This window comes from Crinia signifera, chromosome 1 (genome assembly GCF_055691185.1).
Source record: "Crinia signifera chromosome 1, ASM5569118v1, whole genome shotgun sequence".
In the NCBI taxonomy this organism is placed as follows: Eukaryota; Metazoa; Chordata; class Amphibia; order Anura; family Myobatrachidae; genus Crinia; species Crinia signifera.
The window spans coordinates 357,039,158-357,111,246 of record NC_139217.1 but is presented as its reverse complement, the minus strand read 5'-3'; the positions used below and the strand labels follow the sequence as shown (position 1 = coordinate 357,111,246).

Genomic DNA, 72,089 nt, shown 5'->3' with positions numbered 1-72,089 from the left:
AGTGTGAGTGCCGTCTACACACAAACGCACTCAAGAAACGGGTCCCAAATTCAGGAAACTGATAAAACCCTTTGAAATAGAGCAATTTTTTTGTGTGCTCTGTACACACTATCACGAGGCCACTCTGGCATAAAAAGGAGCATATGGAGGAGTCTGACGACATCCTGTATATACAGTAAAGGGGTATGTAGAGGCTTTGACGACATATAAAATGGCATATGGGTGGGGGCACTGATGGCATATAGGTGCATAAGGAGAAGATTGCATTTAAAATGAAATGTGGGTTTCTTTATTCTGAGAACCAGTTGTTACCCTACTGTGGTTTTGACCATGCCGGTTATGTCCCCTGGTTGGGAATCTGAAAATGAAAAGTAACCTAAACTTTTGGCAAGATAGTCATCACACTGCATATGGTTGCAATTGTGTTATGTTAGGGAACATCATTTAGGACAACTCTGTGTTAGGCCCTAAATCTTGTTAATAAAGCAATTTTACTTATTCACTGTCAGGCACACTAGGGTTTTAGGATAAAGACATCACTACCCTCAAATGGCAGGAGTGATTTGCTGGCATCCTGCAGTCGTAGTGTGCCCAACGAGGCAGGTCCTGTGTGGCACAAGCACAGTATGGGTCCAGCACACGTGCAAAGTACCAAATATCAGTACTGTTTGCGATATGGGGCCGATTCAGACCTGATCGGTCAGGTTCGAATTCAGCCCCGTTCCTGATGATGAGGGTTTGCGCATGTGCAAACCTCCAGGGTGAATGCTTTCAGCAAGTTACACACTCACCAGGGTGTTCGCCCACTGACGGGAGGACAAGGGGATGTCGCTGGGGTCTGCACAGCATTTCATGGGCGTGCCCACAAAAATGGTGGGCACACCCATAGAAACGCTGGCCATACCCCTGACAATGCAAGCGTGCCCATGCAACCTGCTGCTGCTATTACTGATGCCTCTGCACTACTAAAACTGTGAGCACCTTGGCACTTCGTCACTTTATACTGGATGCACTTTTTCGTGGACGCACCTTGCACTTTATCCTTTGGGGACATTACATCACAAGCTCACTGCGGTGGTGCCGCAGTCTTTATCCCTAAAAAGCATAGCCCACCGCGGTGGACATATATGGTGAGATACCCCATGTGTTTTTCATTCGTTGTTTCCCCCAATCAAAGTGTTTAAAGGTTTACATTCCATTCATGCAAGTTACCATTTAGTTGTTTATTTGTTTGATTGTCTTTTTTGCTTAAAAATAAAAATTAATTTAAATTAAGAATTGTATGCTTAAACATATTTTAAGAGGGATGCGCCACACCACTCCATTACTTTGCTTGGTTATTTGTTCTATTGGGGACGCTGTACCCCATTTTTGTGGTGTGGTGGGCAGCACCCTGTTAATTCATTGCGCTCATACCTCCGCAGAATCTGTTATTTTCGAAAAGTACATATTTTGGTACTTGTGAATTATCACGGCGCCCATCGCATCGCATCGCATACCATTAATTAAGGTATGCGATGACATGCGATGGGACCGATTTGAGGCTTTTCCCGGGCAGAGTGTACAATTTTAATATCGCATCGCATCGCATGCCTTTATAATGGCATGCGATGCGACGCGATTTCAATGTTAAATGCCCAGCCAGACCCGATTTTTAATTGTATCCCCACCCTGATGGGTAATAAGTGTTAACGCCACCCCACTATCAACGCCAACCTGAAGAGTGGCGAGGGGCGGCGGTACGCGTCCTCCGACCTTTGCATACCCCCACTATCCACGTCAGCATGGAGTTGAATTTATATAGTGTGGCGAGCGCAGCGAGGCGAGCGCACATAACTTCACAAGTATTACGCGTCCCCTCGCGGGGCGCGCTGCACTCGCCACGCTTGGGGCGCAGTGGCTCGCTGCGCTCGCCACACTATATAAAATCAACTCCATGCCGACGTGGATAGTGGGGGTGGCGTTAACAATGGGGGTGCATTTAACATAGTCATTACCCATCAGGGTGGGTGTACAATCTAAAATCGGTTCTGGGGGGCATTTAGCATAGGAATTAGGCATCTGGGTGTATGTGCGACTTAAAATCGGTCGCATCGCATGCGATGCGATTTTTGGTTGTACAATGACCTGCGATGGAAATTGGGGGTGCCGTGATAATACACAAGTACCCATATTTTTATTATGTTTTCAAACTACATTATACATAAATGTTCAAATAAGTGTATAATCAAATCAAGTACATATTGTCAGAATTTGTGTTGCAATATTTCACAAAAGAAGTATTAAATGTCACGGCCGAAGGTTCTGATGGGGTCGTGTGTTGCACAGAGACTTGAGACGGACCGGCAGGAGTAGGTACAAAACGGGCTGGTTTAATGAACGACCTCATAAACAACTGTCAACTGAATATTTAGTAAAGCGGGTAATTGAAGGATGTAACGAAAGTTCAAAGTTTTGTGAGGTAATTGAGACTTGACGATGATGAGCTGGAATCCTGAGGAGAAGGTGGGATGGAAAGGAGTGGATTTGGATGAAGTTGGAGAATGAGCGGCAGTTAGGGTCCTTGGGTGGCAGTTAGGGTCCTTGGGTGGCAGTTAGGGTTAGTGGCTAGGTTGAGAGGTACTGCAGAGAGCAGAGTGGATCCTGGCGAGGCTGGAAAGGCACGGCACTTGCGGCAGAGAAGTCAGGACACAGACGACTGAGGCTGATTGAGCGAGCAAGCGGCACAATGGAAGTCAGACGAGGTTCCCAGGAACTGAACAGCTCCAGAGACTCTTAGCACTGACATGGTCTTGCCAAGGCAGCTTCCCTATATCCCAAGGGGATGGCTGCCATTGGCTGACACAGCAGTGGAGGAGGGAACAGGCAGACCTGGCAAACTTGCTTATGCCCAAATCAAAGATGGCGGCGCTGGCCTCACAGCGCTGCCCATGCTAACACTCAGCGCCGCGCTCCCCAGGCTCCCCCTGCCGCCGACCAGCAGAGACCAGCCCGCCGCCAGACCCTGGGATACAGGAGACACACGCCAGCCGGCGGCGGGCGCGGACGGGTGAGTAGTGAGCCCGCCGCGCACCGCTGCGGCGGCGTGTGACAGTACCCTCCCCTTTTCGGGTGACCTCAGGGCACAGATGGCGCTTGTGAGGATTTCTGCGGAAGAATAGTTTAACCAGACTTGGAGCGTGACGATCAGAAGATTCCACCCAGGAGTTTTCTTCAGGACCAAATCCGGACCACTCCACCAAGAACTGAAGACGGGAGTTGCGGTGGCGAGAGTCTATGATGCGTTTGACCTCGAATTCAGCCTCCCTTTCGGCACCGACCACAGGTGTCTTAGGTACCTTCTTTTGATAAATGTTTAGTCTCAATGGTTTGAGTAAGGAGACGTGGAAGGAGTTGGAAACTTTCATGGTGGAAGGAAGACGTAATCTATATGCCACCGGGTTGATGACTTGGATAATGGTATACGGTCCGATGAAACGAGGAGCCAGCTTCATAGATGGTAGTCGAAGCCGAAGGTTTCGGGTGGATAGCCAAACTCGATCTCCCACTTTCAGACGAGGAGCGGCACTCCTTTTTCTATCTGCAAATTTTTTGTAACGAGCAGACGACTTCAAGAGGGCCCCATGGACCTCGGACCAAATCTTGGCGAAGCGCTGCAGAGATGTGTCTACCGCTGGTACCTCGGGAGATGGAAGACAGGTGAAGTCTGGAGAGCGAGGGTGTTTACCGAATACCGTAAAGAATGGAGTGGTTCCAGAGGATGAATGGTAAGAATTGTTATGTGCATACTCGGCCCATGGTAAAAGATCAACCCAATCATCTTGCGAAGATGAGACGAAGAGACGGATGAAAGCTTCTAAATCTTGATTTACTCGCTCCGTCTGACCGTTTGTTTGAGGATGGAACGCGGTGGAGAATTTGAGTTTAACTTGGACGGCTGAACAGAGTGCTCTCCAAAATTTGGCCACAAATTGTACCCCACGGTCAGATATGATCTCTTGTGGCAAACCGTGCAGCTTGAAGATGGTCGCGATGAAATGTTGTGCTAACACGGGAGCTGATGGTAAGGATTTTAGAGGAATGAAGTGCGTCATTTTGGAAAATCTGTCGACCACCACCCAAATCACCGTATGACCCTTGGAAGGAGGCAACTCTGAGATAAAGTCCATAGACAAGTGGGTCCAAGGTTCTGAAGGGACGGAAAGTGGTTGCAGCGCTCCAGCTGGAGGCTTCCGAGCAGTCTTGTGCTGGGCACACTTCACGCAGGAAGCAACAAAGTCTGCCACATCGGAGCGGATTGATGGCCACCAGTAGGATCGTAACAGAAACATTAAAGTCTTTTGAACTCCGGAGTGCCCTGCGAAACGAGACGAGTGGCCCCAATTCAATAACTTTTTACGGAGGGCAGGTGGTACATAGGTCTTGCCAGGTGGTGGTATTGGGTGAGTATTTATTTGAGCGAAAACAATCGGATTCAGAATGGTCTGAGTAGGAGAATCGGCCTCGATGGTAGGGTGGAATAAGCGAGAAAGAGCATCGGCTTGACCATTCTGAACGCCCGGGCGAAATTTGATCTGGAAGTCAAAGCGTTCGAAGAACATTGCCCAGCGGGCTTGTCGGGAGGTGAGACATTGTACATGCCGAAGAAAAGAGAGGTTCTTATGGTCAGAAAGAACGGTGATCTTGTGGCGTGCCCCTTCCAGCAGATAACGCCACTCTTCGAAGGCCAATTTGACGGCCAACAGCTCCTGCTCTCCAATCGGATAATTCCTCTCTGCTGGAAGAAATTTCTTTGAGAAGTAGGCACAGGGATGGAGTAACGAATCTTCGCCTTTCTGCGATAGGATTGCCCCTACCCCCTCTGAAGAGGCGTCCACCTCGAGAACAAAAGGCTTGTTCATGTCAGGTTGCTGTAGGATAGGCGCGGTTGTGAAGGCTTGCTTTAATTGAAGAAAAGCGTTGGAGGCTTCAGTGGGCCATTGAGCAGGATTTGCCCCTTTTCGTGTGAGAGCAGTTATAGGGGACGCAAGGGTGGAAAAATTGCGGATGAACCTGCGATAATAGTTGGCGAACCCCAGAAATCGCTGAATGCCTTTGAGGGTGGTTGGAATCGTCCAGTCTTGAATGGCCTTCACTTTCTCTGGATCCATCTCTAACCCTGTCTTGGAGAGAATGTGGCCTAAGAAGGAAATGGAGGAAACCTCGAACACACATTTCTCGAGTTTGCAGAACAGTTGATTGCCCTGGAGGCGGCATAACACTTCGGAGACGGTCGATCTGTGTTCTCGTAGATCAGAAGAAAAGATGAGGATGTCATCTAGATATACCACCACGGAAGTGTATAACATATCACGGAATATATCATTGACAAACTGCTGGAATACCGCAGGTGCGTTACAAAGACCAAACGGCATCACCAAATACTCATAGTGACCGTCACGTGTGTTGAAGGCCGTCTTCCACTCATCTCCCTGACGGATACGGATTAAGTTGTAAGCTCCTCTAAGGTCTAATTTAGTGAAGATGGTGGCACCTCTAACTTTATCGAAGAGCTCGGTGATAAGGGGCAGTGGATAACGGTTTTTAATGGTTATATCGTTCAATCCTCGATAATCGATGCATGGTCTAAGGGAGCCATCTTTCTTTTTCACGAAGAAGAACCCAGCTCCGGCAGGGGACGTAGATGGTCGGATGAACCCCTTTTCAAGATTTTCTTTGATATATTCTGACATTGCCTGGGTCTCCGGGAGAGAGAGGGGGTATGTTCGGCCACGAGGAGGAATCTTCCCAGGAAGTAACTCAATCGGGCAATCCCAATGTCGATGGGGAGGAAGGGTGTCTGCACCTCCTTTGCAAAAGACATCAGCATAAGCGGCATACTGCGGGGGCAGTGAGACAGAGGAAGACGATGGAGAAGACTGAGTCGAAGGAGAGGTTGCTATCGGGGACCTGGTCTGTTGGACGGGCAAAGTCTTTGGTAGGCAGTTCGAGAAGCAACCTGAACTCCAAGCTTTGATGTCCATGGTTGACCAATCAATTTGTGGATTATGTTTGACTAGCCACGGCATACCTAGGACCAATTCATGGGATGATTGTGGGAGAATTAAGAATTCTACCATTTCTTGATGTAGAGCTCCCACGAACAGCTACACCGGACGGGTCTTATGGGTGATTTGACCACTGGAAATACGACTCCCATCTACCGCGGTAAGGACCAAAGGTTGTTCCAGTTGTTGCACCGGCAAGGAATGTCGTGACACTAGTTCGGAAGATAGGAAGTTCCCGGCTGCTCCGGAATCCAGCAGGGCTTTGACTTGAATCTTCCCCGTAGGAGAAGTAATGGTAACGGCAAGAATTGAATCAAAGGTAGAGGGAAAAGGACTCAGGACTCCTAATCGAACCTCCCTCGTGGGGATTAGGAGCGTTCGTTTCCCGGCCGCACCGGGCAGGCGGCCAGCAGGTGAGAGGATGACCCGCAATACATGCACAAGTTCTCTCTACGTCTGCGGGATTTCTCTTCTAGTGATAACCGGGAGCGATTGATTTGCATTGGTTCCTCTGAAGGCTGCCCAAGGGAGGAACTCGGGCGTGGAGAGGGAATGGTATTGGATGAAGGTCGGGGTCGAAGACGATCAGATCGATTCCTCTCGAGCTGACGCTCCTGAAGGCGCAGGTCCACCTTATTGCAAACGGAGATAAGTTCTTCCAGAGTAGACGGGGTGTCGCGGGAAGCCAACTCATCTTTTAATCTACCCGAGAGACCATTCCAGAAGGCGGAGACCAGGGCCTCTTCATTCCATTTCAGTTCTGAAGCTAGGGTCTGAAATTGAACTACGTACTGGCCAACGGATCTACCACCCTGACGGATTCTCAGTATTTCAGTTGCTGCAGAGGACACTCGACCTGGTTCGTCGAATATACGTCGAAAGGTGGAGATGAAGGCCTCGTAGTCACTTAACAGCGGATCGGAGCGTTCCCAGAGGGGGGAAACCCAGTCCAATGCTGGTCCTGAGAGAAGTGATACGATGTAAGCCACTCGAGTTTTTGCTGTTGGGAAGTTAGTGGGCTGGAGAGTGAAATGCACATCACATTGGTTCAAGAACCCACGACAGCTTTTGGCGTTCCCGTCATATTTGTTTGGGGTAGGCAGGTGCAGATGAGATGGGATGGTAGAACCAGGGTCTGAGGATGATGCGGACGCCCCTTGAGATGGCGGGGAAGAGGCAGCTGAACCGGTGGTACTTCCTCCAGAGGTGGTCAACGTCTGCAGGAACTGGTTCACCTGTCGCTGAGACGCCTCTAGTTGTTCTAAACGGCCCACAATGCCCTGCAAGATGTCCGCTACTGTCCCCTGTCCTTCACTCGACTCCATTGGGTCAGTGCTAACTGTCACGGCCGAAGGTTCTGATGGGGTCGTGTGTTGCACAGAGACTTGAGACGGACCGGCAGGAGTAGGTACAAAACGGGCTGGTTTAATGAACGACCTCATAAACAACTGTCAACTGAATATTTAGTAAAGCGGGTAATTGAAGGATGTAACGAAAGTTCAAAGTTTTGTGAGGTAATTGAGACTTGACGATGATGAGCTGGAATCCTGAGGAGAAGGTGGGATGGAAAGGAGTGGATTTGGATGAAGTTGGAGAATGAGCGGCAGTTAGGGTCCTTGGGTGGCAGTTAGGGTCCTTGGGTGGCAGTTAGGGTTAGTGGCTAGGTTGAGAGGTACTGCAGAGAGCAGAGTGGATCCTGGCGAGGCTGGAAAGGCACGGCACTTGCGGCAGAGAAGTCAGGACACAGACGACTGAGGCTGATTGAGCGAGCAAGCGGCACAATGGAAGTCAGACGAGGTTCCCAGGAACTGAACAGCTCCAGAGACTCTTAGCACTGACATGGTCTTGCCAAGGTCTTGCCAAGGCAGCTTCCCTATATCCCAAGGGGATGGCTGCCATTGGCTGACACAGCAGTGGAGGAGGGAACAGGCAGACCTGGCAAACTTGCTTATGCCCAAATCAAAGATGGCGGCGCTGGCCTCACAGCGCTGCCCATGCTAACACTCAGCGCCGCGCTCCCCAGGCTCCCCCTGCCGCCGACCAGCAGAGACCAGACCCTGGGATACAGGAGACACACGCCAGCCGGCGGCGGGCGCGGACGGGTGAGTAGTGAGCCCGCCGCGCACCGCTGCGGCGGCGTGTGACATTAAAGATGACACACTTATTAAATCACATACACAGAAATATAAAAAAAAAAAAACAGTGAATAGATCCCTGTTGTAATGAGGTTAACAATTATAGAAACAATAATAAAATGGGATAAGAAAAGCGTAATAGATATACATGAATGCTCTTTTGCCTTTGGAGGTACCACAGCCCCAGCGTTTACAGATAATCTCTAAATCTATCTCCCGCAGATTTAAATGTTTGCTGGGATTGGAGCATCACCTATCAATAACCTTGTTTCAAAATATTCTGTGTGTGGTGGAGTGTTGTTCTGATTCTTATTTAAAAGTCTCTGGGGAGAGTGTTAATGTAACCTTCCCAAGTTTCAAATACACTTTTTGTTTGTTTTTCCTTAGATAATGTAGTCTCCAACCAGTCCATCTGAAACAAATTATGTAATTTACCTTTAAATAGAGCCAAAGGAGGGGGGTCAGGGTGTATCCAAGATTGCAGGATAGCCTTACTAGCAGCAGCACGTATGGCCATTAATAGCTTTTTGCAACCCCTGGCTACTCTCTGGTTTTCAGGTAGGGTACTGAATAGGGTGGCCAATCCCGGGATCGGGATCGTCGGGATCCCGGGATTTGGCCCCCAAAACGCCGGGATTTCAATCCCGGGATTGGAGTTTCCAATCCCGGGATTTTCGGGATTAGACTGCGCATGCGCAGTCTAATGCCGGGCAGCGTCTGAGCACTCGCTCAGCCACTGCCCGGATACTCCCATACCTGGCAGAGCAACCCTGCGCAGCGTGACCTCTCAGCGTGACGAGAGGTCACGCTGCGCAGGCAGGCAGGCAGAGATGAAGCCGCCCGTCCACCTAGCCAGCCCACCCAGCAAGCAAGCAACTCCGCATTATGAAGTCGCCCGCCCACCTAGCCAGCCGACCCAGCAACCCAGCTCCCGAAGTAGGAAGCTGCCCACCCGGTATCCCGGCTCCCACTCTGCCGCCGGCCGGATGAAGCTGCCCACCCAGCATCCCGGCTCCCACCCATCAACCCGGCCGCCCCTGCAAATGTAAGTAAATGCGGGGCGGCCAGGGCGTTTTTTTATTAGGAAAGCCAATCCCGAGATCCCAGGAATCCCGGGATTGAGCATTTTTCAATCCCGAATCCCGGGATTGAAAAAATGCCCCGGGATTGGCTTCCCTAGTACTGAAGATCACCCATTGCTCCGTGAAAGGTAAATAATTTAGTAAGTGTTCATTAGCGTAAGCTCTAACTAATCTGCAGAGTAATGGGCAGATCCAGAAGCAATGGAGTCATTCAACTCGTGGATGTAATTACATTTGCGCCATTCATTCGAAGTCAACATCCCTGCCAGGAATTGTCTATTGGGTGAATAATAAGTGTTATGTAAAATGTAAAAAAAAAACATTTCTTGGTATTGGGCAGAGGGTAGTAATTTTCTGGATGTTATAACATTTTTAAGCAGTATTTTATAAGAAAGCATGGGGAATTGTGGTAACCATTGTTTCATACCAGACTACTGTATATTGGAATGATCAATGGTTATGTTAAATATTCTATAATGTATTGAGATGGTTTTTTGGAGATCTGTGAGGATCGCAGTACTCCATCTAGTGTGTTTATTAGATCTTGGACCTATAAGGTTTTTAAAACTGAACAAACAAAATGTTGCATTTGGAAAAAGGCCAATGGGTAGTTTTTTTTAAACATGGAAAATAGGTTTGTGCTTAAGTAAATGTCATAGGCTTGTTATTGATAGGGTTTACCAGATCTCCTATATCTCTAATGCCTTCTTGGTGGAAAAATGTAAAGGGGAAATTTGCCTCACCATTCTGGCAGTCAAGGTTACCCAGGAAGGTCAGGAATAAACTTTTATGCAAATTTAGGTTATTAGAGCGACGTAGTGACATAAGGGATATGTTGACCAAAGTAGTGGATTATCTATTAGGTTCTTATCAATTTCTGCTTCAAGTTTATGAAGCAAGGATATTAAATTATCTTCTTCCATAAAGGCTGATTCTAGGTTTGTATTTGAGTAAATTTCCATGTTTTTTAACCAATCTCTCAAAATTCTAAAAAGGGAAGCATAGTTATAATGTTTGGTATTTGGGAGTCCAATGCCTCCATTAGATTTGATTTGTTGTAGCTTTATCAATGCTATTCTTGGTTGTTTCCCTTTCCAAATGAAGTTCCTAAAAAGGGCATTTATTTTGGTAAGGTCAGAATGACTAATTATGAGTGGTAACAATTGAATAACGTAAAGAAGTTTTGGGAATGTGGTAATTTTAATTAAGTTTGCCCTACCTAAGTAAGATTGTGTCAGGTGTTTGATTCCAACCATTTAGTTTGGAAGTTATTAATTGGGTTGTTTCCTTAATATTTCTAGGGTACAATTCACTAGAATATTTGGAGAGTTTAATCCCTAGATAAGTAATGTATGATTTAGCCCAGGTAATTGGCAAATGTCTGCCACAATTCGGTTTCGCTAGGTTGCAAATACAATCCCATTGATTTTTGGAGATTTATTTCAAATCCAGATTTTTAATAAATTGGAATAGTAGGTCAAAAATCTTCGTGATAGAATCTTTTGGGTTCCCTATATATAATAGAACATCGTCCACAAATGTGGATAGTTTAAGTTCTGTATTTCCCACTTGTATTCTCTTAAAAATAGATACATGTTGGAAAAGACTAAGGAGCGCATTTATCATTATAAAGCGATGCTGGCGTGATGACACCGCTGGTCATCGCATTGCGGTATCATCTGATACCGGCAGGAATTATCAAATTGAGGGCACAGGGACAGGGCTCCGATAGGAGCCCGTCCCTGCGAAGCCCTAACACGGAAGCCGGAAGGTCAGCGCATGCGCGGTTATGCGCTGACCCCCGCCGACCCCTGTGACCGCACTGCCCCGCTCTGCAGTGCGATCCCGTAGCCATAGGCTACAATGGGCTATCGCCATATCAGAATGGCGATAGGCCAGGGCTGCGATGCCGGGCTGCCCGATGTTGATACATCGGGCAGCTTCGCATCCCCCATAGAAACCTATGGGGGATGCGGCTGGCGGCGGTGAAGGGGGGGATCGCAGCAGGGATCGGAGATTCCTGCTGCGGTCCCCCTTTAATACATTTAACGGATACTAAATATTTGCGGTTGACCGCAAATATTGCGTGATAAATGTGGCCCTTAATAACGATTAGATAGATAAATTAAAAAGGAGTAGAGATAGTCAGGGCCGGAGCTACCACTAGGCAGCATTAGGCAGCTGCCTAGGGCGCTGGCCGCTGGAGGGCGCCACTTAACCTTCATACACTAGGTGTGCGCCAGTGGTGTCCAGGTGTGCACCACTGGCGCAGCACCTCTAGTGCCCACCCCCTGCCACAAACCTTGTCCCCGTCCCCTCCCCGTCCTCGCCATCACCTTTTTGTCTGGCGATCCCCTGCCGCCCGCCCCGCTAGCCGCCCGTCCCGCTAGCCGCCTGTCACTCATATTACAGTGACGTCGGCGGCAGGCTCGGGGATGGTCGGCGCGGCTCGGGGGGACTCGGGAGCGCTCAGGCACCCGAGTCCTTCCGAGCCACCGCAATCATCCCCCAGCCTGCAGCCGACGTCACTGCTGAAAGTGACAGGCGCCGGCAAAAGCAAGGGGGACAGCGCAGCGGCGGCATGGAAGCTCCGGCGTACTAACGCCGGAGCAGAGGTGAGGGGGGAAGCCTACAAATTCCTGTGGTGGGTTTTGCTGGGGCAGGACAAACCTGCCCTGGTAGGTTTGTCCTGCCCCAGCAAAACTCACCACTCAAGGGGTTAACTGCCTGGGGGAGTGGGTTAAAATGTGTGTGCGCGTGTGCGCGCGCCCCCCCCCCCCTCACGGAATAAATAAATAATTGTGGGGGGGGGGGCGGCTGGCAGAGGTTTTGCCTAGGGTGCCATGGACCCTTGCACCGGCCCTGGAGATAGTGCTGCAATGCATTTGAATTAGACAGCTTGTTAAAGGTGGGGTTAAAGTCTCTTTTGTCTGATACCTAAAAAATAAATAAGGCTAATCTACTGTGGCAAATGCTTTATTTGTGTCAAGACTCAGAAGCATGTTCTTTGAGTTAGGAGTTTGATTAGAGGCTATGGTTTCCGCCAAAGCCATATGAATAGCTTGATTGGCTATAATTTTAGTTAAAAGTTTAAAATCTGAATTAAGCAGGGTAAAGGGTCTATACGACTCTACCAATAGGGTCTACCTGGTTTAGGAATTAAGGTTGTATAAACCTGTGTGAGCTCTGGATAATCTGGAGTAGATCTTTAGATTGAGTTATTATACAGTTCCAAAAGTGTATGGGTAAATTCTTGTTGAAGTAGTTTATAATAAGTTCCAGTGAAACCATCAGGTCCTAGAGTTTTATGGGGTTTAAGATCAGCAATTACTTCTCTGATTTCTTCCTCCGAGACATCCCTCTCCAAGAGCTCCTGTTGCTCTTGTGTAAATTTTGGTAGGTGTATGGAGGACACTAATTCCTCTTGTAACGCGTTTTGAGCAGGGATGGCACGATAGAGAGAAGAATAAAAATCAGTGAATTGTTTTACAATATCCTATGTATTAGTGAAGGTCTTATTTAGGGCCCCATCTCTTATCGCGCTAACATGAGATTTCTTTTTCCCTAGTTTGGACATTGCAGCTAGTAAATTTCAAGTCTTATTACCCCATCTGTAATAATAATTTTCTGTGCAGTTCAGACGTAATTGTCTAGAAAAAATGTACTGTTTTACCCACAGCGCACAAAATCAGCCCAGGGTGATACCAAAAAAAAATAATTGCCTTCACCAAGACTCAATAACAAAATGGATACAAAGTGGTTATTGTACACCCACTGGCGATTTTCAGAAGCAACTCACAAAATATGTAACAGATCCAAGAGGTACTGTCTCTTTAAATCTAGGGAAACTTTAAAACAGAAAGACCATATTGCCTGAATGGTGATAATATTTTTTTTGCTATAGATTCACTCACACTTTGAATGAGAATATGCGCAAATCAAATGGTATCTTTCGCAGTCAGGCAGTTGGTGTTTCCTATGGTTCCATAGGAAAATATAAAGGAAAACCCAACTGCCTGACTGAAATATACCCTTTGATTTGTGCATATTCTCATTCAAATTGTGAGTGAATCTATAGCAATAAAAATATTATCACCATTCAGGCAATATTGCACTATGGTCTTTCTGTTTTAAAGTTTCCCTAGATTTAAAGAGACAGTACCTCTTGGATCTGTTACATATTTTGTGAGTTGCTTCTGAAAATCGCCAGTGGGTGTACAATAACCACTTTGTATCCATTTTGTTATTCAGACGTAATTGTGCCTGACTTGTCAGACGTATCTAATAATTTCTTATCACAGAGGTATAACTGAAAATCAGGGGCGGGCTGGGCCGGGGGGCAGGATGCCATGTGCCCCCCGGGCCGCTATATCAATTGGTGCGGCGGGCCGGTTTAAATATTGAAAAGGGCCCTGGTGGTCCAGTGTATTTAGAGCCGCGCCCGCCCGCAGCCCGACATTCACTACACTGGCAGTCACTCTTTGCTGCGGGCGGCGCACACTGGGAGGAGGAGGAGGGATGCGCTCTCCCCACGGCACCTCCTGCTTCAGCGTGTGACTCTCCCCACGGCACCTCCTGCTTCAGCGTGTGACGTGACAGCCGCGGCCGCGCTGCGATCCCCTTCAGTTACAGTTACCCTGGCATGATATTGACTAGTACTAGTGGTCTCACGGTAGAGACTAGATCCCCTTCAGTTAGTTACTGGCTACCGTTAGACCACTAGTACTAGTCAATATCATGCCACCCGCAGCGCGGCCGCGGCTGTCACGTCACACGCTGAAGCAGGAGGTGCCGTGGGGAGAGTCACACGCTGAAGCAGGAGGTGCCGTGGGGAGAGCTCCCAGCGTATGCCGCCCACAGAAAAAAGTGCCAGTGTAGTTATTCAATGAATGCCGGGCTGCGGGCTGGGCCTGGGTGCTGCCAGCCATGGCACATGGAGGGGGGTGAGCCGGTAAGGGACTTTGCTACAGTATATCATAAGCCAGTAACTGTAACTGATGGGGATCTAGTCTCTACCCTGGCAGCACCCAGGCCCCAGTGACTGGCCCAGGCTGTGGCTTGCCTCCCCAGGACTTCAGGATGCAGAGCAGCCAATGGCTGTCCTGCACCCCCCACTATGTGCCCTGTCCAGCGGTGCCCAGGTCCCCAGACTCCAGTCAAGTCATTATGTGCCCTCAATTGCACTCAGGCGGCCCCAGGAGCAGGCAGCTCAGCAAGTACGATGCCACCCTTGACACATAGAGCATGCAACCCCAGGTGTCCTAGCATGCAAACCCTGGCATCAAATAAGAAGCCCGTAGCAACGAGCATGTAGGTAAGTGGCACTTATGTGGCATAAAATGTAATAGGCATCACAGCGTGTGGTATTATATGTAATGGGCATTACAGTGTGGCATAATGTGTAATGGGCATTACAGTGTTTGGTATGACGTGTAATGGGCATTACGTGGTTTCGTATAATGTGTAATGGGCATTATGGCATGTGGTGTAATGTAATGGGTGTGCAACGTGTAATAGGCATTATGGTGTAAATTTTTGGCTTGCACTCTCCCAATTTTTGGTTTGCCTAGCTCTTTTATCCTGGCTCCTACATTAACATAAAATTTTTTCAGCCCTGGCATAACGTGTAATGAGTGTCACAGTGTCTGGCTTAACATGTAATGGGTATCACAGGGTGTGGCGTAGCGTGTAATGGGCATCACGGTGTGTGCCGATTCATGTAATGGGCATCATGGTGTGTGTGGCGTAGCATGTACTGGGCATCACGGTGTGTGGCATAATGTGTAATGGGCATTACGGTGTGCAATAAGCCTATGAAAATTGCACAGGCCTGCGATTATCTGCAAATCCATTTGCAATAATTTACCATCTAATGATTTACCTAGTGTGTGGAGTCTGTGCGTAGCCCAGGACTTACTCTGGTGCTGCGATAGAAACAGGAACAGGGTCGGAGCTGACGTCACGGTCTGTGACTGTTACTTATGGGCCAGTGCTCTGGACTTGCCCCCCAGGCTAAAAGTTGCCAGCCAGCCCCTGCTGAAAATTATCTTCTGAGGGGGTTAAATTATAACACAAAAAAAACCATGAAAAACTTGTGTTGACCTTTTTATTGCCGACCATGTATATGTCAACCTTTTACTTGTGTCAACCTTATGTCAATGTCGACCTTAAGTATGTCAACCATTTAATGGTGTCGATATACCCACTGTGGACCATTAGTGGTCGACCTAATGACTGTCGAAATAGAGTCCATCGATCATGAGTCCGGATACCATATCCAGCAGGATGTGCTCTGCACCGGGACTAATACAATTTTTTTTTTTTTTATAATAACAATTTACATACTAGCATTTGATTATTGCCCGTCTAAGCATTTTTCATCTACATATTGATAAGGGGTCATTACGCCTATTAATGATGGTGAATAAGTCATACTGTGTATAAACTGTATTCCAATAAAGATTGTTTGAAGAAAAAAAAAAGCATCTCTACGCGTCCGCGCCCACTGCAGCAAAGCGTGAGGAAGCTCCGCCCCCCGGACCCAGCCCATACAGCCCTCCCCTCACACACCCAGCGGGCGGGAAGGCGTCAGCTAGACAGCGCCTCACACAGCCACCGATCGACCGAACGGGAGACTGCAAGCCTCGGCCGCCGCTTCCTACGCAAACACACACACCACAGCCCAGCGGGACGCCGAGACCGAGCGAGGCAGAGAGAGAGAGAGAGAGGCAGTCCTGCAGGGGACAGCGTCAGCAAATACTCTCCGTTGACAGCAAATATGGCGGCTGCGGCTGGGGCCTCGGCTAACCCCGGAGGGGGACCAGAGATGGTGCGGGGACAGGCGTTTGACGTGGGCCCGAGATACACCAACCTCTCTTACATCGGGGAGGGGGCCTATGGCATGGTGTGGTAAGTACGTAGTCCCGGATGTGCACCCCATTTCCAAACCCACCCTCCCTCCCCTCCTGTTCCTGAGACTACGGGGCGAGCTTGGAAGTATCCACACGGGGCTGTCATTAACCTCACCCCGGGGCACCCCCCACTCCTTGTCCCCGGGGCTGTGACCGCCCCTCCCTGAGTACACAGCGGTGCACAGAGCCTGGCAGCGCCGCCTCATACACGGGCATTGCTACGTACAGCGTCTGCTCGTTATCCTGATGTTCTGTCATTCCCCAGGCAGCAGCCTGTCCCCACACGTCCCGGGCGCGCTGCCTCGCAGTTACTGTGCCCGCAGGCTGCTGGGCGGGTGACGTTACCGGTGTGCAGCCGGCCACAGGCAGGAGCTGCCCCCGTTCACCTGGTGTCAGCCCTCCCCAGCTGCCTTGTGGACGTCAGGAAATGTTATGTCTGCTAGTCCCTTTGCCGATCTCCACCATTGCAGTTCGAACATGTATTGCGATGGTTACTGAGTAAATGGCCACATGCCAGGTTAGGAACGTTATGCTTGTTCTCCAGCTAAAAACATGCCAACATCGAGGACAATAAATCACATTTTACTATGAAATGGTTGAACAGTAATCACTGTGGCCAGTATGTGACATCTGGGAGGAGCCATACACGCATTGTGGTTGTCTTTTGCCAAGTTGGAGCAATTCGAAAGAAAAGGAATGCACAAATGAAACATTGCACAATGTCAGAGGTTTTATGATTCTATGGTGAAGTACTGGCAGGACTATGTTTGCTGCTATTCCTTTGCACCACATTCCCTCCTGGTGTTTTCAAGGGAAATGCTTACATCCTAATGGATGCATGGTTAACTCTACTGCACACGTTCCTTTTTAAATATGATTTATTACTTAACGTAGTAAAATAAACATTTTCTTAAGTCTTGACAATTTGTCAAATAGTATTTATAAAATACACTATTTACAAACCTGAATGAGAGTAGCTGGCAGGTTCAGCTAGGTTGTTTTATTTTCACTAATTCTCCCAAGGCATTACATAGGTGTTTTGCCAAATCAATTTGTCGGACTGGTTTCATTGAATATAGACAGATTGCTCTGGACGGTTAGGACTAGTATTTGTATTCTGGAAATGTCTACTAGTCCTATAAATAAATATCGCTTTCTTGTTATGTCCTTTAGCAATTTGCTATTTTTTTTCTAGTGAAACTTAACTCTTGGTACAACAAAGATGAGACTAAAGAGCAAGTAAAGCTTTTTGGCATTATATTTCAAAGGCTTTTACTGAATAATATATGCACCGATTGATGTGTTTGCTTATCACTCTTCAGGAGGCTGCCATGTTAGTAAGCAGGCCTATACATTGTTCAGCTGAAATGCACAGTTTAGGTGTCTTGTCACAGGATCCCTAATGACTAGTGACTGTTTTTTTCATAGGTATCTGATGATAATTAGATCATCTTAACCCTTTGACTGCCAAATGAATAGTTTTGGAAATTACCAAGTAATCATTTGTATTCATCCTACCAACCTATGTTTACCTTTTTTGTTATAGTAAATATAATCCTTTTTTACACTTTTTTTTTTTTTTTTTTGTTCATATAACAAATGTGAGCAATGCTGGCATTCTTAGAGGATATTTTGCACATCTCAGATGTTGGCATTTTAAAGGGTTAAAGAATAAGGTTAGTACTTATTGGAGTGAATACTGGATGTGTTATTTTTTTGGTGTGTGTATAGTGGGTCCTGCAGACACAAAATTTGATGCATTTTCTTTTAGATTTGGGAAACTACACATTTTTCTAAAATCTTGGCACCAGATTTGCAACCAAGATATATGAAATAATTTATAAAACAAAAATGAACCACACGCTTTTCCACATACTATCAAACTTGTTATATGTTCATCTCCAGAACTCAATTTATAGTATGCTGTGCTTTGCCCTTAATTTATAGAATTACATACTCTAGTGTCCGCAATACATAGTATACCATAGCGTAGTGTGATGTCATAATCCCAGAAGCATACAGGTTGAGTATCCCGTATCCAAAATGCTCGGAACCAGGAGAATTTTGGATAACGGATTATTCCGTATTTCGGAATATTTTAATATTTCAATGATGTATTTTGAAGTATCTTGCATTTATGCTGTATGAACACATAATATACACACAAATATATTTTATTACCACATAAAATACACACAAACATATTTTAATTGTTCAAAAAACAAGGTTTCAAAACGTGAAACAAAATGTGTGTACTATTTGAATGCCAAGCAATCATTGTCTTGCACATATATAGTGCCAGTTACATATCATGTCCCCAGTGATGCTGTTACATATGTCCCCAGTGAGTTTTTAGCAAAAAAAAAATGTTTTTTTCACTTTCTGGAATGTCCGTAATTCGGATAACGGATATTCGGATAAGGGATACTCAACCTGTATAAGCGAATGAGCAATGATTTGAAAAATACTAAATGCACATTGAAGGTATGACTACGTAATTGCTTATGAAATTACATAAATGTTGAGTGAAAAAAATCCAGAAAGCATGTTCTACCCACTGAAGGTTTATAAAGCCATAACAAGATAATCCAAGTCACAACTACTTAGGATTACAACAAGTAGACAGAATGCCTGACCTCAGTTAAAATAACAAAAAAAAACACCATGTTTTATAATTACTTAGCAACTTATGAGACTGATCTATATAGTAAGGAGGAGTTTAGAAACTTGCCAAACATTTCTGGCGCCAGTGTCTGGGAGGCATTCAGACCACTGTAGAGGTGGAGGGTCATATTCTTCCATTCATTGTGTAGTCAGCATTTTGTCTAATAAATGTCCCAGAAAGCTTTAGTTATCTACAGGAACATCCTATAGATTTATTAAGAAACCTGTTGTAGAGCGAGTACACTAATCGCTGGAGGATACAAAACTGAAGGCACTCTGATGGGGTGATTTCAGCCCATTTTCTAAATGATTGCTTAGAAAATGACACTACATTGCGCTGTTTGTAGGGACCATAGTGATGCGTGCTGGACATTATTGCTGGGCAATTAAGATCCTGCATGATAAATCTAGTTAGATCTCCAGCTAGGGTCGGTGAACACTGGCCTTAATAGATCACTCAAGAAACATCACTGTGCAGTGCTGTATGCTGAGCCATCTAGCATCTGATCGCTCGGCACAGCCGCCCTATGAGTAGTTGCTGCCCTTGCACAGAAGCTTCAATTTGCAGCCAGTCTGTAGATGGGTAATTACTCTAGTGTTCCCGCTAGGCTGTTTTAGCGGGGCGCTGCGCCCTGCCCGATTTTTAAAGGGCAAAATGCGCCCTGCTCGTCTCGCAGCGCCCCGCTAAAACAGCCTCACGGGGAAGCCCAGCGTCGCCGTTGACGGCGATGCCTGGCGCTTCCCCGGCAACACAGTGTATTCGGAGGGGCCGGGCCCGCCCCCTTTGATGACTGTGGCGGCCGGGCCCGCCCCCTTTGATGACTATGGCGGCCCAAGCACGCCCCCTTCATGACGGCGGCGGCCCAGGCACGCCCCCTTCATGACGTCGGTGGCCCGGGCACGCCCCTTTCATGACGTCGGCGCCCGGGCACGCCCCCAGCTCTGATGTCGGTGTGCCCGGTCCGCTCCCCAGCGCCCTGCCCGGTGTCACTCCTAGAGTGAACACTATACTCTATAGCCTTTGGGCCATTGCAGCAGGATTGGGGAGGTGTAGGGACTCCATTGACTGGCTAACCTTACTTCCCTCTCCTCTATCCTTGGAGAAGCGATGATGGGGTTGCCTGTAGACTTGGTATATTATTGATCATTGGTGGCATCTCAAAGCAGCTAGAGGGAGTTGCCTGCTCAGTGTCTTGCCAATACACTTCTCTCCCTTGCTGACAACTGATTAGCTTTATCTTCCACGTCTGGCATCTTACAGACTATATATGTGTATAGCAGAGGTCTCTGCCAATCCAGTCACCAGGTGTAATATCTTAGTCGACCTTAGTGACTGACTAGTGACCTTATGTTATACCTCCAAGAGGTTGCTATTTTTTTTTTTTTAATCCAACATTTTAAAAAATAGACCCATGTCCCCAACAAAGATAGATAAAAAAATTATATGAAAAACTGAACAAGCATAAAGGGGAACCTATTTGAGGAGATGCTCATATTCAGTTGTAGCTCTCAGGTGTTTCCAATTATTTGCTCATATTCAGTTGTAGCTCTCAGGTGTTTCCAATTATTTTCTCCGACCTATCAGACAATTAACACTAATACAGGACACCAGAAACTTACCGCAGAATGGCTGTCACTTGTGTGGTCAGAAGACTAAATATGCATAACAGCACTGCTGCAGCACAAAACAGAAGTGAAGTGACTGCTAATGCAATCCCTTAACATCTTACACCATTTCAGTGAGAGCTCCTTTCAGAGCCCCTTCGCTCCATGTGTCTTTTTATTCTGCAAATGTTGATGCCTTAAACCTGCAATAAGGCTTTGTGTGGGGGGGGGGGTGGGGGGGGGGTGTATGGCTTAGTATACAGACATTGGGGGGTATTCAATCATGGGCCATGGCTCTCTAGCTGGCCCGACAGCCGTGACCCTGTCCTGTTCTCGTTCTGCTTGAGCTGCGGCCGGGAGCTCATACATCCTGGCCATTCTCAGCAGAATGAGCCAGACTACTTGTGAAGACAGGCTCGTTCTGCCGAGATCCCCTGTTCAATGCTGTCGGGGAAGACTGTATTGAATAGGGCCCTGCAGCCATCTCCCCGTCGGGAGATGGCTGCGGGTGATTGAATACCCCCCCCCCCCCCCATTGTCCGACTAAGCTACCATTAGTTGTCACAGGGTGATGAGCTGAAATAAGCGAAGTGTCCCGTCTGAGTGCTCAAATGGGACTTTTCACTTTATGCTCATACAGTTTGGTCGGACCATAGTAAGTGCTATTAGCACGTTCCGCAACATCAAATGAATATCGCTCTACGTTTTCATATCAAGTTAGACCGGAGATCAGGGGGTGATAAACAATTGAATTGACAATTTCCTTTAAATCACAGACCTGATCTGCACCTGGCCTTGCTTTTTAGTCGTTTCTGTTGAATTGCTACTTAAAGAATTCAGACTCTTGCACTAAATAACATCTTCTTCCAATGACAACAATTCTGTAATTTGGCCTCAATATAAATGTGGATTTATCGGATGATCTGGTGGAAATCTTGGCGAATAGGAAACCTGACAATGTCATAAATTAGCTTCTGAGGAATATAACTTTTTTTTTTAATTTTCTTTTTATTCTTAATTTGCTTTTAGTTTAAAAAAACAAACTAAAAAAAAAACAGGAGAAAGCAAGCAGGGACTGCAGGAATGTAATATGTAAACATTGTACCCATAAGTAGTATTTAGTTGGATGTTGCAGAAGAAAGTAGTATTTGCAGAGATCGATCTAGAAAAGACAAACTGATTTTCTTGTGTGGGTGTTTTTAATTGCAACGTTCATTACTTTGCATGTAACATTATGCCTTTGCCAAAATATTTCAGATTGTGGAATGCACTATCATGTCTCCACTAGTTTAGTCTATGTTCATTTCATGGAATGTTTTCTATCTAGTTACGTACTGCAGATTTAATTTGGAATTCAGTAATTTTTTCTAACATTAATAGTGTTTCCCAATATACCCATCTTGGTACTTATGTTAGTTGAGTGCCCACTATAGTAAGTACGCTCATATCCGCACTATCCATGTCAGCATGGAGTCGATTTTATGTAGTGTGGTGAGTGGACGCGTAAAACGAAGCAAATAGCTTAGTGGGTGCCCAACTAACATATAAGTACCCCCATCTTTGACCAGTCTCAAATCTAATACATTTTTTATATTCTAGATTTTAGATGGCATATGTACTGTTATGGAGAGTGTCACCAAGCTTAATTTAAATCCCCTCCCCTAGAATGCACTGCATTTATAAACTAAATACATCATTAAAACTTCTGCTCAATTAACAAAAGATAATGTCCTGTAGGTTTACATTGGTTAACTAGGCAGAATTTCCTGAATCTTGATTGTTTTTAGAATGGCAATATTGTGATGGCTGCACCCTTTGGATGTATTGTTGTAACCATGAGTTATATTACTGCTTGATTCCGGCTTCAGTGTTGTGTACAATTCTGGCATGCATTCAAATCTGTATCCTACAATGTCCTGCTCATGAGATGGATCCCAACCACAGTCCTCAAGGCACACCAACAGTGCAGGTTTTAGTGATATCCTGGCTTCAGCACAGATGGTTTAATCAGAATCACTCAGGTACTAATTAAGTCACCTGTGCTCAAGCCTGGATATCTTCAAAACCTGCATTGTGGGTGTGCCTTGAGGACCGTGGTTGAGCGAGCCTGATCTAGACTGTCATAGCAGTTACTTTACATGGGATGTTGCTATGGGCAACCAATCAAAATCTACTTTTATTTAGCATCTTCTAAAAGATAATAGATAGTATCTGGTTTCTCATAGCTACATCCCATGTGAAATAAAACTCCCATCTTAGTAAATTTTCCCCATACACTGTGGAGCTACATATCCCTGTATTGGTGTTTGTTGCTTAAGGTGCTATGTACAGCAAAATGAATTGTGATGAGTTGCATAAAGTGTCAGGGTGTTACATAATTGTGGATTTATTGTACAACCAGGTTTATATTCTAGAGCACAGGTTCTCAAGCTTGATCCTGAGGACTCTACCACATTGCATGTTTTGAAGGTCTCATTACAAAATCACAAGTGAAATAATTAGCTCCACCTGTGGATCTTTTAAAATTATGTCAGTGAGTAATGAGTGCACCTGCTGGGCGACCTGGAAAACGTGAACTGTGTGGGATCCTGAGGACAGAGTTGAGAACCACTGTTTTAAAGCACCATACAGTCAGAACATGCAACATTCAGCTTGTTCTCACAAACAGGGCCCTCATCCTTTGTGTGCCTTTTTTTTTTCTTCCCTTAAACCACCTTTATACTCATTTCAATGTCTAGGTGGTTTACAGTGACTAGGACGAAACCTACGAATGGTCGACATTGTGTCTGAAGTTAAAAACACGGTAAAGGTAGATATGTACATGGTTGTCATGAGTTTCAAGTTTTTGAGGGTGTCAGCATGGACACCATATTAGGGTGCCTTATCCCCTTGCATTGCTTGCTGCACTTACCATGCTTCAGGCACTATTATCTTACCAACCTATACCCACTTAGGTGTTAAAGTATGAACAAAGTCCACTTTTTTTGTTTTGTTTTTTAATGAAAAACTTGTCATCCTTATGTCGATCATGTGCATGTCCGCCTTTAGCTTGTGTCGACCTGTCATTGTCAACCTATTCACTGTCCACCTACTCACTTTCGACCCAGGGACTATGCCATATTAAACTGTAAGTTGCTGGTTCCTGTTCCGCTTATTTATGAATACTGTTAAACCCCTTTTACACCAAAAACCCTGGTTGACCCCTAGTCTTTGAACGCTGGAGTTTCCAAGGACTGACCCTGCTTTATACCCCATTTACACAGCACTACGACCTGGGTCTGCACCATTTACACTGAACCTGGGCCAGCCCTGCCTTTCCTTGTGGATGTCGTTAAAAATGCTTGCTCACTGCCAAGGGGGGTGAAATTGCTTGTTGCCAGGAGGATATATATATTTCACCCCCCTTGGCAATGAGCAAGCATTTTAATGACATCCACAAGGAAAGGCAGGGCTGACCCAGGTTCAGTGTAAATGGTGCAGAGCCAGGTCGAAGTTAACCGGCACTTTATGCTTGCGTCCACAGCTTGCACCCGGTGCATATCTTCCCAGTGTGTCCTGGATATACAATGTCCAAACCGACTGCAGACAAGGGTTATCCACAAATAAACTGCTAGTTTTTCACGCTATAGATAGATAGGTACCCCCCTCCCCTCAGCAGCCGCAGGGACCCCCCTCCTCCCGCAGCATCTGGGGACATCTTCCCCAGCGCTACATGCTGCGGGTGCCTGGACCCGCAGCGGGACCATTTATATCGGCCTTTACACGGGTCTTATCCATTTACATGGGTCCTCTACCCAGGTCCTTACCTGGGTAGAGGACCCATGTAAATGGACACTGATATACCCCATTTACACCACAGATGATCCGGGTCTGACCCGGATTTTTCGGCGGTGTAAAAGGGGTATTATTGAGCGCATCAGATCCCTTGTGGTGTCATATACAGAAGAATACATATACAGGCGAAAAGCAGTGTTGGCCTTTTTTATACCCCTTTTACACCAAAATCCTTGATCGGACCCTGGTCTTTGAACACAGGAGTTTCCAGGGTTGGACCCAGCTTCATACCCCATTTATACAGCACTGTGACCCAGGTCTGCACCGTTTACATTGAACCTGGGTCAGCCCTGCTTTTCCCTATGGATGACATTAAAAATGTCCATTTTAGGACTGATAAACTGCCATCCAACCTTCCCTCAATGATTTAAAATAAAAATTAAAAGACATGACTAGTTAGCATTAAAAAATGTTGGTTTGTTTAATTTGTTAAATATTTTTCAAATTTTTTTTTTTTATTCAGTGTTCAAGCACATATAGCGGTATAAAAGTGCAGCATCAACCATGTGCTCCCCCCAGTCTCCCTCCTATAAATGATACTGCATCAAATTATGATTTCTGTGTGCACTGCCCATTTCTTCCTGGCTGCTGTCTTTTGCCACTGCGGTGCACTGTGGAAAGGCGTCCGGCACTTCTGGTATCCTTTTAGCACTACCCGGCTGTCCCAACCTGGGTTGGGACCATTAACACCGCCCACAACCCAGGTCCAACCAGTGTTCAACCCTGGTCAAGACCTGGGTAGGAGACCAGTGTTACTGGACCTGGGTTGGCCCCTTTTACACCAATGCTGACCTGGGTCCAACCTGGGTTATGCCTTGGTGTAAAAGGGGTATTATTTATATAGGGTTATTCAATGTAGATGGGACTAAATATTGCTGGTAGTGTATCTGTACAATGAACTGTAGTATTCTTTAAAAAGTGAGTCGTTTACAGTAGAAATAAACATCTTACACCGTGAATTGCTTGGATGCCTGTGAAACGTGCATATGAGGATGTATTACTGTCAGGCAATTGGTGAATGGAGTGACCAAAGTAGAGTAAATCCTGCCATTCATACTGAACATTAGGATCAACCTTAAGTCATTTGACTGTCTTTAATAGATGTATGCTATACGACTCTCGTGTTACCACAGGGCCTGTATTTTACATTTTTAATTTATCCTGGCACAGCCTGAGAGAACCTTTATCTGTAACTAGTCCGTTCTTGGTAAAGATAAAAGTGCTTAATGACAGACGAAAGGTGTGGTATTGAATTTATAATGCAAATACATTGCCCTGTGGACAATGTTAAACATTAACTATTTGCTCTTGAGCAGCTGTGTCTGGAAGAGACAACTGACTTTTGCTGAATCGCATTGTATTTGGCAAAGTCCTTTCTGGTTTTGGGTAGCTATGTATAATCTATATAATAAAAGGCTAGCTGTGCTCCTAACCTTTATGGGGGAATTCCAGTGTTGTGTGTGTGTGTGTGTGTGTGTCAGTGTGCACAAGATTGCACCAAGAGGAGCAGTTTAAAGGCCCCCATACACTTGTCCAATTTGGCCTCTTTTTTATCTTATTCCTACCGATCGTGCTGAGAAATCAGGTGAAAAAGTTTTCAAATCAAAGGTGTTCGACATCAGATTTTGTCGGACCTGTTGCACGTCCAACTCGGCCCCCCTCCCGGCAGCCGGGAACTGAGTCTCATACAGTACATTGTATGCATAAGGACCACATACAATATATCAAGGGGTATATTATAGTGTGTGGGGGCCTTAAGTGTTGCTCCATTCGTCTGTGGGTACAGAGGCCCCTTCACTTTGTAAAGTTGGGAGTCCCTCACCCCCTCAATACTGTCACTACAAGTGTCACTGTTGTGTGCGGGCAAGGGCTGCCTGCTTCACCAAATGGGTGGGCCTGGCCACCAAAGGAGGTGGGTCGGACCACACCACCATAACCAAAGGGGACCGGCCTGGCCCCGCTAAAGTCACTGCTGGGGAAGCTCTGGCATCTACGATGGTGTTGGGCTTCCCCATGTGCACCGGTGGGGACAGGCAGCAGTCTGGTCTAGCAGGGTGCTGCTAGAGGGGCAGGGTGTATTTGTGCTTTAGGAATCAGAGAGGAGTGGGCTGTGAGAGGGCTTCATGGAAAAAGCAGTAAAAGGGGTGCGAAAGAGGGAGGGTGTCGGATACCCCATTCACACCAGAAATGCAGGGACAAACCCGGCAATTCAGTTCCCGGGACAAGCAGGGACATTCCCGGGTTTGGACCCATTCACACCAGAAATGTCCCGGCATTTTCTGGTGTGAGAAGGAGGCCGGCAGGAGGTGGGGAGGAGGCGGGATGGCGGCGGAGGTGGGGAGAATACTCACCCCGGTTGCTGGTCCTCCGCACAGGCCAGGGATCCACACAGGCAGCGGTGCAAATGACGGGACAGGCTGCGGATGAAGATGACGCAGCTCTCCGGCGTCCTCACTGCCGCCGGCGAGCTGCGTCATCATCATCCACCGGCTGTCCTGTCATTTGCGCCCGCCACCTGCATTAATTCCCGTCGGACAGGACACGGAGGACACGGCAACCCGGGTAAGTATACCCTTTACCTTTCACACCAGCCAGGTCCCCGGGTTGAACCCGGGAACAACCCTGCTACCTAGCCGGGTTGGATTGCCGGCAAATTAGCCCGGTAATTTGTCCCGGGTACCTTTCACACCAGAGGTAGTACCGGGTTGTTCCCGGACTCAACCCGGGAATTTAGGCTGGTGTGAATGGGGTAAGAGAGAGACCAGGTGCAGGAGTGAGTGTCAGGAAGATAAAGGGGTTAGAGACTGAAAACCAGCTCGTGTCTACATGATACAGAGAAACAGCTGCTAAGGGTAGGGATAGTCTGACCCTACTGAAGGAGAAAGCACACAAACAAGGTGTAAAGCAGTGCTGCTATACACCTTGTTTGTGTGTTTTTGTGTTTCTATGTAAATCGTTGTGCTATATAAATATTTGTAGGTGGTGGTGGTGATCCTTGAGGAGGACTGAGTTAAGCAAACCACACACAATACGAATGTATTCTTTTGGGAAATTGGATATAACCACACTTATGGTATAGGGGGTCGATAATGTTTAGCTTGATCACTAATGGTTGACACAAGATTTTTTTGTGTCCATGTTGACATGGTCCACTTCGCATGGCTTGCTGCACGGTCCCTTGCTGCTCTCTGCACACTATTATATTCTCCCTCTGTGGCACAATGCTGTATAAAAGTTATTGAATAGATCTTTCCACTTGAAATTTAATGGGTATTTTCCGGCTTGGGTCCAATGGTCCTCACTAGAATGCGGTTGAGCAATGATGGCAAGAGGCCACTGGAGGAATTTCAAGGACCTTGCAGAGCTTCCCAATAGTGGTGGTTCCTTGGTGAATGAAGAGAGCAACTGCTGCCACTAAATGCTAAACAGGTGTCCTACCATGAAGAGGGATGCAATGGGTGCCAAAGTCATGAGCCGGATGGGCGTACTTCAACTAACAGCGACGCGTTTCACTTATTTCTCTCAGCTTTTTCCGAGTGATGTTGCTGGCTTGAACTGTGAGACGTATTTCTGGGCTTTTTAACGCATTGCGCTTCCGGGTCCCGGAACGCAAGTATTTCCCGCTCTCGGAACTTGGCACATCATTGTCTGCTTCTACATAACACTGTGTGAGGGATCATGGAGTGTAAACTCTAGAGTTCTTTTAAAAGATGTATTATAAAAATTCTCTATATAATTTATTATGTTCGCGGCCAATGGCCATATGTAGCCTCAGATATATTTGTACAGAAATGTAAAAAAGCTCATATGCTATAATGTCTCAAATGGTGAAAAGACAGGACAATTATAGTTTCATATCTCAGAATAAATTATTTCTGGAAACCTATCTAAAAATTATTACAAGAATAAATTATTACATAGCTTTTCAACCTCCTGTTAATGCTGACCTTTGGTATGATAACAATCTCCAGCTGTCGATCTAGTCACTGTTGACCATTAGTGGTCGACCTAGACATTGGCGACCCAAGGACCGTATACCCAAAACACAATCCGTTTGGGGGGGGGGGGGGGGGGGGGGAGAAGAAACGGTACTTCTTTACTTTCACGGCGCCACTAGATTAGATATCGCGGGCATTGAATGCACTAAAAAATCGGGTGCGACGCGATGCCCGCGATTTCCCATAGGGACCAATGTTAAATTTCTCAATTGACACGATTTTTATGTTCAATGCCTCAATTGACACGATTTTTCCATAGGAAACAATGTTAAATGGCCCACAGAGGCCAAATAGACACCCTGAAGTGTGAAATGGCCCCCACAATTGTTAACGCCACCCCACGATCAACGTGAACCCGAAGCGTGGGGAGCGCAGCGAGCCCGCGAGGGGCGGTGGTACGTGTCCTCCGACCTTTTCATACCCCCACTATCCACGTCGGCGTGGAGTTGAGAATAGTATAGTGTGGCGAGCGCAGCGAGAGCCCGAAGCGTGGCGAGCGGACGAGGATACCTGTGAAGCCCGCGAAGGGACGCGTTTACCTGTGAAGGTATCCGCGTCCCCTCGCGGGGCTCGGCACGCTTCGGGCTCGGTGGCTCGCTGCGCTCGCCACACTATTCTATTCTCAACTCCTGCATTGAGCACCTGGTAGGTGTGGGTGACTGGTGTGAAGCTCTGCTCAGAGATCTCTCTCTCTCTCTGTCTCTCTCTGTCTCTCTCTGTCTCTCTCTCCCCCTCCCTGCCTCTCCCCCTCCCTCCCTCTCCCTCAAAAGCACCCATGATGAGTCCAATTGCGGCACATTATATGTTCTGCCGGTGCGACCACAGGGTATGGGTGCGCGATGCGCATGGGACCACGCATCGGTCCTGACGGCTTGTCACACGAATCCGATTTCACGGTCTGATCCTTCGGAATCAGACCAGTGTAAATACAGACACCCAACCATCTTTACAAACAATTGGATTCCCTCTTATCAATCATAGCATATGAGTTATATACCCCTTTGTTTTATATCCTTTTAGAATATAATGTAAAATTTGACCTAAAAAAATATTGGGATTTTGAGTATTTTAAAATTTAAAGAGAAAAATTACTATTAGGTATAATTTTGCCCACTGGGTGTACCCCTTTCTGCAACCATAGTAGCTGTCAATATTCTCAAACGATGCCGTTACTTAAGGCAGGTTGGTGCATGTTTCAGCCTGTACTAAAAGGTTTATTCTTGCTCAGCCTGCACTGTTATGCATACAGCAGCAAACTGAATGACCAGAGTAAATGTGTTCAGTTTTATCAGGAGCCAAAGCATTTTGTTTAAATTGATGCGGACTTGCCTTTCAGTTTTAGTTACACCCATCAGCCATAACCTTTAACATACTGACAGGTGAAATGAATAACCTTCTCATTTTAGTGGCACTTTTCAATTAGAATATATTGGGTAGAAATTTCTTAAATGATATTTTGGAAACCTGAAAATGGGCAATTAAGGATGTGACCAGGGCCAAGTTGTGACTTCTAGACAACTGACTTGAGAGCATAATCAAATAGGCAGATCCTGATTGGTTGTCCTGTGTATGCTGTGGTTAGTGCCTACCAAATGTTGTTCAAGGAAGGGCAGGTAATGTTTGCCCTTTGACCTGTTGATGTAGTGTTCCCGCTAGGCTGTTTTAGCGGGGCGCTGCGCCCTGCCCGATTTTTAAAGGGTAAAATGCACCCTGCCCCTCTAGCAGCGCCCCGCTAAATCAGCCTGCAGTCTGTCCCGCCGGAGTGCCCGGGCTGTCGCATCGCTGAAGGGGGCTTGCCCGGCCATGGCTACGTCCCGGCAGCTCAGTGACATAGTCATGGCCGGGCACGCCCCCATGTGCGATGCGAAGGCCCGGGCACGCCTCCTTTGGTGATGCGGCGGCCCGGGCTTGCCTCCTTTGATGCGGCGGCCCGGGCACGCCCCCTGTAGACGGGCCCGGGCACGCCCCCTGTAGTGACGTCGGCGGGCCCGGGCACGCCCCCTGTAGTGACGTCGGCGGGCCCGGGCACGCCCCCTGTAGTGACGTCGGCGGGCCCGGGCACGCCCCCTGTAGTGACGTCGGCGGGCCCGGGCACGCCCCCTGTAGTGACGTCGGCGGGCCCGGGCACGCCCCCTGTAGTGACGTCGGCGGGCCCGGGCACGCCCCCTGTAGTGACGTCGGCGGGCCCGGTCCGCCCCTCCAGTGCCCTGCCTCATTTAGTTCCTAAAAGGAACACTATTGATGCACATGAGAAGCAATTAGCCTGGCTCCATCCTACGTAGGATCTGCTGTAGCGCATATTGCTGCTTACTTTTCATCTGATTCTGACAGATTGGGCAAAGAAATCAGATGCAAAGTGGAAAAATCGCATGTGTTTGACATCCCATCTTATGTGCAATCCTTTGCGATCTGACCTGCTGCACAAAGGATTAATTGGAATCGCTGTAGTCGGGTGTGCATTCGTGGTTGTTTTAACACCTGCGATATCTCATTCGATTTGCTATATATAGCAATGTTTGTCAGCTGCTGTAGTACAGCCCGTCCGATAATGTGCAGCATTTGTGTTCTCTAGCTGGTATGGATCTTTCAGATCCATATATTAGCTTTTGGTCATGGAATAATTACCAATGTTTGAGTGATGTCCTTACTGCTGACAAACTTTTAAAACTATTAATATGTATCTACATTCAGTGTACAGAGAGGACAATTAAATAGTCGTTCCCCCCCCCCCCCCCCCCCCCCCCCCCCCACTGCTACCAATAGCTATATTTCAGTGATATTGAACCTTTTTACCTTGTGGCACACTAAATAAGATTTTAAAATTTGCCAAGGCATACCATGAGATCCCCATAGTGCAAAACACATTGGTCCCCACAGGAAAAAACACAAACCTATAGGCCCCCATATAAAAACAATCGGTACTCTTTACTTAGTTGGGCGCCCACGATCTCCATCGCGGGCGTCGTGGGTAAAGAAATCGCGGTGATCGCGGGCATCGCGGCCAGTACATTAACGGCCGACGCGATGCCCGCGATCACCGCGATTTCCCATAGGGTTCAATGTTAAATTTAGTGCTGCCCGCGATTTTACATTCAATGCTTCAATGGCCGCGATTTGGCCATAGGAATCAATGTTAAATGGGCTACAGAGCCCAAATAGGCTCAATTAACACTTAAATGTCCCCCCAAATTTGTTACGCCACCCCACGATCCACGCCAACCCGAAGCGTGGCGAGCGGCGGCGGTACGCGTCCTCCGACCTTTTCATACCCCCACTATCCACGTCGGCGTGGAGTTGAGAATAGAATAGTGTGGCGAGCGCAGCGAGCCACCGAGCCCGAAGCGTGGCGAGCGGACGCGGATACCTTCACAGGTAAACGTGGCCCTACGCGGGCTTCACAGGTATCCACGTCCCCTCGCGGGGCTCGCTGCGCTCGCCACGCTTCGGGCTCGCTGCGCTCGCCACACTATTCTATTCTCAACTCCACGCCGACGTGGATAGTGGGGGTATGAAAAGGTCGGAGGACGCGTCACGCCGCCGCTCGCCACGCTTCGGGTTGGCGTGGATCGTGGGGTGGCGTTACAAATTTGGGGGGACATTTAAGTGTTAATTGTGCCTATTTGGGCTCTGTAGCCCATTTAACATTGATTCCTATGGCCAAATCGCGGCCATTGAAGCATTGAATGTAAAAATCGCGGGCAGCACTAAATTTAACATTGAACCCTATGGGAAATCGCGGTGATCGCGGGCATCGCGTCGCGGCCGTTAATGTACTGCCCGCGATGCCCGCGATCACCGCGATGGGCGCCCAACTAAGTAAAGAGTACCAAACAATCACACTGGTCCCCACAGATAACAAAAATAAAATACATTGGCCCTTTAAATGAAGAGACCAGTAAATAACAGTTGAACTGGTGGTGGCTGTAAACTGGGTTGGGCATCTCTATATCTGGGGGCACACTTGAGAGCAGCTTAAGGCAAACCAGTGTGCCACGGCACAGTGGTTGAAAAACACTGCTATAATTGTTGCTCTGTACAGGCACCCATTAGCCATGAGAGAATTTACAGATCGAGATGGCAGTCATTGCCCACAGTGGAAAGACCGTTATTTGCCTATGAACAATAACACACATCATGGTGTGCATCGCTGGTGTACAACGCTGCATGCTGAGCGTTCGTGCTTAAGCCTGTTGCTCAGCACAGGCTCCCCTGTCACCCTGTGTGTACAGGGCTTTACAGTTGGGATAAAACCTGTAACAAAACTGGACAGGGCATGAATTGGTCAATATTGACAGGGACATTGTTAACTGAGACTGAATGGTTGCTGATTCTCTGGGTGTGATATGACAATGTAATCTGTCCCTAAAGGTACCCATACACTTGTCTGATTTGGATGGGTTGGGCAGAGAAAACGGCCCAAACTGGATGCGTTTGACATCCCTTCCGACCCGATGCGGGGTCCCCCTGTGCATCTGGTCCGACGGGCTGCACTTTAAATCTATCCGTTCAGACCATCAATGGCACACATGTGTTGGTCCCACGGTTGGTGGGGTCCAGGCAGCGGTGGCAGGGAACTTGGTATTTGGCAGGGCAAGAAGCGCTGACCAATTTGAAAATACTGGCTGGAAGCTGATTGGCTGAGAGAATTCAGCTGCCTGGACCCTGCTGCAGCAGCTCCCCAGGGGATATTACATGTAATAAATCGCATGGGTTAGCAACTTAGGCCTCCAAAAGATACACATTCAGGTTCCGACATCGAACACCCAAGCATATTTTTCCCAAGTTTACTAAGGGATTTGGTCAGGGCACTGGCGCTTTAAGGTGCCATTCAAAATCTATGGCAACTCAGGGTCATAGTGCCAATATCTGTCTCAAAGGGGCTTGGACTCCTATGCCAGGCTTTTTCTGGTACAGAAACTCAATGGATCCTTCCACCCCATTCTAAACCTTAAATTCCTTAAGTTTCGTTGCATTTTTTTTTTTTAAATCAATTTCTAGGGCCCGGGATGAAAATGTAGGAGTCGGACACAAGTGCCTCTTGTCTACATGCTTGTTGCTATGAGTTTCTTGCTTGGTGCCAGGGGTGGCATTCTCAATGCCATGGGGTATTACCCCTCCTCTTCCCTCCCCTTACCCACCGTTACCATGAGCAGTAATAGCAACAGCCGGGCAGACCGGTGGACAACCTACTAGGCTGTATCAGAGAAGGTCAGCATCTATTTCAAAACTTGTTATGAAATAGCTGTGGACCTGCTCTAGCCAGGTGGCATGTCCACTGCTCTGCCCGGCTGTTGCCATTATTGCAAGTGCACCACTCTGCCCAGCCAGGGGAATGCCAGGTAGCAGATTGCATTTTGCAAATCTGTCTGCCAAAAAGCAGAATCTGGTCTCCATGGTGACCTGGCCCCCTGGATTTGTCAAGTCCTGCTCTACATTTTATCATTCTGTCTCTAAAACTGGAAGATTTCATGGCATCCTCGGATATCCAGCATGCCCATCTTTGTTTCTGCCCCCCTGACACATCGAAGGTGTTTGGTTCAGGGGGGAACACCTTTCAGTTTTAGACTCTGCCATAAGCAGTTTCCACAGCACCTCATGTCTTCACTTAGGTCATGGCAGGCTGCCTCAGATGACACAGATCACATCAATGGAGTGGTGAAGCTCTTGCAGATCCATGGAGGGATAATCAATTGGCCAAAGTAGTCCACAAATTTCTACTCAGTCCATGCTAAATCTAGGTGCCCTCTTGGAATCTAGATCGCCAGGGGTCTTCATGCCGGAGGAGAGATGTAAGATCCATCAATCAAGGACCACCTCTGTCCAGAAAACGATCTCCATACATTTCTTTTATGAGAAGCCTATGGTGAGATTTAATAGGATGAGAGATTCAGAAAGTGAGAGACTTGGTAAGAAATCTCCAGGTTTTTATTTTATTTTTTTAATCAAACTGGTTTTGCAGTGTAAATGATTGCCGCTTTCTTACCAAATCTCTTACTTTCTGAATCTCTCATCCTATTAAATCTCACCCCTAGAGTCAGTGGTCTCTGCCTTGGACATGGAGGAATATGCACAATACCATTCCTGTCCACTGCAGAAGGATGTCTGGAATAAGATGGCAATTGACAGCAAAGAAGGCACATTCAACTGCGATTTACATTTTATATATTGCTGCAAATTTGGAAGATTTCCCACAATAATGCATGAGGTATTTTGGCACAGCTTATCCGCGTCTTGCCTGGGGCCCGGTAGAGTCTTTATCCTTTTTTCTGGGCAAAGTGGGGAAAACAAGTATTTACACTATAACTTGCATTTCTTATGCCCCATACACACAGGGTGACGGCTCTTACACGCTGAGTAGTGTAGAACACATTTGATGCACCGAGCTGTGTGATGAGCAATCTGGAAATGCTGGTGAGAGGACTCTGGCGATGACTAGATGTGTGTGTGTGTGTATATATCTATCTATCTAGCCCGGTGATGCGACAGTGTATTGCCGTCACTGGGGGGCCTACACAGTGAGTGATCTGTGCTTAATTTCTAAGATTTAGTCAGATTGCAGCCCTATTTCCAAGCGATCGGCCCATGTGTATGCTGCATTAGAATAGGTAAATAGAAGTTCCTGGAAAAACAGGCACTGGAACAATAGAAATTAGATGGGTGCAAACTTTGGTGCATTTAGTAAACCTAGTGTCTGTTTTAAACATGGCAATGCAGGCACAATCAGCATGATTTAAAAGAACAATTTATTAAGGCCCCCCCTGGTCTCCTGTCACTTTAGACTGGAGATTGAATGCACATAAGCAAGTGAATTGCCCCCCAATAATCTTAGAAGCTTTATCAATAATGTACAAATCCAGACGTTCCCTAATGGAGTCCTTAAGGCACCTTATACCCCTTTTACACTGCCGAAAAATCCGGGTCAGCTGCGGGTCAGACCCGGATCATTGGCGGTGTAAATGGGGTATATCCGTGTCAATTTACACGGGTCCTCTACCCAGGTCCTGACCTGGGTAGAACCCGGATAGGACCCGTGTAAATGGTCCCGCTGCGGGTGCAGGCACCCGCAGCGGGTCCACAGCGTGCAGCGCTGGGGAAGATGTGCCCAGCTGCTGTGGGAGGAGGGGGGTCCCTGCGGCTGCTATGGGGAGGGGGGGTACCTGTCCTGTCAGCCTGCGGTCCGAGCTCAGCGGAGGGGATGATGTGCGCCGCTGCTGTACCATCCCCTGGCAGCCGGTCCCTGCGGTGAATGGACAGTCAGTGTCGGCGGTCCCTCCAGCGCATAGGAACTAGTACTAGTTCCCATGCGCCAGAGGGACCCCCGCCACTGACTGTACATTCGCCGCAGGAACTTCGCGGCTGCGGGGAGTGGTACAGCAGCGGCGCACATCATCTCCGCTGAGTGAGCTCCGACCTCAGGCTGACAGGTACCCCCCTCCCCTCAGCAGCCGCAGGGACCCCCCTCCTCCCAGCACTCCCCATCTACCCCCTAAAAAACACTGAACCTGGGTCAGCCCTGCCTTAAATATTTTATTTATATATTATTTAAGGCAGGGCTGACCCAGGTTCAGTGTAAATGGTGCAGACCCAGGTCAAAGTGCTGTGAAAATGGGGTATAAAGCAGGGTCAGACCCTGGATACTACAGCATTCAAAGACCAGGGTCCGACCAGGGTTTTTGGTGTAAAAGGGGTATAAATAGTCTAGAATTTAAGCATATCCATGTTTGTTTCTGTGCTGAGTACTAAAACCTGTATTGTTAGGGTGCCTTGAGGACCACATATGGGATCCTCTGCACTATTCTGTTGTCTGTTCCAAACTTTTATTGTGGCATTTTCATTTTTTTTTTTTGTTTATGGCATGTTTTGGCTGAAAGCTAGATTGAAAGGTGCACATTGTAGTTGGTTTAGTAAATACTGCTCATAGAGTAAATTCCGAACAAAGTTTTGGCAGAAATGTAAAACGGATCTGTACTCAAATTTCCTTCTCTACTGTTGGATTTGATGGACTGCAGCTATTTTCAGTTTATTCAGAACCAGACAGTACATAGTCAGCTGTAAATAACCAGTCTATACTCCTGATATTTTTTTAAAAATTTTGCTCATTTCTGCTCACCACCTCATGTACAGAAATGTGTCCCCTTGCAGCACTCGTGCATAAACAGGGAAACAATTGAATTGATTTCCTTCAACTTCAATCACATACTGTTGGAAATGGGTTACTAGAATGTGCTCAGTATATCTGAATGTTAACTGTGCTTTTCAGATAGAAAATAGTATACCAAACAGTGTTTACTGTATATGCTCTTGAGAGCTGTATCAAAGCCTCATTGTCTACATATATTTGGCTTCCCAATCTCAAAAAAGCTGTCCATTAATTAAATGTCTGTTGTATGAAAAAAGGGTGGTATCCATTTGCCTAACAGACACTGACCATGCATCAGGGTTTATCCAATTAGCCCTGATAAGCTAGCGTGAGCCACAGCTAATCTGGTATTTTGTTTCACCTGCCTCAGGTAGGCAAAACTAAATCCCTTTAAAGTAGTTCTGTATTTTTGAACATGACTGGCTGAAACACATAAGTACAAAGGTTTCCCTGAACGTGTGTATGTATATAATCTCTCCCCCCCCCCCCCCCATTGTTTCTTATGGAAACATTAGCTACCTTGTTCCACGGATGATATCAGCCCTACGCCATTGGAGCATTCTATCTCTTCTGAAAAGCCACTTCGGGGGCCTTGACATCTTGACTTGAATCATGGCTCTAATTGAGCTTTAATACTGCAGATTTATGGAAATGCTGAGGTGGGGGGCACGGCGTGGCACTGAAATGCAGAATCAGGGGTTTGTTTTAATTTGATATTAAAGAAGTAAGACCGAACCAAAGAAATGTGTGTACAGGCTTAGGATTTGACTTTTTTTTAAAGTTTTAACTGATATAGAGGTTCTATGATCACTAGTCTTCATGTAGACTAGAACATTTTCACTTAATGCTCCATGGTGTGCCAGACCTTTTTATAGGTACAGGATGAAATGTATCCCCCCCCCCCCGTTTATTTAAAACATCCCTTTAAACATGAATAAACATTTATTGCATGTTTGTTTTTGCTTTTATAGTTCTGCATATGACAACGTGAACAAAGTGCGAGTTGCTATCAAGAAAATCAGCCCCTTTGAGCATCAAACGTACTGCCAGAGAACACTGAGGGAGATCAAAATCTTGTTGCGCTTTAAACATGAGAATATTATTGGAATAAATGACATTATTCGAGCTTCAACCATCGAGCAAATGAAAGATGTGTATCCTTTCTTATATTAAATGCTGGTGAAAGTTTTACCTTTTTTCCAATTTTATAAATGTGCAGCGGTAACTACATGGAGGAATTGGCCTGGTTTTGAACAAGGCAAGAATTATTTTGGCCGTGTTCTCCCCAGAAAATTGTCAGCCAGGATACAATGTTAATACAAACAAGACAATAGTGCATCTGGTCGAGCATGAAAGTTTATGAAGTTTAGATCCAACAATGTGTAATAATGTATTTCAAATATAATATATATTTGAAAGTAGGGATCTGAAGTAAGTTCATTGGCAATAATGCAATTTTTAACGACTGTTGCAGATATTGCCCACTTGCTGCTGGACACTGCGTCCAGCAGTGCATGCTGAGACAGCGCCAGGCTCCAAGGACTACACTTTCTGCAATGTCCTCACAGACCAAACTGCATCCTACCTCCTTAAAGACAGGGACAACATTTCTGTCACTGTAACTTTAAGGTCCTCATACGTCTGCAGTCACAATTTAATCCATGAATTGTGATTTTATGAGGGCCTTTACTTTACAGGCACACCCGCCAAAATTGGCCAGCCCAAGCTGGGTATTCCTGAGAAAATAGGGACCTGCCAATAGAGGTGCCTCACACCTAGGCTGAAGCCCAGGACTATCCAGCTCGCCCCTAGCCGGTGGGTTGGGGGTTGATAGCGTCTGTTAGTGTAAATTTTTTTAAAATCCTTTTAAAGTGGACTACAGGTCACAGCAAGCCTGGCCCACATGCCAGTACTTGGAGAACCACAAGTACCAGCATGCAGAGCATTAGGGCCTACTGGTACCTTTTTACAGGACCCTGTGCAAGATAACTAGATACGATCACTATTCGCTATCCCCACAGGCACCTGATTGTACCCCCTCCTTACTACTGCCATTGCTCCCTGACATAAGCACCACCCAGTGTAATGGCGAAACAGTTAGCATCAGCTAATACTTGACATACACTGGAAAAAAACTAGATATTTAAATCCTGCTCTTTAACCCCTTTGAGTGCCACGTGAATGTGTCAATATAGGTGTGTAAATTGCCAAGGAAACCTTTTTTTATTCGTCATAATGACCTGTAATGTTTACCTTTTTTTTTATATAAGGAAATACAATCTTTTTTTTTTTTTTTTTACACATTTTCTTTTTAATGTATACAACAAATGTAAACGCTGGCATTTTTAGCATCTCACCGATGTTGGCACTCAAAAGGTTAAACGTGTTTGTAATGTATGGGCTACGCCTGATCAAAAAGTGATTATAATAGCCAGTAGGAGTAGACCATACATTCCAAACGTATTGTGGCAATACTTTCAAGAACATAGGATTACTAACTTATTGCAAGTATTTAGAGCTCTTAACTTTGACATTGGCCATCAGACCCCCTAGATCAGGATAGTGCCTGGTGGCATGTATAAATAAAAAAAAATAGCGGGCAGGAGTGCCAGTGTCAGTGTAACGGATCCTGAGGAGAACACTGTATGGTAATCTGTCTCCCAATATGTTGAGTTTTACAGTGTAAAAGCCAAAGTTGGGTACACACTATACAATGTGTACCTAGCCTGACACCAGCTATGGCTACGTTAGCAAGTACAGTTGCAGATCGTGGCAGCAATGGCAGGGCGCCACTCTGATGAAGGCCCTCCCCTGTTGACTATCTTGTGATGTATTGTACTTTTCAACTATCAGGCCCATGGTACATCTTTTATGTGCTGTTCTGTGTGTGTGTGTACTTTATGTGGTTTATCCATTGTATTTGTGTCTCAAGTTACTGAAACAAATTATGTTTTTGAAATCACTGCTTACCTTAAATAAACACCTCCAGGTACATTGTTCAGGACCTTATGGAGACTGATCTATACAAACTCCTAAAGACCCAGCACCTTAGCAATGACCACATTTGTTACTTCCTCTATCAAATCCTGAGAGGACTGAAATACATCCATTCAGCCAATGTTTTACATCGTGATCTTAAACCGTCAAACTTGCTGCTTAACACTACCTGTGATCTCAAGGTATGCCGTTTTTATTACTAGATTAATGGTTTTCTCACTGTATAAATCACGGGTGTCAAACACAAGGCCCGCGGGCCAAATCCGGCCCGCCAAACCTCGTCATGTGGCCTGCGCGAGGAGATAGCACGCAGGGGCAGTGTGTCCCAGCTCCTGCCTAGGCTACCTCCTCTCACCCACCCCCCCACCCCGCGCGCGCTCACTCGCCCGCCAGAGCTGCAGGGTTGGTTGCTGGGACTGGGACGTCACGCAGTTGGCGATCCGTGCTGGTAGTAGCAGTAACCGTGTGTGCGAGGCGGCTGACTGAAATAGGTTAGTAGTGTATAGCTCGGGCTGGTCGCTGTACGTGGGGATCTCTGTCACTGAGGGTGACATTTACACACCAGGCCATGCTCTCCTCTAGTCACTGTGTGTCTATCTTGCTAGCCCACATTAAAATGTCTTTCCCAAAATGGTGTCACCTCCTCTAGCATCCCTAAGGCAGCTCTGTACCTTCTGTCCCTGTCTACCACTGAACCCTGCACCTCAATATAATTAGTACTGGATGTGGAATTAAATTTCTGCAGCATAGCTCTGTTTGATGGCCCACCATTTTTGTTATCGCATTATTGTTATATGCATGTCCTGTTTCATACTGCTTTAAAGTACACCTTGTACAAGTTTTCTGTCATTTGTACTTTTTGCGGGACCGGCCCTTTGAGGGTGACCAAACTGCTGATGCGGCCCCAGATGAATTTGAGTTTGACACCCCTGGTATAAATGATCAGAATCATGCAGTTAATAATACAAACTTGATAAACTTTTAGTGTTTTGTCATTTGCTGCATCTTAAATGTTTGGACTTTTGAGGATGTAATACCACTTGCGTTAGAAGAAGATTGGCAATGTAATAACTATCCTCGGGACCCCACACAGTTGGATTTCCAGGTCTCCTCACAGAATTCAAGTGAAATAATTCGTTTTACCTGTGGATCCTTTAAAATATCACTAATGAGTACTGGAAAACGTGACCTGTTTGATGTACCAAGGACCAAGTTTAAAAACCATTGGCGTAAATGGATTCTAAGAACATGATTAAGTTTTGTCTAGTTCTCAGTGCTGCAGCTCTTCATGAGAGGACTGGGCACGGAGTTGTTCTGTACCTACCCTCTAAGGTATAGGATGGGCTGCTTTTACACTTGGTTGTTAAAGGGACACTATCCGTATACAAAAATGGTGGAAACTTATCTTAACATTTTTTTTTTAAATGTATTATAAATAGAAAGTTATTTACTTAAGACACAAGCACAACAGAACTGTATTTTTTTCCATTGACCTGATAACTGCATATTTCAAGTGGAATGATTAAGTCCTATATGTGTGTTTATGACTCTTGGAAGTACATCCACTTTTAAATTGTGGGATCAGAATAGTAAATGTGGCATTTCCAAAAATTTGTCTACTTGGTCTCTAGTTAAAAGACGTGGACTCTGAGTACTGGATTTGTGAAACTGAGGGCTCTATCGGTGAATAATTTTAAATTTTATTATACAGGACGTTAGGGCTAGTTTGGGGATTTAAAACAAAATGGTGCATTAGCAAGGAAGATTACTCTTGCTTTACCATTTAAATGTTTCGAAGGATATACATTTTTCTTCTGGTTTGTTTTTGGCTTACTACCTTTTTAGAGATTTAAAAAAAATAGATTGAAGTATGGATAAATGAGTGGGAGGAATGATGAGACAGGAGGAGGTTGCAACAGTCAAGGTGGAAGAGGAGTGAATAAGCATTTGTGGCATCTACTTGTATGTGGAGGTAGTTCCTGAAAGAAAGGTCAAGCAAAAATGTTTGGCAAATGGGAGTATTGTTATGTGTGTTTTTATTAGAGATGTGCAGGTTCTGATTTACTCTGTTCTTGTCACCAAATTATCTCAAGTTCTGATTTTCCTGATTGGCTATTGGCTTTCACTTGTTTTGGATAACCAATAAGATCCTGCTTTGAGATCCGGTTAAAACCAAACCCGCACATCTAATTTATATGTTTATAGAAAGAAAACTGCTCCTATATTGTCTGAGAAAACATAACATCCAAATGTGCAATAAAGACACTAATCTGTTAATAAATTCTTTACTCATTTAACCACTGTTTGCTTTAGTTTAATGCAGTTTTCCAACTGCATTAAACGAAAGTATTTAATTTTCCTGTGTATATTCTGGATTTTACAGTATTAAATTGTAAATATTTACACTTAATTTAATGTATTCTTTTTTTGTTGTGTGCTTTATGTAGATCTGTGATTTTGGACTGGCTCGTGTTGCAGACCCAGATCATGACCACACTGGTTTTCTGACAGAATATGTTGCCACTCGCTGGTACCGAGCTCCAGAAATTATGTTAAATTCCAAGGTAGTCAGTCAACCGATATTAAGCTTATTCTGTAGTGTTGGGTGAATTGCAATATTATTTGAAACATACTTTCTGCATTATATTGTGATCTAAACTGTAATTATTTAGTCTGCACTTTTGTCTGTGATTGCATATTTCTGGTATGTTTCTTATATAGCGCAGCATATTCCGTTGCGCTTTACTTCTGTAATTAGTGTATAAAGTGAATAAGCTTGCATCTGGATTGCTTTTGTTATAATGGGCCGTATTCAATGGGTGCTCCCAAGTGTGCTCGCTGGCGATCAGGTGCCCCCCCCAGGGCTCCTGGATCGCATGCGATATCACATGAAGTCCTTTTTACATGATATATCACGTGCCATCACCTTCCCCGCTGCCAGGAGTCACCACAGCCATTTCGGAGTCTCTAGCCTCAGCATGTTTTGTTTGGAAGTAGAGAGTGCAAAGAGGTTAACTTGAAGATGTCAATGTTGAAGGCACTTGCAAGGGTAGGAAGATTAGCTTAGAATCTGATATGCTTAATTTGCTGGGACATGCAGAAGGAAATGGGGAAACAAGGGAGTAAATTCAGGGTGGTGAAGTACAGCTATTGGAGTTCAAGAGATACTTTCTTCTAACGTAAGCTCAAGAGACGTGAAGGGGGTCCAAGGGACCGAACATTTGTGATCACCAAAAGGTACTGAAAAAAAAAGTTGAGAAATGGATAAGAACGCAGTGTTATGCATGCTAAGGAAGTGAAGGATTTGTAGGGAGGGCTACCAAAGCTTGTCAAACATGGAAAAAATTGGCGTGCTTTACTGTCCGGCATGTTTATCGTCCAATATTGAGGGTGTAACATTAGCCTCATCAGATGGTTATTGCGAAGCGCTAGTTTATTAAGAAGATTATCTTTGCCCTACATTTATTTATTAACAGTTTCTTATATAGCGCATACAGATTCCGCAGCGCAGCTACATCTAGTGACCATACAGTCGGCTGTGCTCTGACTTGTGTATGCTAAGGTGGCATATTATGATCTAGTGAGAAATAATATAAAATGTTTAAGACAAATTTGCACTTTTAGTACAACCTTAATACGTGTCTTTAATAACTGTATTTTGTTTTCCTTTAATAGGGTTATACCAAATCAATTGATATTTGGTCTGTCGGGTGCATTCTTGCAGAGATGCTTTCCAACAGACCAATATTTCCTGGAAAGCATTACCTTGATCAGCTTAATCATATCCTTGGTAAGGGCAAACATGATAGAAACATTTGTAACCCTCTTTTTTTTCTTGAGTATTACAGGTTAGCATTTTATCTTTTTTAATGGTTTCCCTCTATGCAGGTATACTTGGATCACCTTCCCAAGAGGATTTGAACTGTATAATCAATTTGAAAGCTAGGAACTACTTGCTTTCTCTCCCACACAAAAATAAGGTTCCCTGGAACAGACTCTTTCCAAATGCAGACGCTAAAGGTAATATTCAGTAGTATTTTAATCCGTGGATAGTTTGCTGTGCAGATCTTGTACACTGCATTCTTAGGAATGGGGTGCAAACTGCCCTCACCATTTCCAGGTTGGGGCGGCACCCTAACCTGGGAATGGTGACTGCAGTTTGCAAACCATTCCTAGTACTAACAAATGCAGTGTGTGTATGTATGTGTATAATATATTTAAGGTCAATACAACACTTTTTTACACACAATTATTACTAGGAAGTTGGTGACTTAATTTGCACCCTTTTTTTAAATGACACCCTTGCAATTAAAACCTTTCCTAATTAGGGCCTGATTTCAGTGTATTACGCAAAACTGATGGTTTGAGTACTACTCCAATTTTAAGATTGTCAATCTTCTACTTCAAGGTCTCGGTCCCCAAGTGCTGCAGCCTGACTGACCGCTTTTTGCCCATTTTGTGTCAACTAGGATGGCCAGTGTTCTCAAAAACAGGAGTGTTTTGGAGGAGTGTCAAAGCCAGAGTCGGTTTTCCATTAGGATTTCCTGGCTTCTGTATTACGGTGGCCAATCTGCGTAACCTGAAGCCTACTTCACATTTGACCTGCACAGCAAACTTCGGTGTCAGTGGATCGGCTCCTGTCACGTGTTCTGGTCCCCGTGTAGCAGCCGGTCTATACACTAAGCAATCCCAGAATGGCAAAAAGCAGTCTGGAAGTTTGCCGGGTCGGTCAATCCCAGCTAGTGTGAAATTAGTCTCGCTTAGATGGCCAATGTTTTTGTGGACGGGACTGCGTCTTACTCCTCTACTGTAAGTCATAGAAGCAGAAAGAAGTCGTCTGTTTACTTAAGGGGCCTCCAGGGGCATTAGCATAACTTCACATCGCTGCAGTGTGCAGATGCTTTGTATTTTGTATCCATCTCTGAATCAGGCCTTAAAATTAGGAGATGCTAATGATATGAGGAATAATTCATTCTGCACACATTTTGCTATGTTTAGGTTTTTGCAGTGTCTGATGCTTGACAAAATGGCAGGTCGTAATTTTTTTTTGTCATAGCCAAAGAAATCACACTTTAAAATGTACATACTCTCTGCTTCTTTAACTCCGTATGCATCATTCTTAATAGACTTTGCAGGTTAACTTACAGGCACTTGTTTTGATATGAGCTTAGCACAAAACTTAAAAGATTTTTTTTTTTTTTCAGGTCCATAGCAGCCTACATGAATGGGCAACACTCAAGTTGGTGGAGTAGAATTTAAGAAACTCCTCTGACATTTAAATCCTTTAGCTACTTCCTCTGCTGGTGTCGTCGTTATTTTTTTCTTTAGCATAGTATCCAGTGTATGTAGTGAGTGTACAAAGGCCTTGCTTCTTGGTATCTTGTGAATGTTGTGGCACATGCCTTGCAGTACTTTCAGGGCACAACATGCATATGCTAGCTATTAGGCATATTACTGTATGGACACCTTTAAGCTGTTGGTTATGAACTATGAAATCTTGCTTTACTTAAGCCTTAATGACCCCCCCCCCCCCCTACCCCTCCCAAAAAAAGAAAAGAATCCTAGCTTTTTGTTTTGTTTCTTTACCTTTTTTCAATTACTCCTATCAAAAATTGTAGAAGGAAAGAAAAGCATCTACTATTATTTGTGTAGTGCGGTACTAGCATTTGACTGAGGAAATTGAGTTTTTCCGAGGAACACATTGCACAGAGAAAGCCCAAAGGGCCACTGCTTGGAATTCTACACAGTTTACTTGCTTGATTTTTATGGTTGATGAGATTGATACGTAACACTTGACAAGTATTTTCAGTCAGCGTTCTTAGTGTGTTTAGAACTTTTTTTGTCAGATGTTTCTATGATATACTGAAGTAAAATTACTAGCATTTCATAAATGTCAAAGGTTTAGACAAATACATTAAGTTTCTGAAAAAGATCATCTTTACAGTGTAGACCCTTTTTGAAGACCTCTGCAATTTGCCCTGACAGGCTGATCACTTTTGCCCTATTGCAAGATGCTCCATCATGCTGGAAAATGCATTGCTGGTCACCAAACTGTTCTGGGATGGTTGGCAGAAGTTACTCTTGGAGGATATTTTGGTACCATTCTTTATTCTTGGTCAAAATTGTGAGTGAGCCCACTCTTGGCTGATCTACTAACAGTAAAGCATTCTGAGACCATTCTTGTGTGGAGTTACATAACACAGGACTGATGGTAGTGCTCACCTTTCCTTCTCTGGACAATCATTTTTCCAGATGCAAGAAATCTTATGAAATGGAATTCTTCAGAGAAAATGACTTTACCCCAGTCCTCAGCAGTCCAATCCCTGTACCTTTTGGAGAATCTATCCCTGATGGTTTTTCATGGATAGAATTGGATTCTTTGCTGCCCTTCTTGATACCAAACTATAGTTCCGAAGTCTTAGTTTTGCTGTGCATGCATATGAACTCGCAGCTGCCTGCTGCCATTTAAGAGCAAGCTCTGCACTGGTGGCGCCCCGATCCTGCAGCTGAATTAACTGTAGCAGACTGTTCTGGTGCTTGCTGGATGTTCTCGGTCCCCCTCAAGCCTTCCTCACCACTATTGAACATCTCCTCTTGATGTTCTTGATGATCCAATTAATGGTTGATTGAGGTGCAATCTTATTAGCCGCAATATCCTGCATTTTTTTTTTTTTGGGGCAGCAATGATGGATGAATACACATTTCCTTGCAGGTAAACATTGCTGTCAGAGGGAAAACATTAATTTCAAGCACCACCCTCCTTTCAAAGCTTTCTAATTCAATTAGCATGACTGATCTCCAGCCTTGTCCTTGTCAACTCTCACCTGTGTAAGGGGCCCATTTATCATTCAATGTTTGTGGCGAAATCCCCCAAAACACCTGTTGAGAGAATCTGACATGTAAGCGGGTCCTTTTGTATCAGGGCTGAAATGCAGTGAAAATGTTTTTGGGATGAAGTTCATTGTCATTGCAAAAAAGGGATTGCAATCCATTGCAATTCCTCTGATCACTACATAACATTCTGGAGTATATGCAAATTGCCATTATAAAGACTGAGGCAGCAGACTTTGTGAAAAATTTATATTTGTGTCATACTCCACTTTGTCACGGTTGTATATGGGCTGATGAGTGCTAGATTAGAGAGATGCCCCGTACACATGGTGCACTTCTGACTAGCTTTTAATTTGATTTTGACTATATAGTCGGAATCAAATAGACATTGATTTCAGCTATATTCGATCACGATGCTTGAAATCAAATAGAAAAATAGACTGTTCAGGCAGATCTGTAATATATAGTTAGTCGAAATGCGTCTTGCATGCCATGCAAGTCGATCGTGATTTGAATAGGGGTTGAATAACAAAGCAATTGCACAGCATGTACCCTTATTAAATCTAGTTTTTCACCATGGGGTATAGGCTCACATACACTTGTCCTGGGGTAGCCAACCCTAGTCCTCGAGAGCTACCAACAGTGCATGTTTTGCAGGTCTCCTCACAGAATCACAAGTGAGCTAATTAGCTCCATCTGTGTATCTTTTAAAATGTGTCAGTGATTAATGAGTGCAGCAGCTAGGTTGTCTGGAAAATGTGAACTGTTGGTAGCTCTGGAGGGCTAGGGTTGGCTACCCCTGCTCTAGTCTGTTTTCGACATGTTTCTGACAGATCTGGATGAGAAATCAGGTGAAAAGTGGCTAAATCTGATGTATTTTGACATCTGAACAGATTTAAGGTCCTGTGCGCGTTGGATCTGAGTCTAGGTCTGACCGTCTGCACCTCTTAAACTCCGAATCTGTCCCCTCCCGGGAGCGGGGAAAGGGATCGCATGCAGTTTGTCACATGCAGAAGGAGCTCATGTGATCCTGCCGTCCCGGAAGGTCCATGGTTGCTCAAGGTGGATCGACTGGCCATACACTGCTGCGACTTCTCACAGTAGTGTATGGCCACCTTTTTAGTGTTGCCCTGAATGTCCGGTATTAAACTTTTGAAGACCTTCCTGAAGTGGCCCCCACTAAAGATGGGCAAACACTTTAAGATTCTGTCCAATCTGGCTGGTCAGAAGGAAAACCTGGTAATGTATGGGAATACATGACCATCTACATTTTACTAGTTAGACAGCTAATATTAGTGTGTAGATTTAAATTATTTGTAAAATGGGCAAGGTTTCCTACCTAATGGCATTTGGCTTGCACTGAATTCATTCAGTTTGACATAACTGTGAAAATAAGATTGGTTATAGATATCAAAGTTCCATCCAATAAGCTCACCAGTCACTTTTGTTTTAATTGTTTCAGCTCTTGATTTGTTGGATAAAATGTTGACCTTCAACCCTCACAAACGAATTGAAGTAGAGGCAGCTTTGGCTCACCCTTACCTGGAACAGTATTATGACCCAAGTGATGAGGTAAGACTATTTTAAATATATAACATACACACACACACACACACACATATTTTCTTTACAGTAGTTGTTCTCATTAATCCTCAGGACCTTAACACTGAGTGTCAAGTGAGTTTGTCAAAATAGGTGTGAAAAAGAACATTTTTTATTCCTATTTATAATGGCAGTATATAGAGGGGGCTGCTATGCGCTTAGTCCACAGTATAGTGAGCAAACCAGATCTCAAAAAAATTATATATTAAGAGTGAATTGTATATACCATAAAGGTGCTCAATCAGGCTTGTTGTTCAAGTAGCAGCCACGTGTGGGTACTCACCACAAAGACAGAAAAGACCAATGAAAAGGACTGCGCTAGAATAACAAACAAATGAAATAATAAATATATATAGGAAAATATATGTAAATTGACAATGATTGGCCAATCAAAATAAAACTGTTATTTTAGTCATCTACTAACCTTCAGTTCAAGTTCGAACATGGGATTTTAGTAGTCCAAATATCTGACCATCTGCGGGGAGAGGTACAGCAGCGGCGCACATCATCCCCGCCGCTGAGCTCCGACCGCAGGCTGACAGGTACCCCCCCCTCCCCTCAGCAGCCGCAGGGACCCCCCTCCTGCCAGCACCCGGGGACAGCACTCCCCATCTACCCCCTCAAAAATTGTATTCAAACAGTAGTGTATATATATATATACATACACAAATCCAAGCACTGCCGGCACTCAAGGGTAAATATGGACAGCTTGCTCCTGGTGCCAGAACGAAATGATGCAATAATATTCCAATGTTCCAATAGGAAGAAATGACGGCACTCAGAAGACTGTTTCAGGATAAACAAATTTGTATTGAAGTGTAAAGGGGAACGTTTCGGGGTGTTACCCCCGTCTTCAGCCCCAACCTACCTGGCTGTAGGTTGGGGCTGAAGACGGGGGTAACACCCCGAAACGTTCCCCTTTACACTTCAATACAAATTTGTTTATCCTGAAACAGTTTTCTGAGTGCCGTCATTTCTTCCTATTGGAATATATATATCTATCTATCTATCTTTTTTTTTTTTTTTTTTTTTTTAAGGCAGGGCTGACCCAGGTTCAGTGTAAATGGTGCAGACCCAGGTCAAAGTGCTGTATAAATGGGGTATAAAGCAGGGTCAGACCCTGGATACTCCAGCGTTCAAAGACCAGGGTCCGACCAGGGTTTTTGGTGTAAAATGGGTATAAGTAGCAAAAGTAATCAGCGGATCAGAGGTCCATTATGTGGCTGTAACCTAGGCACTGACATTTTAGATGGTTTTGCTTGTGACCTGACTGGCAGTAACACTCCTTTGTTTGCATTTAGCATACTGTGTATTTTATTTTTTTTAAATGTAACTTATCTACATAGCAGGAAATGTACATTGATGCCCATGGGCTCTTATCTTGTACCGGTTGTTGAATTATGCCTTTTCATATTGGTATGCAAATAAAGATGCCTTAATATGTGCAGATCTGGTTTCATAAATGAGTCTGCAGCTGGGATAGCAGTGACCATGAGCATGGTGCAGTATATGCGTATCCAAAGGTCAGGCTGGGTACATCACAGCTGGTATTTCCCGTTTTTCTTTTTTTCTTGGAAGAGCATAGAAATGTTCGATGTGGATAATTCAATGTTTTGTCGCTGGTACAAGCTATTTTAGTAAGAAAAATTGGTACTTGTGTATTATCACTGGGCCTGTTAAGTAGTTTACGTACTGTCCTATTCAGTGTAGTGTCCCTTCAGCACGGTGGCGGCAGGTAGTTGGCGTAGTGTACGCGCTATTTGTGTAGTGTGACTGTGTACGTACCCCAATAAGTGGATAAGCAGAACAGTGACTGTGTGTATGTTCAAAGTGGAGCTTTACGCAGTCAGTGTAATCAGTCATAGGTGAAGCGACTGCGGCTGTATTTCTGAAGCTCCTTGTTAAAATTGATGTGGAATGGCTGCTGAACCACTGACCATATTTAACCTGCTGCAGACAGAGGAGGAGTTGGTGGCATTTTTTCAAGAGCATAACTTGCTGCCACAGACACAACCTGTCTCAATGGCCACCCAATGCATAAAACATGCAGAAAGAAGGTCGGTTTCCGTGTGGCACATTGGTTTCACGGCTGTCTCATCACGTTTCTGACCCTTCTGCGTTTTATTTTTTCTTGGGCAGAGGAACTTACAAGCATTTTATTTTGTGAGCGACACCTGAAGTTATAAAAGAAAACCACCATTTTGTATAACAATTTGATGCGTGAGGCCTGCACCCTTGATTTGATGTCCCAGCAGGATTGGCGGACCCGGACAAAATTGTAGAGGTGGACGAAAGTCTATTTGTCCATCCAATGAAAAAATCGGGTCCATCGACTCGCATGAATCATGTTGGATTCGTCCTACCACAGCAGTGGCTCTCTGGTGGCATATCCCGTGAGAAAGGTGAATGTTTCAGAACACCAGTGGCCAGCCGTGACGCCAGCACCCTGATGTCTGCCATCCAGATGCATATTGAACCTGGTACCACCATATACTCAGACTGTTGGTGTGCGTACAACACACAACTTGAGCAGGCGGGGTACCATCATGTCAGCCACTACTACAATTTTGTGGACCCAGACATTGGGGTTCATACCCAAAATATCGAAAGGCTCTGGGGCTCATGCAAGTGAAGGAACAAGACAGAGGGGCACTGCACGCCAATACCTTGACTCCTACCTGCAGGAGTTTTATATGGCGCAAAACCCTTGGTGCAGAGAATGCTTTCCTGCACATTTTTCATGCACTAACTCTGGTCTAAACGGCCGACATACCATCCGACACAAATGTTGACGCAGCTGCGTCAACATCAGCTGCAGCTGAAGGGAATGCCGAAATAGAAGAATGACTGTTTTTAGAGTTTCTTGGACTTGATATATGCTGCCATTGAACATTGTTCATTGGTTTCCTTCTTTATTGTTCAATAAAATCCAGTTGCCACTAACACTTGTCATCATTACTGTTTCAGATGGATGATATGCCGGGTGTGAATGTTTTCTTTAAACACCTCAACTATCCACGTCAGATGGAAGCATGGCGAGTGTACTCATTACACGTCCTCCCAACCTGTTCATACCCCCACTATCCACGTCGGTGTGGACTTTATAAAGTGTGGCAAACCACCGAGCCCGAAGAGTGTCGAGCGGACGCAGAATACTTGTGAAGTAATCCGCGTCCCCTCGCAGGGTTTGCTGCGCTCTCCACACTTTGTAAAATCAACTCCACGCCGGCATGGATAGTTGGGGTATGAACAGGTCGGGAGGACACGTAATGCGGGGCTCGCGACGCTTCCGGCTGACGTGGATAGTGTGGGTTTGAAATGGAGGTATTTGACATGGAGCACTGGCAAATGCATCCTTTTTTTTGTGCACGAGATGCACGTGCGCCACACCCCCTAACCATGTCAGTCTCACTAAAGCGGAGAGTGTCTGGGACGCTAGTGCGTATAAGAGGCTTGCGCTAACTAACATGAAGCTCCTCTCTGCTGGTGTCCGCCAGGGTTGGGGATCTGGTGGTTCCCAGCGCCTTATGTGAAGTGCGTCCTCCGATGCTGTTCCATCGTCTGCCAGCGCACCCGACCCTTTGGACGCCGGCAGCTTTACTCGTTGCTTGCTACACTGCCTTACTACGACTACACTGGCTGACGCTGACTACGTAGCTATGACTACGCCAACTACGTTGCGCGTCAGTGACGTGATAATACACAATTGCTGAAAAATATTTCTCTAAGCATTTCTGTCTCATGAAGTGCTACAGTATTTATTAGAAGATGGTAGTCACTAAAGTAAAGATACACTCTGTATGTTGTCTTTATTTAGTGTGTGTGGCTTTCATGTCTTTTTTTGCTGGTTGTACATATATTGCATTATATTTCTGCTTGTAAATAATATAGTGAATTATGAAATCATCATGTTTCAACATTAAATGTATGTTATGCTAAATTCTCTAACCTTCTTTTAAGCCTGTAGCTGAAGCACCTTTTAAGTTTGAAATGGAGCTTGATGACTTGCCCAAAGAGACACTGAAGGAGTTAATTTTTGAAGAAACTGCTAGATTCCAGCCTGGATACTGACTGTAATACGACAACCGGTAATTATTGTATAAAGTAGGGTTTGTTTTTCTATTTTGCCAAAATAGATTTCTGAAATGTGTTAGATGTAACTTAAGAAATCTATATAACTATTAGGCTTTAGTTCAGTCATTGGTATTCACAATGTTTTACCACCTCATGCTGTTTTATGACTATATCAGAGGTGTATTACAATTCTTTATTAAAAGATCAAAACTGTTGCACAGGTAATGTTACAAGTCTCAAAAGCATGGCAATTAAACATATTGTGTAACATACTTCCTCATTGGGGGAAATGTATGAAGCTTTATAAAGGTAGTGAAGTTTCCCATAACTGATTGGATTGTACATTTTACTTAATATTAAGGAAGTTTAATTTATATAGCGCACTTTCTCCAACAGGACTCAAGGCACTTATAGAATGTACATGATAAATGTTATGAGGGTGCGTCAAAATGTTTTGATAACTGCAGGATAGACATTCATGAGCAGCGATCCAGCTGGCCAAAGTACGCCACCACAGGCAATGCACTGCAGGCTTTTCCATGACCGACATTATCACCACACAAATTGACTGATGTGCTAATAAAAGCAAATACCTTGCACCAAAATTCATATCCTTAATATCTTGACTTTTTTTACGGATGGCTTGAGGATGCAGGTTTAGAACTGTGCTAATCATGTGCTTTTCTGTGAATCGGTGTGTCTTATAAAATGTTGACGTTAATCATAGACAGTGAGTCCAGTAGTCTGTGTCCTGGTTGTCACATGACTTCAGAGACAGACATCTGATGGAACAGTGTTCTGTTAAGTACTGTCCGGACCATGTCAACACCTCACATGAAATCATTCTGGCAATGTGGACATCGTAAGTGCTGACGACTACTTAGTGTCTCCATCCCATGAACCTGGACTAAAATGTAACTTAAAGTATAAAACATTTGAAGCAAATTACAATTTCCTTGTCTGTAATGTATGCTTTAGTACAGTTTCTTATGAGTCTGTAGGAGTTGGAAGTCAGTGACACTTGTGTGTAGCACAACAGCCTTTCGGTGTGTCTTTAATAAAAAGTTCAAAGCCCTGCACTTCACATAATGAAGTAACACAAGTTGGATAACCATTCTGGCCAGTCAAGAACCGTACAGAAATTATAGGTGAAAATGTTTTTCCATTAATGTGTAGGTCTTTGCAGAATAAGCATTAACATTGGGTTCAGAATGAAATATCAACGCAGTTGGGATTTGTGAAGTTAAAATAGTTTTGCTTGCCAAGTGTTGAGGATTGTTCTTTGGCACCATAAGAAACAATGTGTAGGATTATGAAATTCAGTGACAGTATGAGCCATGTGTGGGTAGCATATTCATGTCATTTTTGGCAGTAGCTTTTTGTCCCATGTTTGTTCTACGGTTTGAGCACAAACAAGCATCTACATACATTGTCAAATGTTCTACTGTATGTCTGTTTGGGTGAAATACCCATAAACACCATAGTCTTGGTGGATTCCCAAGTCCCTATAGAAATGTGTGGTAATTTCCAACCTTACTCAGAAAAAAAAAAATCAAATCTCCCCTCCCCCATCACCAACACGCACACCCATCTATATTGCAATGGGAAACCTGCATGTGTGCGATTCAGCTTAATCAATTTATAGTTGTTGGAACTACATGGCTTTTATACACACTTGGAATTGTGCCCCTTGGACATCTCCACATGCCATCATATCAAATACTCATTTATTTTAGAACTATAAATTACTTAACACCAAGTGCGGTCACATGCAGCTCCGGATTAACAAAATACCATAATTTAAGATCACAAGAGTGCATATGAAATCGTAAATTTAATATAAAATATTATTCCCTGCCACCTGGATGGCAGAGAATATGCAAGGCGCTATAGGAGATGGGTTGATAATGCCAAGCTGCTCAACACCTGGGGGTGGTAGGTCCCCTAAATAGCAAAAAGCTGAATATGGAAAAATAAATGTGTGGTGGAACGCTAACTGATTAAAATTGATATGACCGATTGGGTATTACATTAATATTATTATTTAATATATCACATCATTACAAAACATGACAATAAAATCACAATATGAAAAAAAAAAAAATGGAAATAAGAAAAAATGAATAAAAATAGATATAAACAGTCAGTGTGACAGTATCACCTCTACGTATAACCTGAATGTGGAAGGATGGGTACACAGTCTCACTTGTTCCTAGAAGTTGCTCTCTCATGGAATGCTGGATTAGCGGGTGTCCATATACCTGGTTGTGGCCTGATGTTATAAACTCCCCTCGTGAGGAAAGGTGGCACACATCTCACGGAATGGAGGGCTCAAAGATATTTGCAGGTGGTGGTGTCCCTTTTTGAAAGTCCAGTACTTTGTTAAAGTTTGGAGAGCTGGTCCAAGCGAGGGTTGGTGTAACGATATTATAATCCACAGGTTTTAGTAGAGCGGTGTCCGCCGAACGCGTTTCGTCATCCACAGATGCCTTGGACAAAGCCATCTGTGGATGACTAAACGCGTTAGGCGGACACCCCTCTACTAAAACCTGTGGATTATAATATCGTTACACCAACCCTCGCTTGGACCAGCTACATCAGGCTACAACCAGGTATATGGACACCCGCTAATCCAGCATTCCATGAGAGCAACTTCTAGGAACAAGTGAGACTGTGTACCCATCCTTCCACATTCAGGTTATACGTAGAGGTGATACTGTCACACTGACTGTTTATATCTATTTTTATTCATTTTTTCTTATTTCCATTTTTTTTTTCATATTGTGATTTTATTGTCATGTTTTGTAATGATGTGATATATTAAATAATATTAATGTAATACCCAATCGGTCATATCAATTTTAATCAGTTAGCGCTCCACCACACATTTCTTAATCTAAAATATGTATAACTATTAATAAAACAAAAACATTTTTGACAAAGCCCTTAAAGTTATGCCATTCTTGGTAGTCTTGTATCAAGTAATTTTGGCAGTCTCAAGAGGTGCAAAAAAATTCCTTCAGATATAAACTTCAAAGGAGACTACAGTATCTGATTCAGGTGATGTCCCAAGAGCTGCTGGTGGGAGCCTCTCCCTATTCAAGGTCTATAGGCGGCGAGAAGCTGGCTCCATTGGCAAAGGTGGAGAGAGAACATGGTTTAAGGTAGTCCAGCAAAATTACCAGTTGTGTCAGGCTTTAATCTGGGGAAGATAAACACCACATCACCCAATTCTGTAACGGGCACAGAAGTGCAAAAATTCGTAATCGTCCGCAGTGCGTTGTCGATTTGATGTTTAGGGGGTGCGGTTTAGACAGGGAAGCCACTGAAAATAGAAAAAGGCGGTAGTGAATCTGTTTTCGCAGCCATGCTTTCTGCTAGCAGGTATTGACCATAGTAGCTGTGATTGCAGCAATTTCTGCAATACATTTGCAGGGTAGGCCTTTACATGCTGGGCTGCCTTGCGCTGTTCATGGCAGCCTCCAGCATGCAACAGGTTGCAGTTTTGCTATTTTGGCAAAACTGCTATTGATACTGAATGTAATTTTACACATTGCACACAGTTTATGCCTTCTATCTCTGGCATTTTCCTCAGAATGAGTCCATATGTGTTCCATATTCAAAGGTATTTATATCACCAATTACCATATCAGTTTTACCACAAAATTAGTGCACATATGTAAGAAGGTAGGGACTGTTCTGAGTCCTAAATTGTTGGATAAATACCAGTGATTAAAAAAAAAAAAAGTTTGATTTTCAGGCAATTTCAGCCAATTTCTGATAGATCGGGCTGAGATCTGGTAAAATCGCATGTGTTTGACATTGCATTCAATTCAGTGCGTGGTTCTGTGCACATTTTGTAGCAGTCTGAGGTGGGACCTGCCTGTACCTCCAAACTCCCTCCCGGAGGCAGGCAGCGGGGACACATGCGATACTGCCGCCTGGGAAGGTCTTGGCTGACTCGATGGGAACAGATGGGCATACACTGCTGCAAGAATTTGCAGTAGTCTATGGCTACCTTAAGAAGTAATAGGCTTTTTAGCTCAGTAGTACTATAGGGCTATCCAGTTATAGCCTGTTTTTATTGTGCAGTAAATGACCCATTATCAGGTGATGCCACAGGGGATTTGGGATAAGTTTCCAGACCCACGTATTCTAGTCTGAAAAGAGTCTACTAGGGATTCTGTGATTCTGCTTAGAAAATTACAAAGAAGTGGCAACTTTAAAAGGCTAATCTAACAGGATATCACTCTTATGTTCTAAAAATATAGGTATAATTTGAGTGGGTACTGCATAAAAAAAAAAAAATCTGATCAATGTTGGGGTTTTCACCCCCAAAGCGCTACTTTTGGAAAATGGCCTCATTACAAAGGTAGTTTCGTCAACAATGGCAAATATTTTAGGTATCCTATTCACCTCTTTAATTTAGTTTCCTTTAGTGGCATTAACTCCCCCATTTTTCATAGCAGCTTGTAAGATAACCCACATGAATGTCTGTGTTCCCCTAGGGCAGGGGTGTCCAAACTTTTTGCGACGAGGGCCAGATTTGGTGAAGTGTAAATGTGTGGGGGCCGACCATTCAGCCTGACATTGTTTGAATCATTAATCACATCAGCATGGTCCCCCACTCTGCCCCCACATTCACTGCATGTCCCCCAGCCTGCCCCTCCTTCACTGTATGTCCCCCATCCACTGTATGTTCCCCACTCTGCACCCATTCACTCTGTCTCCCAGCCTGCCCCCCTTCCCTTAATGTCCATCCGTGCCTCCATTCATTGTATGACCCCAAGCCTGACCCTCCTTCACTGTATGACTCCCATTCACTATGTACCCCACTCTGCCCCCATTCACTGTGTCCCCCAGCCTGCCCCTGCTCCCCCTTCTCTGAAAGGCCATCACTGCCTCTATTCACTGTATATCCCCCAGCCTGACCCTCCTTCACTGTATGTCCCCCACTCTGCCCCCTCCTTCACTGTATGTCCCCCACTCTGCCCCCTCCCTTCTCTGTATGTTTCCCAGCCCCTTGTGTGAGCCAGCGGAAGGAGAGGCAAAGCAGGCACTGCAAGGAAAGGAGATGCTTGGGCTCCTGCTGCCACCCTCCGCCACTCGCATGTTACGGGAGCAAGCTGCTGCCCCCCTCCCCAAACACTGCTGTCACTGTGATTTGTGGAGTAGGGTGATATATATATACGATTGCAGCAGCAGGGGTAGGACGCCAAACACATCTGATTGTGGCGGCCGGCACCACCTCACTGCAGCAGACAGCAAGGTAAAGGCACGTTCGCCGGGGCCCCACCTTTTAGTGTCCTGTGCTATGCTTCCCATATCTGATGCTCTGCCCGCTTCCAACTGGAGACTGCGGGCCGTTTGAAATGACAGCACGGGCCGCATTTGGCCCCCGGGCCTGACTTTGGACATGCCTGCCCTAGGGGATATTTGTTCTCCTATTCAACTCTCACTTTTTCCCTGTGTAATGTTGGAATCTCTAAAATATGAATTTTGGTTAATAGCATTCATTTGTTAAAATTAAGAAATGTTCTGATGGTGCGTTACTGTATAACTGAAATGTTCCTGTTTAAGCACTGATTTCAAATTAAAGTGGATTACTTTTTGTGCTTTTATTTTGAAGGGAACGGCTGTGAAGGACTTCGCACTCCGACGTCTGTGTTCTTGACAGTTCTTCCTCCTTGGCCATGTCCTGTGACCCATCTCAGCTTGTCCAGTCTAACTCCTTTGAGCCATTAAGGAGGGCGGTTCCTGGTAGTTGTGGCTTTTTTATGCTTCTGATGAAATCTTTCAGTCTGGAGGAATGTTTTTGACACTCCTTTCATGAAGCCCTGTTGCAGTGTGGTGCGGCAAACACTTGCTGATACCTTAAGTAACTACTTGTATATTATTATAATTTTTTTTTTTTTTTTACATTTTTTTTCTTTCAAGTTATGTGGACAAACACTGTCCTGACTTTCATGGGCTTTACATATTGTGTCGTATCCCATGTTACGGATGACTGTAACTGGCATTTATTTTTATTTGTTTTGTGTACATTTTTATTTTTCTTTGGAAACTAATTTTTCGCTGGGCACTTTAAATAAATCAATATAAAGTCCCATTTACACATATCATTTTAAAATATTGCAGTGAACAGCTTTGAAACCTGATGAAAATTATTGTATATTCTAGATTCTGGTTTTCTCTAGCACTTATAGAGATGTGTAAGCAATTTTAAAAATTGATGTGCTTAAGGGATCTTGTAGTTTGAAATCCTAACCATTTCTAAATATATGCTTACTTGTACATCAAATTTAAGCATTGAAAGGCTGCTGCAATGTACCATATAATATACACCCAAATATATATATATTGGGATCTTTGTGCCATCCGTTGGCCTTCAGATGCCTGCATTCTTCATGTATGGATCTTTGAGAGGAAGGTGAGGTTCTATTGTTTTTTTTTTCTGTTTTTAGTCCTTCCCGACCCCCCCCCAAAAAACAGGGCAAAGGTATTGTAACCAAGTTAAACCAAAATTCCATGACTATTTTTACCTTTTTATTGGGGTTGGCATGCTTCATATTTCACTATTGAAATAGCATGCTGGTGCTGGTTCCACTGGTGCCATGTTCATTGAATGTTTAGGCACTTGTATTACAACTCTTCCCACCTCTTTAATCTACATAAATAGAGTGCTACATTGCATCTTTATATAATGACAGGTCTAGTTCTCTTGTTGTTGGGTATGGCCATTTTATTGTTTAAGGTCATGTTTTGTTTCCTTCCTAAAGATAAAAACTACACTTTTTGTGTGTGTACATAGCTGCTTTTTTCCTGCCTCTATCTAGAGCAGTAATCAAGCTAGCACTAAACTTTTAAATTGTAACCATTACATTCTCCCCTTTCTGCAAGTATTTGTTCCTGGAGTTGTATTCCGTGGAGTTTATTAGATGTTATGTCCCTGTGCAGTGCCGCCTCCTTTTTTCCTCACTGCTCTCTGGTGAAAGATTTGCCTTGTTAAAAATGACTGTGCCCTCGCATGACTGTTAAGCTTTTCTGTGCAAAGATTGTCTAAGTGCCACATGCCTATGATTGATTCAAGCAAGATCTTACCTCTAAATTGTGTTCTTATGAGATGTTATCCTGTACCCTTCATAAGGATGAAAATGCTTGATTTTAAATTAAACCCTTTTGGTTTTCTCATGTTGTCTTTCCTCTTCTAGCAAAAAAAAATATTGCGACTTGTCTCAACTGCCTAGGAACATGAGCAAAAATTGCACTTGTAATTCAAAATAAATTGGAAAATTAACGATTAATCTTTTTTTTTTTTTATATATATAAATATATATAGATTTTCCTTATATTTGAAGTTTGTTTAATTGGTCAGTTTCTGTAATGTGGGTTATGTAAACTTTTTACAGTAATTTGGTGAATGGGGTTTACCAGGTAATTTTGTGTTGCATTAGTTTATCATATTACTTGTTAGATCAGATACTTATGTTTTATTAAACAGTTGTGCACAATCCCTCTTCTGTAAACACTTCTGCTACGTTAGTAGTCTGCTTTATTAGGAAGTGTCGAAGAGCTTAACCTGACATGCTTGCTTTACGTGATGATCGAAAGGATTGGTTTTGCTGTGGGGGATAGATCAGCATTACTAACCTTTTAATTTTATTGTTTTCAGTGTTTGAGGGAACCATTAGCCATACCTCACTGCAGATGACCAGTGTAATTCCTTTCACACCAGATATCAATCTGCAGTCATTTTTGCATCCATTTGTCACCTTTATCTTAAAATGAACCACTTGCGTTGGAAGAATTTTTTTAATTTTTTTTTCTCAGTTTTGACAGGTTTTTGTTAGTGAGCCTTGCACACAGCTTTCATTCCCCTCCAAGCCCAATTATGACACCAGATGCTTTAAGAAGCTTATAGCCAACTGTTCGCCTTGCATAAACAGCATTCAACAGGGAAATATATAAAAAAAAATCTATGCACTGACATTTTTCACACTTCTCCCTTTCATGAGCGCACTGCAAGGACCATTTAGTCATACAAATTGCATCAGGGAAAGATGAAGCCATATTTAAATCTGAAGAGGCATGTAAAAAATAGTCTTAAATTTCTGTCCCATCAATAACAAGTTGAGGAGGTTGTGGTTTTCAATCTCCTCATATGTTAAAATGTCATAATCGATTATGCCAGTAAACTAGTTGATATCACAACAGGATTACCATGTGATTTCAAAGCCCGCCCTTGCACGGAGTTTGAAGAGAAACTGGTTTTCTAGAACCTGGGATCACCATGCATGTATCACCTTTATGTCTGGAGAAATGTTAATTCCAGTCAAAGTATTGAATTGTTTGTGTGATGCATTTAACCGGAGCATCTGAACAGCCAAAACCGCCTGCTGCTTTCCCCCTTGGAGGTTTCTCAATACTAAATGCACTTCACCTACTGCCTTCAGATCTGCTCTTGTTCCCAAGAAAAATGTCTGAAATAATAACAGTACACCAGTGTTTTCTGGTTGCTCACATTCTATGACCATTCTTACCTGGTACCTGAATTTGTGAAGAAAGCTCATTTGCTCCAAATAAATAACAGAAAAAAAAACAACCAATGGTTAGGGCTGGTGACTTTCTCCCCTTCCCTCATTGCCTTTTGTGTTTTCACTTACAAGCACTCTTAACAGATTACTAAAAGAGCTTTGTACTTGCTTTGTACTGTTGGTGCCTTTTTAGTCTTGTATTCGAAATGTGTCTAGCTGATTTAAGTAGGTTGTAAAGTTAGAGGCTTCACTGCTTAGATGGACTGCGTTTTGTATCTCCTTGTAAGAAGAGTGTGAAAATGGGATGATCCATCAAGCAGTGAATTAATTGAGAGAGAACTATTTTATAACAAATTCCTGTATGTTCCTTTAAGCTGTAATGTAACAATATGTATTTTATTGTGAAAGGTATGTAACCTGGTTAATCGATTAAAAAAAAAAAATTGTATGAGGTTTCTTAAAAGAAAAAATTTTGTTAATTCTATTGATGTATTTAACTTTTTTTCCTCAACTGGTTGGATGTTCTATATTTCTGGCTTAAACTGTAAAAAAAATGAAAAAAAAAAAAAAAAATCTTGTAAGACTCCACAAAAAGCAGATTAAATCATTAAAATTGTATTCCTGTATTACCAAACAGTTTTTTATTCTATTTACCTTTTTGTTATGTTCAAATGTCTTATTTGAAATTGTCTGAAACTCAAGAAATCAACAACCAGTTTTAATGCAGATTAATCACTGTTGTATATTTGTATTGTTGGGCAAGAGTTTCCTTTTAGACCTTTTTCTATGATAGAAAACTTCCAGCATGACTATCTGCAGATATTTACCTAGTACACCCTAATAATCAAATACAATGTATTTAAATGTGTTACATTGATGCTACTAAAAATGTAATAAAACAGGCACAATCCAATCACTAAAGGGCAATTTAATTTGTTTTTAGTGCAGCCCTTTGCATCCTATTGATCAAAACATAAGAAATATGTAGGATAAATTTTGCGGGTGCCTGATGACTCACCGGCATTTGGGGTTCCAACAGTCGTTTCTCTGACATCGTCATCCTGACTGTCAGGATCTTGACAGTCAGAATCCCGACTTTCACGATCTATAATCCCTCATGTGGTTTCATGACCCCCCATAAAGTAAGAATATATTAGGTGGCGAGTGCACCGAGCCCGCAAGTGGCTTGAATGCGCTCTTGCCCCTGACAGGCTACAGACAGTCAGGATTTTGAAGTTCGAGAAACTACATCAGAATCCCAACTGTCAGTTATACCATACCCAAATTGTGCGTGGTATGCTTTACTGGTAAAACATTGTAACAATCACAAGTTCTGACAGTTTTGTGGATGAGGTTGTTCAGAATGTCAAACTCTAGATTGTATTGAAAACCTTACCATAAAGATGCCAACACACAGCAATGGTTTATAAACCATCCAATCGGTCATCCAATTTACCTTGAAATACAAAACACTCCTGGCCAAATGATATGCACACATGGAACAATAGTGTATACAGTCAGAGTATTTAATGGGTTGATTAACAACTGCAAATCATTAACACATGACCACACATGGGACAATATGTGCCGAATCCTGCAAGACAGGCAGTTCTCCTTCTGCATCCAGAAGGCGAGGATCAGCAAGCAAGATGAGAGAGGCGTGTATGCACATTGCATCGTTGTCATGTCCACACGCAGAAGGCTTTTAAATAATAGGTTGTTCCAATTGGTGGAAAATGGCCATATCTTTTACAATATCTGTGTGGGCACCTTAAGAGCGAACAAGATTTAACTGAGCAGAACTCTGAAGTATGCTAAATCATGTACAGTAATTTACTCTAGTATACGTGTATTCTATTTATCTTTTTAAATGTATAAACCCTAAATGGCTATTTGACCAGCTATTATTGGAGTGGAAAAATGATGTATGTATTATATAATTCACATAGTGCTGCCTCTATAAACTCAGAGGGGCATAAAGAAACATGTTTGTTTAAAATGGGTCTGAAACTCTTGTTATGAAGCAACATAATGTAGTGAGTGAGTTTAAAAAAAAAACCTACACAATTTGAATATTCTTGCTTGGTTTATGAGAGGTAAATACAGTACAAAGTTCATGTTGCATCTTTATTAAAGAACTTGTCACCAGCCAATCAAAAGAAAGGAGTTACTATCATGCTGAGGTGTGTAGGTTATGGGTCTGTGTGCACCAGAACGGAGTTTAGTCTAGTGGCCGCTGGCTCAATAAGGTGTGTACACACAGTGCAATATGATCGCTGAGCAATTTTAGCTGAATAGCTCTCAGCCATATATTGCTCAGTGTTCTGGCTTAATATCTCTCAGTAATATATTGCTTAGTGTACCATTTTAATCAGCAACCAGAGTTTTTGGCTGAAAATTGCAAGCAATTCTGTCTCTACCTAATTTTGGCTAGAAATCGCTGGTGCACATTGAATATGGCCCTATGTTGCAATGGACTTTTTCCTGTGCTTTTTTGCACTGCAATTTAGTTTGATTTGTCTTGTTGGGCAAGAGTTTCCTTTTTTAGCCTTTTTTTTGGGGGGGGCCTTTATTTCCGAATCGGAACCCAAATCTATTAACTGCTATTACTATTTGGTCCATGTTTTAGCTGAGTTCTCTAACCAACCTGGTGTACATTTATAAGTGATTCTAGGACTATGGACCTGGTTTTAAGTGTCCTCCACTTGACAGAAAAACTCTTGTCAGATTTGATGTGATGACTTTATTACATATGAATTGGTGAACGTACAGTTGGACATGGCAATACTATTAAGATGATAGGAGAGCTAAAATTAACTGATGTTGTAAATCATCTCTTCAGCCCCGTACACTCTGAGCGATGTGCTTAAGCACAGATCGCTTGGTAAACGTGCACTGCACCACCCATGTATGCTGAGCAATCTGCGCTGACCAGTGTTATGTGGTGAGAACACTGGCGATTTGACTGCATGTAGTCAAAATCTGGTCAGGAGAACGTGCAGCACCGGCTCTATGGTCTGTACACATGGGGCAATGTGTGCTTAATTTCTGATGGATATAGTCAGATCACTTAGAAATGGGGCTGAAATTCACCCATGTGTAGGCCCCTTAATACAATAAACTCTGTCTAATGTGGAAGCTCTTTGATTGTACTAATCATTACACTGAGTTTTTTGTGGGTTGAACCACAAAAATATGTATCTGTCTCTAGATTGTGCTGTTCTGTTATTCCCAGTAGAGTTTTTATATACAGATGGAGCCCTCCTCATTTAGCCTGTTAATTGGATTAAGTGAGTAATAGGATTACTATGCTAATCCCCTACTGTATTTTTCTATGTATTGTATTGCTGCACAATAGGATAGCCATGGCTAGCTACGGTGAGCCACGACCTAAGGAACAAAGTTGACAGGGGCTCCAACTGTACTTAAGATAAATTGTGGGCTAGAAGATCTCACCCAAACACTTTCCCGATGGTAAAACTCATATATTTCTTTGTACAAAAAAAACTTGTACGTTGAGGCATTATTATTATTATTATTATTATTATTATTAATTTGGGGGTGTCCACTGCCCATCTCAGATTTTTACAAAATGTTTTAGTTAAGAATGTCAAAACAACTTTCTGCTAAATATCTGGACTGTCTGAAAAACAATTGATTAAATATTAAATTTATTTAAAAATTGTTTGTGGATTATAATCCAGTTTATTTAGATGTATCACAGGTGGAATGTGGTTTTTCTTATTTATTTATTTTTTTCTTTCCTTTTTAAAGGATTCACTACAAAATTTGGACCCCCATATGTAATTTTTCTTCCCAAATCCAAACCAAATTACTTTATCTGCCTTGTGTTTTGCGTTACAGCAAAAAAAAAAAATGCAAATTTTTGAATAAATGGAAAAATACATATTTAACTGCCAGACAGTCAAGATATTTGGCAGAAATAGTTTTAACGTACTATGAACTAAATATATTTGTAAAATTCTGAGACGGGTGCACTGTTGTGTAATATCCCACCTAAGACCTAGGACAGTCACTGGCTTTTTCCTCATACAGGATTATCTGGTACAACGCAAAAGGATCAAATCTACAAAATCCAGGTTGTCCAGAGACTTTTCTACAATTAGCATGCACATTTGTACAGGTTACGAATCCCATATCTGAATTATTTCAAAAACCATACATTCCAGAAAGTGAAAAACATGATATATGTAACTGGCACTAAATATGTACTTGGCATTCAAATTCAATATCTGAGATAGTACACAAATTTTATTTCATGTTTTTAAATCTTTTATTTTGAACAAATAAAATATATTTGTGTGCATTTCTTGTGTTTGTGTTTATACAGCATAAATGCAAGATACTTTAAAATACATCATTAAAATATTCTGAAATACAGAATAATCTGTTATCCAAAATTCTCCTGGTCCTGAGCATTTTGGATACGGGATACGCAACCTGTAATATATATTTAGAATAATACATTTTGTTCCATATACTGTACACTTAATGCAGTAAGTACAAATCCCGTGAGAAGTTACTAAGCTGTAAATGGTGTTAACCTTTTTTCCTCCTTCATGCAGGTCTTTCATGTGCATATATTTGCTGTATATTGTATCTGCATACTATTTTTGTGGTATAATATGGTACACTGGCAAAATAATGCCAGTAATGAGATTTGCAGTTTAGAGTGCTGATCTGTTACCAGCCAATGTGACTTACTGAATGTTACAGCTATATCATGGCTAGACACTGACCTGTATCAATATAACTATCACTCTACATTAAGATACTGGTGCACAGTACTAATTGCCCCCATACATTAGTCCGACTTGTTCTAAGGACAGCTCCCCTATTGCATGTGATAAATCGCATGCTACTCCCGGGGAGGGAGCAGGGGGGGTGACACATGCTGGTTGAGGGGAACAGGTGCACAAACCACAAAACCTAAAACGGCCTATACAAATGAACGGGAAGCCACTGATTGGCTGAGAAGTTTCTTTCTTTTTTTTAAGTGCACCCACTTCCCGGCTTCCTAGTTTAGCAAATCTTATGAGCAGCCCATCCGACCTCCCGTCTCTGATCTGATGGGCATGGTACCACGCATTGAGTCAAACACGTGCGTTTTTTTTTTTTTTTTTTTATACGTCTGATTCATCCAAATCGTGTGAAATTGTGCCCAAATCGCATAGTGCAGGCCTGGCCAACCTGTGGCTCTCCAGATGTTGTCAAACTACAAATCCCATCATGGCTTGCCACAGTTTTGCTATAAGGGTGTGTAAAAACTGTGGCAAGGCATGCCGGGATTTGTAGTTTCACAACATCTGGAGAGCCACAGGTTGGCCTGTCCTGGCATAGTGTATGGGGCAAATGATTAACATGCACCTTCTACCGGCCTTTAAGAATCTTGCAAATGTAGCACAGTCACAGTATCTCTGTATGTATAAGGTGTACGAAGCCCAGCACAAAGTAGTTGCCTAGACCAATAGGTTTTATTTGGCACCTAAAACCCACTTAAGGTGGAACCATGCCATTTATTCAGTACCTTTATTTACGCTGCAGCACATATAAACTACATGCCAGCAAGTCGCTACTTAACAAAGTCTCCTCCATGTTTATAATGTACTGGGAGTTTTGTGCCTTTCTATGATGTATTTTTATTTTAAATATGCGGTTAATGGGCTAGATATTTGTGTTATTGCAGGTCCTGTTACTTGTTTTCAGGAAGGAGTGTGTGTACATGTTCTATGTGACTATGCTGCCACAGCTGGATATAACCACAGTATGACTGGACAACATCAACAAATGTATACATTTGAGTGTGAATGATGTGTTCAAGCTCCATATTGGGTGGTGTGAAGAAAGAAGAGTGTGTTTGAGACCCAATGGGTCAAAAAGAACAGGCGCCTATGTGACTGTAGAGCCAAGCAGCTCCCACTAGGGGGTGTCAAACCCCAATATATAATACACAAAACAAAAAGAGGGTGGAGTGCTAAAAATTTGATTGGATTAATTAGGTATTACAATAATATATTCATAAAATTAAATTATTAAAAATATATAATGCAATTTAATAGCAGTAACTGTACAAAACAATATTAGCCATATAATGTGGGGTTATGTACTTATACATTGAAGAGTCCAATGGGTTCTTATCAGTTTCTGTTATTGAAGAGTCCAATGGGTTCTTATCAGTTTCTGTTATTTACTCAGATCCCCTGGTTTTGTTCGTACTTGGTTAAGTGAAGATTGAGGGAGTCCATAAACCTTGCAGGATCACATGTACCGCTGGGGGGGGGTTTGTTATCCTCAGAATAGTAGAGGTATCCTCAATTTTTGTGCGATTTGTAATCCAAATTGAGCAGGTGGTAGTGTCCCAGTTGTAGTAAACAATTTTCCAGACTTGATTCCAGGGGTAGTGGGGGGAAAAGAGAACTAGCGTGGCAAAGGGAGTCCAATGTCCTCTGAGAGTCCAAAAACCGTTTAAAAACTGCAAGTGCTTCCTAACATGTTTCGCTGTCTTCTGACCGCTTTATCAAGTAAACATCAGAAACTGATAAGAACCCATGGGACTCTCCAATGTATAAGTATATTACCTCTTTTGTCCTTTTTATTTGATTGATACACAATATCAAGTTTTATATGGCCAATATTGTTTTGTACACTTGCTGCTACTATTAATTGCATTATGTATATTTTTTATAATTTAATTTTATAACAAATGTATTCTTGTAATACCTAATTAATCCAATCAAATTTGTAGTGCTCCAACCCCTTTTTGTTTTCCATATTGCGTACTAACTGAATTGCTTCAATGTCACTTACAGTGCTGCATAATGGCAACATTGGAAGGAGTTTCACACTAGAAGAGCGAGAATACAAACTTCAGTTGATACTGTTTAGGATAAGTATGATTCATTAGGACATTAGTTTTTATGGCTCCCTTAAGCAATGGCCAAACTGCGGCTCTCCAGCTGTTGTGAAACCGCACATCCCAGTATGCCTTGCCATAGTTTTAGTATTCCCTAATAGCAAAACTGTAGCAAGGCATGATGGGACTTGTAGTTTCACAACAGCTGGAGGGCCATAGTTTGGAAATGCCTGCCCTAAAGTATGGTAAGTATTTAATGTACCTGTTAAAAATACTGTAAACATATAATACTGTGTATTATATGTTTACATTTGTACTATAGTGGGGAAGAATATTCATGATGTTAAATGCACATTGTAGACCACACAGTCTAATTGAGATGAACATGCATTAACGACTTTTAGTTAGAATAGAAACATTTAAATAAAATATGGATTTGCAGTTTTCTGAATTACACCAAATAATGCTTCCACTTCCAACAAATGATTTGCTGGCATGGCAACAAGCTGCATAGAGAGGAGAGAAAAAAAATCTGTCACATGAGGAAAATAAAAGCCGTCTAGTATAGATGGATTAACGCTGTCTTTACTGGATATGTTCGCTGGTAGCACAAAGTAATGCATTGAAAGCTTTTCCAGAGCTGACTGGGTTAAATGTCTTTTGTTGCTAGAGGCTGTGGCACAGAACCTGTTGCTGTGGTAGCATCATGTCCTTGGATACAGCAGCTGCAACAGGGAATTGTGTAAATTCATAAGTGGTTCTCGCCCCTTTACTCTGTGCTTTTGTTTTGTGTAAAAAATAAATAAAAAAAACAGGTGCCAAGTACAAAGACGGGATTAAAGTGATATTTTATGGAAAGGAACATGAACTTGAATACTACAGGTTTAATGTTTAAATCAGGACAGATAAAGCATTAGCAACAGAAGTTCTAGAAGCGCTTGATATCAGGAATGAAATGGGTTTGAAGCAGACTTAACGAAAAAATGTAATGGTAATCAAAACGGTTGGCGTAGAAACAAGAGTTCTATTCATCAGAATTAACTTAATATTTAGCTTTTTGATTTAATATTGGGAATGTCTGCCATAAAAACTAGATTTTGTTATATAATTTGATCAAAGTATACAGTGGACAGGCTACCCTTGAACTGTATTCTAATCAAGGAATAATAGCTTGACGTGTTTATTGTGACCTAAACAGGAAAATTTTTAAACATTTTTCTTAAACTCCATTACTTCCATTGTTTTGGACAAGAAGTAAAACAAATACTGTATAAACCATAAAATGGTTGCTTATAAATGGATCATGAATATTCTTCAAAATATGTTCAAGCTGCCATACGGACTGCCAGATTTATGTAAATAAAAATAGATTTAATTTGAATATATTATCAGCTGATCATGTTTTTATGCCTGCAAAACGCTTTATTTATTTTTTAAAGCAGCTTGTGAAAAAGAAAAGTCTGAAATGTGTGTTTACAGTGATATCTAAACACAATAACCATGTAATAGAGCTAAGAACCGTATAAATTGTGAGTAGTGCTAATGAAAACTGATATTTGTTGCCATCGATCTGGTAAAATTTTAATTAACCAAAATCATCCACAGTAACTAGGTGGCTCCTGTTTTGTTGCTGGCAAGTAGGAGTATGTATTTGGCTGCTGCATAATTGTGTCTTAAGTGTTATGCTCATTAAATTTAAAGGGTATGAAAGAAAATAATCCTATATAATGTAAAAATCAACAATAACAGGCACCACCGGTTCTTGTATATGTTATTGGGGCAGATGTATTGAACCTTGTAAAGAGATAACGCACCAGCAAATCAACTCCTAACTTTTATATTTCAAACACAGCTGATTGGCTGGTGTGTTTTCTTCCTCCACTTTCTCTCCAGCTTATCTCTTCGCCAGGCTTACTACATCTGCCCCACAATGTCCAATAAACATATCTTAAAAAATAAATAAAAAAATCCACTAATAGTCAGGTAAATCAACTGGTAAATTATACCCTTAAAATGACAGGTAATGTATGTTGGCAGATAACTTGCTGCCACTACTAAGCTTCTTCAGCATCACATCAAATGGTTTGTTCCACTATGCTCCTATGCTGGCACCTGGAACTGATACTATGCTTGTGGGTATGTATGTCATGATGTTTCATGACCTTCATGGTGATACACACTTACTATAGGTGAGCCTTGTGCATTTCACACCGGCTGGCCATGCATGTACTGTCAAATGTCCCTATGTTCACAAAAATTGTCATTACATGCTTCCTTTTGTCAGATTAATCTCAATGCTACTTCTGATCAGCAGCCACCAGCCTTGTGGAGGTGTTCCAAGGCAGAGTTACAAATCGAGAGGGAGTCAGGAAAGAGGAGGCATAACTAAAGGGACAGTGGTCAGGGGTATTCATGGGGACGAGTGACAGAGGTTCATGCAGTATGGGCTAGAGGAGATGATGGGTGCATATGGTGTGGTTGGCTGAAGTACTCATTGGTGAAAGGGGTTAGAGGCATGCTTTATGACGCAAGGGGCATTAGGTACATATAGGGAGGCCGTAGCCAGGCATTTACAGGAATGGAGGATAGAGGAAGGAATGTGAGATGATTGAATGCACATGGGAAGTTAGGAGGCAGCGGTACACTTGGGGAGATGGGGCAAGAGGCTCTCATGGGAAAGACTTTGCTATATTATTGATGGCACATGGAAGCAGGTAAAGGTGGAGCATTACGGAGATGGGGTTGTGGGTATGTGAAGGATTAGCTGAAACCTTTTTATTAGAGTACAGCTACTGTGTTATTACCTTTGGTCACTGTGGGCCTTATTCTAGTTCACTCTTTCTGACAAAATCCTTCTTAGAAGGACAAAACCATGTGCACTGCAGGGGTGCAGATGTAAAATGTGCAGAGAGAATTAGATTTGGATAAGTTATTTTGTTTCTGTGCAGGGTAAATACTGGCTGCTTTATTTTTCCACTGCAATATAGATCTCACTTTGAAGTAAAACCCCACCCAAATCTAATTCTCTCTGCACAAGTAACATCTACCCCACCTGCAGTGCACATGGTTTTGTCCAGCTACAGCCCCGTACACACGAGGGAGATATATTGCTCAGCCATATATTGCTAGCAATATATTGCTGTTTCTCCTTTTCATCAGCGACCAGAGATGGTTGCTGATGAAAGGGAACCTCTGCCAGCGGTCCCGCAGAGGTAATTAGCAAGCTCCTGCGACCAGCGATTAAAACGGGAGCACGCACCCGGCGATTTATTGCCGTTGCACACTCCCATCACTGGCAATATGGTCGCCTGCGACCATATTTCCAGCGATTTCAGCCCCTATTGCCCCCGTGTGTATGCAGCTTAAGAAGGATTTTGTCAGAGAGTGAACTAGAATAAGGCCCTGTGTGCAGTGTAGGCACTAACCTTCTCTTACTGAAATTGTTATTACTTAAATACTCTGCTCAGCTCCCATTTGACATAGACTAATGGTTTCTACGCCTAAACATTCCTTGACAAGTGCTCTAAAAATGGTGAAAACTGCATCCATATCTCTCCAGTTTACCAGGGACGTCACTTTTATACACTGTATACCTGGAGCTGTTATACAGATGGAGTGGGTCCCATCTTTGGCCGGCGCTCGCCAGATCCCTTGCACTGGCGAGCGCCAGTGATAGAGACTGGGATGCGCGTGCGTCTCAGTTTCCTGTCGGCGGGAGGCCGGGGACCCTGTCCATCTCCGCTTCAGGGAGATGCACGGGGGGGGGGGGGGGTGCAGCGGGGACCCCCGTTGTAAGGGGACGCGTGTGTGTCCCTTCCGGCGGCTGGCGTATCTTCCGCCATCTCCTGCAAAGAAGAGACCCGCTCCATCTGTAGGTTTTGAACTTGGTGAGGATGGAATAATTCTATCCTGAAATGCAAAAAATAGATTTGTTGGAGTGTAATTGTTTTCACAGCTAATGGTGTTCTGCAGTAGAACACAATGGACTTAATTCAGACCTGATTGCAGGACAAATTTGTTCTCAAAATGGGTAAAACCATGTGCACTGCAGGTGAGGCAGATGTAACGTTATGGTGTGAATTGATCTTTTTAGTTGCACTGATTTCTTTACAATGCCCAAACCCGTGTAGTCAATATCGCAAGGCAAATATGTACATGCTTGTATTTTTAACTAGATCATATGCACCCTTTAATTGACTATTGAAGTGTAGTCAAAATCTGGTGTAGTTTTAATAGCATGTGGTTTAAATCTCATACCACACCTATAATCTCAAATTGCACCTAGCACACATTTCATAGTGTGTTGGCACCATTCGATTTGGGTGAGACGTGTTCAAACTGAAATCTAAATTGCTGTGTTAAAATAAAGCAGCCAATATTTACCCTGCACAAAAACAACATGCGTTGAACCCCAGCCCCTGGTGATGGGCACCTGCCACCGAAAGGATTGCATATTGCAATGCGATCCTGGGCAGTAAATCTCACCCACATCACATTGTATATGTGATCACATAGTAAATGGGCCCCTAGAACACCTATAGGGGCAGATGTATTAAGCCTGGTAAAGTGATAAAGTGTTGATGAATTGGAAGGTTATAATGCACCAGCCAATGAACTCCTAACTGTCATTTTTCAAACACAACTGATTGGCAGGTGTGATATCACCTTTCACTTCATCACCACTTACCAGGCTTAATACATCTGCCCCACTGTATGATAACCCTTATTTGTTTATACGTTTTCATTCTGCATCCTGGTTCA

At 43.7% G+C, this 72,089-nt stretch overlaps 1 protein-coding gene across 2 annotated transcripts; it reads left to right on the top strand.

The window, feature by feature from the left end:
* Window positions 1–15,798: 15,798 nt before the first annotated feature.
* MAPK1 (mitogen-activated protein kinase 1) lies at window positions 15,799–59,224 on the top strand. 2 transcript variants are annotated; one of them, XM_083149267.1, is made up of 9 exons: window positions 15,799–16,173; window positions 37,388–37,570; window positions 39,406–39,595; window positions 41,861–41,977; window positions 43,089–43,203; window positions 43,302–43,433; window positions 47,707–47,816; window positions 51,807–51,934; window positions 57,550–59,224. In XM_083149267.1, exons 1-8 carry the CDS (start codon window positions 16,043–16,045, stop codon window positions 51,915–51,917), a joined length of 1,089 nt encoding a protein of 362 aa, XP_083005393.1. In that variant the 5' UTR covers window positions 15,799–16,042; the 3' UTR covers window positions 51,918–51,934; window positions 57,550–59,224. The 2 variants fall into 2 exon arrangements, with proteins under 2 accessions (XP_083005393.1, XP_083005385.1); XM_083149259.1 differs by having other exon boundaries at window positions 15,902–16,173; window positions 51,807–51,950.
* The last annotated feature ends 12,865 nt before the right edge of the window (window positions 59,225–72,089 follow it).

Bases quoted from the DNA above. Each gene is read 5' to 3' on its own strand.
- MAPK1 (XM_083149267.1), top strand. From the start codon at position 16,043: ATGGCGGCTGCGGCTGGGGCCTCGGCTAACCCCGGAGGGGGACCAGAG. The intron at 43,204-43,301 runs GTAAGGGCAAAC...CCCTCTATGCAG, and splicing joins TCAGCTTAATCATATCCTTG to GTATACTTGGATCACCTTCC. The intron at 47,817-51,806 runs GTAAGACTATTT...CCTTCTTTTAAG, and splicing joins ATTATGACCCAAGTGATGAG to CCTGTAGCTGAAGCACCTTT.